We start from the raw sequence: 72,089 nt of genomic DNA, 5'->3' as shown, positions 1-72,089 counted from the left end.
AGAACCAACAATATAACAACAAAAATATTTATTTAAAATATATCGTTTATTTTATTAATGTGCTATAAAAAAAGTTATTTAACAAGAGAAAAATGGAGAGATGAGAAGAAAAAATCTCTTCATTAACTTAGAGGTTTATTTACTTCATTTATAATACAAAATTACATAATATTAAAAATATTAAAATATTAAATTGGGTGGTGTAACATTTTAAATAATAGTATTTAAATTATTAAATATTAAAATATTTAATATTTTAATAATATTTATTAAATTTTATTTTAATAAGACTTCATGGCGCTCAACGTTCTTAGAAAAAGATTTTAAGGTGCTTAATACTCTTAAAAAGTTCAGGTCAAAGTCACACATGTTACTGTGTGTGGATCCTACACACATGCCACGTTAGCAGAAAATAAAAAAATTAACAGTTGGTTAATAGAAGGGGTTATTTGTTCCCCAAAAAATAGTTCAATGATAAAATTATTCTATTTAAGAGTATAGAATATCTAACGTTACTTAAAAATAAATATAAAGATAAAATTAAACTTTAACTTGCAATTAAAATAAATGTAAAACCTAATCTTAATAAAATTTATATAATTCACAAATTATAAGATACTAAGCGTCTAAGCCCCTAATAATTTCGCTTTAGGTCTCCAATATTCTTCACACGTCACTTGAAGTCCATCTGGTCCGACATCGTCTTTCTCCGTCTACTTTGTCTTTTCCATCGCATTCTCTTTTTCGGTGGTCCTCTTTCTTTGGGTGCTTCTTAGTCATCAGGTGCAAGTGCGACGCCCTCTGCAAATGGTTATAATGTAACATAAATTTGTATTACAATATAATATAATATTAATGTAGATTATATTACAATATAATATAATCTAAATTTGTATTATTAATCAAAATATATATATTAACATCATCGTCCTTTATTAAAATTATAAAAGATCCTTCTATTATGACCAAAGCTGTCCGGTATTTAAAACAAATTTGTCAGTATTCTCCACTTTCGAGGATTATTGATAAATGATAAAGGATTTTACAAGATTCTACAAACTAATGGGAATGATGATTATTCTACATATGAATATTAATCGGATCACTATTATACATATTTTACTTGCTAAATTAAATTTAACAAATTTAATAATATTATATACAATTATGTTAATATTTATATCTTAAAAGACAATATTCTTTATGATAATTTGCACATATAAAATTAATTCTAATTAAATCATCTAAACATTTTTAATTTAGTTAAAATTAATTTCAGAAAAACAATATCTAAATATAATCACATTATATTATAATCAATTATAATCAAAATTAATTATATTAAATAATTTTTTATAATTAATTATATTCAACTAAAATTCAAACCAGCATGTGAGATAAACTAAAGATTTTTGTCGTTTGGGGACCAAATTACCTAATTTTTTCTCCATCTCTTTCTAGATCAGCGTGGACTTGCATGGATATATAACAGGGTGTCATAATTTGTCCTATTTACAGATCTGTTGAGTTGAAACGCTCAAGTGCCTGTTTGGATTGAGGAATTAATCAATTTTAAGGGCAAAAAAATCGATTAAGTCAAAATTTACCCAAACACCCACCTTTTTCTAAAATTAATTTTTTGGGAAAAAGTAAATTTTTACCCAAGACTCCAAATTTCAGCTTCTCGACTTCAGCGTGTTTTTGTTACAAAGTTATATGAGTAAATTACATAAAAGGTCTAAGAAAAAAATCACAAAAAAGGCACAAAATTTAATAAAACTAAAACAAAACTTTTTTCTCTTCTTTTTTTTCTTAATAAAATTTGGATCTTTAAAAAAATTACTAGCATAAATATCCAAATAGGTTGCGTTATAACATAATCAATTATAATTAAAATTTATCATTTAATTAATTATTTTCATAATATATTATACCCAACTGAAATTCAAACGAGCACTAAGTATACTGGTACCACAGGGTTATAAACATGCCATGGAGGGCTATGCTAGTGGACAAACAAAGGCGGGATCCTCATCTCCCATGTCCAGTCTTACCTGGAAGGCCCTTTGGAAGACCAAAACGATGCCACGAATTATCCACTTCATTTGGAGGTGCCTTTCAAATGCTTTGGCAGCTAATGAAGCAATAACCAAGAGGCATAGGGGGCGCTCAATGTTGTGTCCTGTATGTGAAAATGAGCCTGAGACAATTGAACATCTGTTTTTTTAACTTCTCTTGGGCAAGATGTGTATGGTTTGGCTGTGACTTATCTTTGAGAAGTAGCTGTTTGAATATAACTAATTTTCGAAATTGGTGGATGACTGTTTCTTCTTAGTGGTATTTCTGATGCAGAATTGTCTCATATTTGCTGGCTCCTTTGGCTGATATGGAAAGCAAGAAATGACATGGTTTTTAATCACCAGAAGCTTGATCCCATTTCAGTAATTAGCTTGGCAAAAAAGTCAGCTCTTGATTTTTTGGAAGCCTGTAATTCTGCCCAACAAGCCAATCGAGTGCACGTTCGGGATCGTCAGAATCAAGTCTGGTCTCCCCCACCTGTTGGTTGCCTAAAAATTAATAGTGATGCGGCCTTTCTTCCTAATGGAGGAGTTGCAACAATTGGCATGGTTTGTCGAGATGATGCAGGTCATTTTATTTGGGGTTTTGCTGATAACGTTAAATCTATCTCAGCTTTTATGACTAAGGCTTTGGCTTTAAAAAGAGCTCTTATTTTGGCTATTGATCTAAGTCATGATAAAGAAATCAGCAGACTTGTGGAGAATGGCTAAGCAAAAGCATATATAACTGATGATATCTCAACTCTCTTGACATCTAAGGCTGGGTTTTCTCTTTCCTTTGTTCCACGCAAAGGTAATTGTGTAGCAGATTTTATAGTTGCATCTGTCCTTAAAGAGGTGAGTCCGATTGGATGGGTGTCTACACCATCACGCCTTTTGTCTTGTCTTCTAACCAAGGATGTTCTGGGGGCTACTGAATCTCCAAGACATGCTAATGTGCAGCCAGATGGTGACGGAATTGGTTGATTTGTGATGCTCTTGTTTATTTTAGTTGCTGTTTTCGGTTTGCTTGCTTTCTTGTTTGGTGTCTCCGTTTTGTTGGTTTTTTTTTTTTTTTGCTGCAATTTGCTGTTTTAGCTGATTCCTTCTGTACTGTTGCCCTGTTGGCTTAATTAAAATGCATCTTTTGGCCAAAAAAGGTTAAAATAAAAAAAAAAAACAGAGAGAGAGAAAAAGAAACGCGCTTAAGTATACCAGACTCGGACTCCACTATGTTTTTCTAATTCTCTTTCTCTTTCTCATGGGATCAAGAAATAAAAAAAACTAATTATAATATCGTCTACAAGTGACTTTGAGATGTAATTCCTCCATCATAATTTATAAGATATTTTTTAAGAAAATTCATTGCATCCAAAATACAAGACACTTAAAAATAAAAAATAAAATTTTAATGATGTTTTTCAATATGATCATTCCTGTTATATTCTCTATGTTTTTAATATTCTTTCATAGATATTTTTGTTTTGAAAACAATAAGATCATAAATGTATTTGATAAAAATTATTATTTATTAGTATATGTGATAATTTTATTTAAAAATATCTTATAAATTTGGGAGGACTTGACTTATTAAGGTGATTAACTGCCCGTGTCAGCTAAAGATATGATTCTTCCCATTTTGAGACCAAGTCGCTTATCACCATGCCTTTCATCGTAATTTCACCATCGATTTTCCTCGTTTTAAATTTTTTTCCTGGCATTTTGCTAAAAAAAATAAAAATTCCTGGATACTTAGTTTTGTCCTTAATTAGATTTTTCTTGAAGTCTTACCTTTTTATTTTTTATTGTTTTTCCTTCCCATTGTTTTTCTCTTTCAAGAGAAATTTTTAATGTTTTTATTTGAATTTATCTAATATTATATAGGAAAAATGACAATAAAATTTCTTTAAATTATGTAAATAATATTTTGACCCCTCAAAATGTCATAATTCTTTTAAAATCTCTAAAGACTTTTCTGTTATTAACGAATTAATATAAATGATCAAATTGTCCTTAACTCTTACAAATTTTAAAAAGAAAAATTGTGAATCTTAAAAAAAAAACTTGTGAATGACAATTAATATTTATAACACTTAAGAAATATCAAGATTTCAATGTGAATTAGTGAATTACTGTTAAATTCTTACAATTTTAAGAAGAAAAATTGTGAATTTTAAAACAAAACTTATGAATGGCAACTGATATTTGAATTAAAGGCAATTTAGTTATTTATATTAATTTTTTAATGACAAAAAATTTTTTAAGGACTTCAAAAGAATTATGACATTTTGAGGAATCAAAATGTTTTCAAAATGTTGATTTCTCAAAATGTTATTTATATAATTCAAAGGAATTTTATTATCATTTTCTCATTATATATTGTTGGGATTTTGATTCAAATTTCTATAATTCTTTATAATTATTTTTATTTATTATCTTCACTTAAAATCTATCATACTTTTTTTAATAAAAAACATAGCAATGTCTAAAATATCTCATATTTCTATCATGTTTATAATTGAGACTTTAATAGATATAATTTATTAGTCAAGTTAATATTTTTTAGCTTTTGATATATATATATATATATAGTATTCTAGTCTTTCAATCCTCATAGAGACAAGAAAATTATTATAAATCTTATTTTTTATAGTAAAATTTCCTGCTTGTTGCTCATCATTTTTCGTCCTTTTATTGGATGTCATTTTTACTATATTTTTGTTACGTTTGCGTAATTTTCAATTATTTTATCTTTGTTAATTTGGCTTATCTCGTGAATATAATTAGACAAACTTTAAATTTATAATTCTTTTATAAGCCCCGGGGGGGGGGAAGAAAAATCAGGCACACATCATATGACACTACTCAATGAAATAGGATTTAAATTTGATGAGTGGTTTAAGCATACTCACTCAATAAATGTTTCATATGATACAATAATAATAATTTAATTTAATCGAATGGCTATCAAAATTTTTTTTGTCATATCATGCTTATAAAGTATCAAATCTCACATTTTTTGATCAGGGACAATGTTATGTTCATCATGATTGTTTCAAATCTTTAAAGAAAAATATATTTTGATAATTTTTAAGTATTAATAAGATCCAATGGTTGTAATTAAGAATAGACTTATTTTAGGCACTCACAAAATCTATATTTATATAGAAGCAGGGCAGAGTGTTTTATAATACTACGGACTACCGTATCCGTACCCCTTCATTATATAACACAAAACATATAATAATATCCGTTGACATAAACAAGCCAAGAGAAACATAAAAGAAAAAACACGACAGATATGAGTTAAGACACAGCCAAACAGCCAGACATAAATTTTGACGCGTGCGTGTGCACGTACGTACGTAGTGCTTTAACTGACCGAAGCACTATTTATTTATATTACGTATTATATTCATAACATGGTACGAGAAGGAGGTGGTTGATATAGATCAGCACAAGGAGGGCACGTGATAGGTTCCCTTAACACCGGAAGTAGCAGAAGCAAGCACGTCCAATTCCATGGCGATGACAGCGTCCGTCAGCAGCACCCTCTTTTAGGCATATATTCCTGCATGGTTGCTTCCTGATACAAATCCCAGGAAATGCTTCGCTCAGTTTTGGGCAGAGACTGTGCGCTTCTGCAGCATGATTCTCTGCATATAACACACACACACACACACACAAGTTACATGCATGCATGCACAATTGCACATCCATTAACGCGCACACACACAGAGACACAGCAGATGCATGCAGTGGCGGACATACAAGTGAGGGTGGGCACATGCCCCACTCACTTGGAAAATTTACATGCAATGGGTATGTAAGTAAACTAACCGTCGGGAGAGAAAAGGACGAGGGCAATGAAGACGAAGGCTGTGAACTTCGAGAGGGAGGCAGCCATGTTTGGAAAGACTACTTAGTATTTCAGACTCAATGAAGAAGCTTGGCTTGATTTGAAGTTCGATGGAGTTGAAGGGGGTGGAGAATTGTGCAAGTATATATAGAGAGAACCGGTGTTCGTGCATGCATGGTAACGCGTTTTTCATTTCTTGGGTTTGAAATTCGTTGAAAGCGACACACTATGCTCGTCTCTGTGGGTATCATCTGATGATTTTGATTCAAGTGTCCTTTTGACTTGGTAAAACGACAATGCGTTTCAGCGGCGCACGGCCGGAGTTTTGGACTTTTGGATGTAATATACATATCTGGGCTTGCAAAATATATGTAGTTTCATTTTGGACTTGCCAACAAAAGTTTGCCCATGACTCCCAAGAAATTGTCATCGTGCATGGGTACATATCCTGCTAGGACTTTGTTATCTTGTTGGATAATGTGTATATATTTCTGTAAGCAAATCCCTAGCCTAACTCAGCATCAATACAATTTTGGTGTGACTTAGATTTTTTTTGGTAAGGTGAATGACATTTAAGACCTTTTCAATACAATTCATTATAATATAAAAACTCATTAATTTTGCATTGGATATCGCTATGCAAAAACACGTATATGTTATTATTAAAACATAAATCTTGGCAACAACAATATAAAATAATATCCATTGCAAAATTGATAGGCCCCTACAGCAATAATTTTTTTTAGAGAATCTTAAATGTCATTCTCCCTTTTTGATATCTTGTGAGTTATTTGATTGAATTGACTATATCTATAATATATCATGACACCTCTATAGCTCACTAAGTGAGAGAATTACTATGGAACCAAAGTAGTTTTGTTTACTTTGGCATCTTTTAAATTTTTTTGATAACAAACTTTGTTGAAAATCTTATAACTAAAATAAATAAATAACTAAAGAGTAAAATACATTAAACTCTCATGTGTTTATGTTAATTACTGATATAACTTCCTTCCATTTTTAAAATTTATATGAACTTTCTCTAAAATTAATAGTTACAAAATATAAATATTTGTTCTACTTTTATGATTTTACTTTCAATCATCTAACCATTAATTGATCATAAAATCACATATGTTAGAGCAATATACCCCTCCCTAAATGTACATGGTATCTAAAAATCATTCAAGTTATCCAAAAAATTAAATGGATAAATCTTTTCACCTTTTTTATTCATATTTTAAATTCTTTATTTATGAAAACTTATTTATTTAGTATTTTATTTAAAAATTAAATACATTTGTTAGCTAAAATAATATTTTAAATAAGTATATAAAAAATTAATGTGATAGGAACATAATATAATAAGACATAAATTTGTCAATATAATTTACAATTGAGTAATTCATTATATATATATATACTCTAGTACGGTACGTTGCTTATTCAAAAAAAAAAAATCCAGACTATTAATACCAATGATCATTTTGAATGATTTGATGATGACAATATATACATATATATTCACGCCATTTTATATTATCTTTATGACGAATTCCAATCTCTAAATCAATCAGCTGTTTTGTTTGGTCACTAGAACTTCTTACTTTAATCTCAACATGGAAAGCTTTCTGTTGTATGACAATAGGGAGATTAGTAAATAGTAATGGAGTCATCGATGTGGGTTGAATCAATTAACTATAGGGCACGCGGTTTAATACTTGATAAGGTCATAAATTTATTGGACTTAATTAATTATTATCACATAAAGAATCTTATCTTGTGCGTCACGGCATCAATTTTTTCTTTGGGCTATAAATACGGAGCATAGGCACTTATTTTATTGTTAAAGATATTTATTAAGAATCTACTAAAGATAATATTCCCTATTTCCCTCCGTTTCATTGTATTGACTCTTTAGGATAAAATTTAAAGTAAAATACAGTAACCTCCCTTTTCTTTCATTAAAATTTCAAGGACTTCTCTTCTATTAACAGGGGCACTGCTATTTATAATTGATATTATAAGCTAAGAGGCTTTGCCAATATATTTAACACAGACGAAGTAGCAAGTAGAGGCATATCCGAAACCAACGTGGTGATGACAAAGTCCCTGAATAGCACCCTCTCTCACGCATGCAGCGTCACGCGCATCTCTGTCCATACAATCCCTTGTAAATGTTTTGCTTCGACGTTCACATAGTACTGCTTCCACATTCTCTGCATATACATAAAGGACACAAGTGAACCTACATTTAATTTGTATATATTCACCATAGTTAAAAATTGATAACCTTCTATAACAGTAAAAATATTCAAAGTAATAAAAAAGAAGAAATGGTTAAGACGGCGCGTTTAGATGATGGGTCAGTTAACCGTTGGCAGAGAAAACCACGAGGGCAATGCAAAGAAAGACCGTGAACTTGAAAAGTGAGGCAGCCATGTTTGGTAATAGGATTAATCAGAAAATATCGTATGTTAGACTCAATGAAGAGGGTTGTCTGTTGCGAGTTGAAGGGGATAGATGAACCAATACATACATACATGCATGCATATAGAGAGAGAGAGAGAGAGAGAGTGTGTGTGTGTGTGTTTTTTTTTTGGTGAATCTCGATCGCCATTTCATTTCTTGGGACGGTTTCTTTGGGGTTGGCACCTTGAAAGTGTCGCTTAAGCGTCCTGCATAATCTTGAAAATATCTTGTTTTCTTGTCGATGCCTTGTATATATAACACATACAGCTTTCAAAATCAAGAGTCTTTGAAAGGGTGGCTTCATTATATTGAAGGTGTCTTGACCAGCAGTTTAATTAAAAAATTTATTTATGACAGGTTTAATCACAATTCGATCAACTATAGTTTCGATCATTATTAATTTTTGAACCAATGCTTTGATCAGTTCAATAATCAGTCTAGTTTTTAACACTTTTCAAGTTATAAAGTATTTTATTCTGTTTTCTTTTTTTTTTCTTTCGTATAAATCATTATTTCGGGTTTAGATCATTGGTCCTATCGTTATTGTTTCAAGTAATCGTCCGTGTTCTTATTGTAGAAATAAAAGTGTAACTTCTCGCCGACCCTATATATTCTTTCCCTGGTTAGATGGTAAACCATGAATGTAATATGATTATATAACTTTAACAATATGGAAGAGAAGTTTTATATAGGAGCGTTTGTAATCTTTCAAAATAATACGGAAAACTCTATTATTTTAATAAAATTAAATGAGTATTCGTATACTACGTAAGGATTGTAGAAGGGGAGGAATGAAAGATAACAAATGAGTTGTAAGTTGTGAAATCAATACCGCGTACATCTTTACTTGTACATGTATATAAATTATTAAATCTAATTCTATCCATGATGAGGCTTTCTTTATTAATGTAATTCAAGCATGCTGATACTTAACATTTTAACATTTTATATTTTAGTTTAAAAAGTACTTGTAGTTCTATAACTTTTGATGAGATTTCTCCTTGATCCCTTAATTTTATAAAATATTTTTTTAACCCTATAACTCTAATGCCGTTAATTTTAAATGATTATTTTTATATTAATTATTGTTATTTTTTAAAAAATAAACATAACATGTTAATATTCGTGAAATATTTTGTCAATATTTGTAAATTTAATTTAATTTAATGATAAAACTAATGGTATTAGAATGAAATAATTAAAAATATATTTTATAAAATTAAAGAATGAATGTAACCTTTTATAAAATTAAAAAATTAAAAATATACTTGAGCCTATACTTTAAATTTAGTTAATGTGAGACTTCCCCTTATATATATTGGTTATTCAACCATAGAGAATTATTCGGCGGTCAACAAAAGCAATTTCCGGTGCATGTGATTTGTTTTTTTTTTTTATTTGTCAGGGGCAGTTTAAAAAAAAACACATAAATTACTATTAATATTTTGCCGAGTGACATGTAAAATGAGACATAAACTTTCTGAAACATGCCTGATAATAGATACTTCCTCTTAACCATAAATAGATACGACATTGGTGTATAACTATTTCACGATTTTCAAAAAAAAAAAAAGGCAAAACTTAATCTCTGAAAATTAACTTTACATCTTTTTAATCATACACTTATTAAATATAATATAAAACGCTTTAATGATAGTTAAAATTTTAATGCATCATTTTAAAAATAATAATAAACGAAATGATGGTATAATTGAAAAAAATAATTATAAAAATTACATAATATTTTATATGTTAGATCAAGTAAAGCATCTAAAAGAGCCCTATAATTATGCTTAAGAGAGTGTAACCGATAACTGTAATTTTTATATGATAAATAATAAATTAGCCCACATCTGGACCTAAAATGTGTTAATTTCTTATTTATTTAGGTCTCTTTTTTTTTTTGGGTAGGAATGTTCACGTCCTTTCATTACTATCTATTTTCACATATGTATTTTTTTTTTTAGTAGGAAAGAGGGCCTAGCCCAAATCACGTATTTTGATATTACTGCGTTTTTCAGGACCAAATGGGCCCAGGAGAGTGAATTTGGGCCAGGATTAAAAAATAGCGAAACATATATCCGACCCTTGGTTCTAAAATCACAAAAACAGTGAACTCACCGTGGGATGGGTGAGGAGATGGATAATTCACAATCTTCAAGACTCATTCATGGATGGATGAGCTCATCTATCCACCATTTGTACGTCGCAAAAGAGAATGATCTCATTCAACTAGCCACGGATGGAGATAAAATTACACACATGATAAAATACTAAGAGGAAAAACTCCCTTTATTTTCTATTTTCGAGAGTTTTTCTTCTTGGTATTCACTTTTTTCTATTTTCCTCTCACTTTAATTTTTCCGTCCAAATTAAGCCTAAGAAAATTCAACCCTATGTACAACTGGCCACACCTGACTCCTGAGTACGCCGTCCATTCGTTTTTAACACCTAAAAGGATTAAAATGGAGTGTCATCACTCCTCGAAGCAAAGACTCATTTTGGGAGCTTTAATTTTGGACTAATCTTTCGAAAAACAATCTAATGTGAAGGAGTAAGGATTTGAGTAACAAGTGAAGCAAGACTCGTTCTTTCCTAGCTAAGATCTCTTATCTTTCAATATATTTTTTTCGCGATTTTAGTTTTTAGAATTGTTTTTTATTGTTTAGTTTAATTGGGATTTTTTTTTACCTTCACTTAATTATTGGGATTGACTTTATAGAGTTCTCTATGAGTAGTATTATTTGTTCTATATGAACTTCATGGCTATTCGTTTATATTCCTATTTCTATTAAATTACATTTATCTCTCTAGCTAATAATTCAGGTGAATCTTGTGACTAGCCATCATAACATTTAATTATCATTAGACTCAATTGAGGGAGGATGAAGAGTTATCCCAGTTCCTAGATGTCTAGAGAGGTAGAGATAAATAATTGGACTAAAAATAATCTTAAGAATTTGTGATGATTTACATCATACCTTCATGATTTGATTAGAACTTTGGATTACATGAGAGAAAATTCAATCTAACTTATCAATAGAGACTAATTAACTATGAGATTCAAAACATTGCTAGAAGAGGCGTTCAAATTTTGTGCCAACCATGCTTCAAATAGAATTTTCGTCAATATCATTTTCTATCATTTTCTGATCAATTAACGGTCAAAATTAATTTTTGTTAATGTCACGGGTCATATTGCAATATTTTCAAAAATTGAAAGAATAATTTGGACAATAAATAAGTTAAGCATCTATAATGCTATTAGATCTAAAGTTCAAGGTTTATTTACTCATTTACCTTTTTCTTTAACTTAAGTCTTACCTATATTTATCTTTTCTCTTCTCTCCTTAATTCCCATTGTTTTTCTCTTTTTGAGGTAACTTTTTTATATTTTGATGTACAAATTTGAATCTACCCCATATATATATATATAAATCAATCCATTTTAAAGTATTTATTGTATCATTTCTTGAAAATGTTATTATGCGCACATATATAATATAAAACTATAATAAATATTTATCATGCTTTGTGGAAAAATTATATCTGCAAGCACGGCTGAAACATTGATAAAATTTTATTGTTATTCATCAAATGTTAAGCATGGCTTAGGTCTTATTTGGTTGCTAGAAATGAATGGACCATGGAGCTAATGTCAATCTCATATATACGTTTATTGCTTCCTTACCTAATGAGCTCAACTAGAGTTACATAGAACTATTATCAATTAGCAAGAATGACTGAAAACTTAAGAAAATGGATAAAAACAAGATTATTAAAATGTGGAGGGAGACAAGTGAATCATATTCATAAAAGAGAAGATTTTTGAAAGGTGTAATGATTTTTACATTTGAAGTATATAGTATTAAGTTTTATTATACTTAATTATCATGGAAGGAATGGTGATTTAATTTATTTTTATATTAATTTTTTTAATTCATTTAATTCCCATCATTTCTAACAACCAAACAGACCTTAATTTTTTCATTAGTCCTACAGTGTAAAGATACAAGCATTATATATAATTGGAATTGGAATAGGAATAGTCCTAAGTCAGTTCAAGCGTTGAATAAAGAAAGTCAGACAGTAATATGATCAAAAGAAAGCATTTTTGACATTCATAGCTTTCGTTTTCAAGTATTCAAGATGAGCTGGAGCTCTAACATCATGCACTTTTTGAACATTTTTCTTGTACCAATTTCGAGCTCTCCTCATTAGATTTTTATTTTTTTAAAAAATAGCATCTTGGAGAATTTTAAATTTCATTCTTTTTTTATTTTGAAACATAAAATCGGGACATACTTCGGAATTGAAAAGCTTAAAAAAATCATGACACAACCATTATATATATATATATATCTAAAAATGGTCCAACCATAAATTAGACCAATCGATATATTAGTAGAAAAGTAGACACAGATTAAAATAAATAAATATCATCATTGATGATTTGCCTTTCGTCGAACTATATATATTTAGATTTGATTATATCACATAAATACTATACTCTTGATCTTAATTCTTAGCAAAAAGGCCAAGCAAGCCCACGTAAATAAATATCAAATGATGGTTGAAAATATGTCAATAATTAAATAACATAATTATATTTAAGTTTAATTAGCGTACCTGCAAATCCATTGTTCTAGAGAATATCACTACCACAAAAATAGGTAATATCACCTTTTAAAGTCAGTTGTACAATACAAAAAACCATTGTAAAAAAAGGTGATGACATAAATGTAAATAAATATTAATGATTTCATGTCAGTTATCCACACAACTGACGTTAAAAATTATACCACGTCGGGTAACACTACAACCGACATTGTATTTTGTATTTTAAAAAATTATTTTATTTTTTTTAAGTTTTCACGTTGGTTGTTCATAAAACCGACATGGAACAAGTTTGCACGTCGGTTCTAAAAGGAACTGATGTGAAATATTTTTTACAAAAAATTAAAAAATTGATTATTTCCACATCGGTTCCCTGGGAACCAACATGGAAAATGTTTTAACGTCGATTTCTTAATGAATTGATGTTAAAATTGTCTTATTTATAACCCAACTTTTCTTTTCATTTTATAATCCCGCATCTTCCAAAATTTTGAACCCACAGCTACGCTGTTCTAGTCATTCTAGTCCATCACCACATCATTCGTCTTTTCTCGTCGTCATTTCAGTCCAATCACCTTGCCTTCACCATCCCAATCCAGTCACTGTGCCATCGCTGTCCCAGTCCAGTCACAGTGTCGTCCATCCTCTACTTCGTTGCTTTGCCGTCGCTGCTCTCTTTGTGGGTATGTTTGATTTTTCCACTTTTTTTTTTGTTCCTTCTTTGTCCTCTATTGATTCTTAATGGTTTTTTGTAACAATTTCTTCTCCTTTCAACAAAGCAATGCTGTGGCAGATTTCTTTCCTCTCCGTTGTTGGTGTTGCATTTCAGATTTTCCTTTTCCTTGTTCCAAGTAAGTTTTTTAATTTTTTTTAAATTTATAACAGATTAGAAGTTGTTTTACATTTCAATTTGTTATCTTGTTGTATAAATTTTTTTTTCATTTAAATGATTATGAGTAAAAATTTTATTATTATCAAATGTTGTAATTTTTACTGTCTAAAATTGATTAATTTTTTTTATTGTTGATATTTTGGAATGTCAAATTTTAGGAGAGATTATGTAAAAAAAATTAATTATTAAAAATAGAAAAATAAATATGATTTTTTGTTGAGTGAATTTTGTTTTGTGAATGTTGAAATTTTGGGATCATATAGAATTTGTTAATTTTTTTCTTCAAAAACAATGTAATTTAACTAAAAAAGTTTAATATACTTTATTTTTTTATTTCTTTGGAATTGTTATAAGTTTTTAAATTGCTTAGAATTACTTATAATACTTGAGTTAACAGTTAAATTTTATGTTAATTAATTAGATAGTTAAACAATGAACCGTAGTTGAATAAATGTCAAAAGAAGAAGTGATGAAGAATATGAGAACGAGGTGAAAATTTTCTTAAATTTGCTAAACGGAATGTTTCAAGTAAAAATGAAACTATATTTTTGTCCATACGTCAAATGTTTAAATGGGAGTCGACTGGGTATTAATGAGATAAGAGAACATTTGCTTTGTGACGAGATAAATTTGAGGTATAGAAAATGGATATGGCATGGTGAAACTGAAGGAATGAGTTCAATGTCCCAAGAGAAAGAAGTAGATGCAGATGCTTGGGATGATAAAATAGAGAATATGATTCGTGATATTGGAATGGAGTCCTTTGTGCAAGTACATACATATGAGAGTTTACAAAGTGATGCAGAGAAGCCATTATACCCAGGATGTAAAAAATATACACATTTGACAAGTGTATTAAGATTGGTTAACTTGAAGGCAAGATGTGGGTGGATTGATACAAGTTTTACTTTATTGCTTAAATTGTTGATATATTTTAGTTGGTTACTGAAAGATTACAAGAGGTATATTTTAGTTGTAACTTAAGTTTCATTTCTTATATTCAATTCCTCAAAGTAATTTGTGACAACGGTTTTATTATTCAAATTTTTGATAATACGGAGTCCTATAATGAAGAAGATATTGACAGTATTCGAGATATTTTGGCCAAAAACTTTTTCAAGAATACTTTTCACATTATTGAGTGTGAACAAAATTTTTTAGTCTTTTAGTAGTAGAAAAAATATGTACTATAATTGTAAAAAGTAAATTAAGTGTAGTTGTAATATGTATAGTCATTGTGATTTTTACTGGTTGGTTGTTTATATTTGTCACACAATCTATATAATTTACAGGTTTTAAGTTTTGGATGTCACGAAATTTAAAAAATATATTTAAAAAAAATTTCACAACGGTTATTTAAAAAATCATCGTGAAAATGTTTTTTTGCAACGATTCTCTAAAAAACTGTTGTAAAAAGTCTCTTTTCACAATGATTTTTTTGTTAACAACCGTTGTGAAAGTCTCTTTTTACAATGGTTTTTTCAAATAATCGTTGTGAAAAGTTTATTTTTTTGAAAAAAAATTTGTTGGTTAATGACATTTAATGTCGGCTATGTATTCCAACCGATGTGAAAAGTATCTTTTTACGGTGGTTGCATGACTGACATTAAAAGTAACTTTTTGCTTCCCTTTTTTTTTACTTTTAGATTATAACCAACGTAAAAAGTAAAAAATAACCGTTGTTAAAAGTCCTTCCTATAATAGTGTATAAACATAAGATCTTGATTATCTCCGGTGGACAGATTCACAACCCACAGCTCCTTTAATTTACAAAGAGAAATAGAGAGCATGAGAGTAGAAAAAGACAAAGAATGTCAAACCCATTGAAGATTAGGTTAGTTACCTCTTAAATATAATTAGTTAATTAATTAATTCTCCCATAAGCTTCTCTCACTCACTCAACTTTGTGATAAGGATAAAACTAACAACTAAAAGGTTATAGGTTGAATTGCTGCTCAATGAGTTCACTATATGGCCCATCCATTACAACAACATCATAAAAATCAATATATTCCAGGCTCAATAACTGCAAATCCAAAACTATTCCAACAATGTCACCACTCAAAATATATACCAGCAGACGCGTAGTGCTCTTTTTCAAAAGATAACTGTACCCTTCATTACATAACACGAAATCAACAGATGCAATATCCATAACAAAAGACATAAACGTAACAAACCAAGAGAAAGAACATTAAAAGGGAAAAACACACACAACACACACACACACACACACCAGACAAGTTAAGACACAGCCAAACAACGAGCCAAACATAATAACTTCGACAAGGGCGTGCGTGCGTAGTGCTTTAACTGTCTGAAGCACTATTTATTAATTTATATTATACGGAAATTAAAGGAGCTGCTTGATATCACGAGGAACGCACGAGATGGCTTCCCGCAACACCGGAAGTAGCAAAAGCAGCAGGTGCAATACCGTGAAAATGACAGCTTCCGTCAATGGCACCCTCTTGTAGGCATGCAGACTTGCATGGTTTCTTGTGGAGACAAATCCCAGAAAATGTTTCGCTAAGTTCCGCACAAAGTGTTGCTTCAGCAATATTATTCTCTTAATAACACACACAAAGAGACATATAAGAGACCATACATATATGCATGTGTGTTTTCTTTGCGAAACAAAATTTCCCGTAAAAAGTGATTTAATGAATAGTCGCATGAATGCGCGCTCATGCATACAGACGATGGAATTGTTGAGATTAATATAGTATCAATATATGGATGTTAACAATATTTATTTTGGCTAATAATAATGAACAATATACTGAAGGAATGGCAATGTTAATTAATAATTAACCTTTATTACTGTAAAGATATTGAAAAAAATCAAAAGATCGAGTTTGGTGATGGGTAATTAAGTAAACTAACCGTTGGGAGAAAAAAGGATGAGGGCAATACAGAGAAAGATAGTGAACTTGAAAAGGGAGGCAGCCATGTTTGTTAATAAGATTAATCAGTGTCTATATCAGACTCAGTGAAGAAGAAGCTTGTTTGCGAGTTTGAATTGAAGGGGATCGAATGAACTAATATATATACATATATAGAGAGAGAGCGCTGGTATTTTGGTGATTAATTATCTCGCCATTTCATTTATTTGGGATATATAGAAGACGTTGACTGTTTCTTGTATCCTGGCCGGTTTGTTTTTTGCTTTGCCATCTCGAAAGTGTCGATTGAGCGTCCTATAATATCTTCTAAATTGTCCCTGTTCTCTTGTCGATGCCTTGTATATAGACACATGCACAAAGGACTTTTAATATGATAACAAAATAAGTTGAAGGTGTTGTTCTTCTTTTAGCTGGTTTGGAGTATTATTATATTGTGCTTTCATCATTTTTTGTTAAATCATTATTTTGGGTTTAGATCATTGGACATACATATTGTTATGGTTTCAAGTTATTGTCATAGTGAGGCTTCTATTGTCTTTATAAAATTAAATGAAAATTCATTTATTATTTGAATAATATGCATCCTCTTGTCGGGTGTGAAGAAGAGGCTGAAGCTTGCGTGGGGGTTTTGTTTCAGTGTGTTCCGATGGAGAAGATTGAAGGAAGCGGAAGAAAATCAAGGGTTGTGAGGGAGGGAGGGATTTTTTTTTTTTGAAAAAATTGTTTCATGGGCATTTAATTTGGTTAAGAAACTTTTCTTTCTCGGCAAAAAACGACTAATTAAGGTCCAGCATAGTTGGTCCAAAAATAAAAATTCCAGCATTATAATTTCATAATTTTGAAACCCTAATCACAATTAACTTCCATATTCGTTCTCAGGGTTCCTTCCCTTCAATGTTATAATAATGCATTTTTTTAAAGTATATCACGTTATAAAAATAAAATAAAGCATTTCAGGTTTTTCAAGGTAAATTTTGGGTAGATAACTGAGGAGGGGGAGGCTTACTCAAATCTAGCTTAAAATACTTAAATGTATAAGAAAATCTATATTAACTAAGCCTAACCCTAAACATCTCAGACTTTTAGGCTAATTCAAATACTTGAATTATTAAATATTATTTATATTAACCATTTCAATATTTTGTCTTAAAAATCGGATTTTGAAATTTTATCTTATTTTAATTATAGTTTATCATAATAAAAAAAATTCAGGTATTCGAAGTAACTACAAGGCCATGTTTTGGTAGACTGAAATTGTAGAGATGGGGGTGTGGAATTGAAAAGAATCTGAATAAAGTGATATTTTAGACATGAATCATATTTCCAAGAATTCCAATTCCATGAAAATAGGTTGAATTGAATTCTGTTATTTAAAGCTATGAAATTAGGGGTAATTTCATAGAATTGTGACTTTTAAGACACTTTACCCTCATAAAAATTATAGAAAGACATTTTGCCGTAAAAACATATAACCCTAACCACACCCAATTATAATATATGTGTGTATGTGTAAAATATAATACGATATATGTATTTATAATATTTCTTCTATAAATATTTTACTTAGATATAATATTTATCATCTATCTAATATTTTATTTATATACTAAACATGTGAGGAAATTAAAATATTTTTGTAAAATATTTTACTTATAATATTTATCATCTAATAATATTTCATTAACATATAAAAAATAACTATGAAACACAATTAAGCTTTTATTATGTTTTATTTAATTTCTATATAGGGGTATTTTTGTCTTTTAAATATTCATTTTATAATTAGATTCCATCTAATTTTTCTTAAAAATTATTTTGTAATCAATTCTATCTTCTGATTCCAATTCTAATTCCGATTATCAATTCTATCAAAAACTATTCAATCATACCAAACGAGGCGTAAGTCCATTTAGAGTTCAGGTTTATTCAGGCTATATGTTGGGTTTGATCCAAATTACTGGCTCAATGCACATTATAAGACTTTTTGTACACCCTGTCTTTCTAACCACAGCATAAAATGAAAGGTCAGATCCTTTCACTTCCCATTCACGGCATGAAATTCATTGCGTGTAACCCAAATCCAAAACTGAGAGGTTGCTCTCCTAGTTAGTGGCGCAGCTTCGTGTGAGAAAGATTGAATTATACGATGAAGGATTTGGTGAAGATCACTCTGATCTGTTTCTTCTGAGTCAGTTGTGATCCCTCTGCGTATTCGTCTTCGATTTGTTTTCTTCTATGTGACTGGTCTTCTTATGTGAATAGTTCTATGTATATGCTTTAATAATTATCCATCGTGATCTGAGATATATAGTGAAGTTTTAAGATATTTTTGATTCATTAATGAATCCCTGAGTTGTATCGGTTCATATTAAAATAATAAATAAAAATTATAATAACTATTTTTAATAATACATTAAAACAAAAAATGAAAATGAAAATGAACTTAAATTTAATAGAAATATAATTGTTAACTTACTATCGATTCTTTTGTCTCTTCTTGAACCAAACAAAAATTCATTAAAATTTTTTCCTCTTTTACCATCTATCCAAATAATGAAACAAAAGATCATTAACCTTCCCCTCTCCTCTCTCCTTTTGAAACAAACACATGCTTAAGTTAATTATTAGTTTTTTTTTAGTGATATTTATTATGGATGACAAGCTTTATTTTTATCACTAGATGTATAAGTCAATTAATCTTTAATGCCTCAATATCATGATCAGGGTTTATAATAACTTGTCAACTTTATTTCAAAAAATTTCATGATCAACAATCGTCACAAATTAAATAAAATGACGCCATTTAAAGTAAAAATGATCGCTTCCATTGTTTATAGCTTTTAAATAATGGCACGATTTCTTTTGTTAATAAGAATCCTAGACCTTAAACTAATATTAGAATAGCAGCCTAGACTTTTAACTCCTAAAATGTGCAAAATTCTCATTAATTCTAAATTCTAAGTACTTGAAATCTTATTATTAAGTTGAAGAAATTACTATTACTTTTGTAGTTGTGAGGCCTAGTCACACATTGATGTGCCATTTATCTTAACCCTTAAAAATAATGGCCATTTTTACCAACTTAACAATGAGATTTTAAGTTCTTCATAATTTAGAAATTGAGGAAAGATTGTGCACATTTCAAGAATTCAAGATTTAAGATGCTATTCACATAATAATTTAAGGTCTAGAAGTGGTGGAGTCAAAAATTAATATTATAAAAACAAACATTTAATAATTGAAAATAATCACAAAATTTAGTATTTTATGATTCCATGTTTTAAAATTATATTGTTGAGCAAGAAATAAAAAGTAAATAATGAAAAAAAAACCATTGTGAAAAATTTGGATTTGATTTTGTAATTAAAAGGTAAATAATGATATTTTTTTTATAAAGGTTGTCTTGTGTATAGTAAGAGTTTAATATTTTGTGTTAAAATTTATTTTGCTTAAATTAAATAATTATGAATTTGAAAAATTTGTAATTGATATATTTAGATCTTGATTAGGACTTGAGCGATCATAAATAATTAATTAAGAATAAAAGTGTAAAAATACAAAGATATAAGATATGATTATATAATATTAAATCTCACACCATATATTTATAATTTTAGCCAAATTAAGGGGGTGCATTTTCCCCCTCAGTTAAACATGGCTCTGCCACTAGGATCTAGAATGTTGATTAACTCAATTATCTATATATATATATATATATGAATTTATGATTTGTTTTATAAAAGAGTTCGTGAGAATTATAATTTTGATTCAGTTTTGGAAAGCATACAAATGAGACAAACTTCAAAATTAATAAATTCACAATACAAAACCATACATACAATATTTAAATTTTAAAGTAGACACAGATTAAAATTACAGCATTGATGATATTTTTAAACAACCAAATATATCCTTCATACCGGAAGATCACCACTACCATATCCATACAGAAGACAATAAAGAAAACAAGAGAAAGAACATAAATAAAGATCGAGAAAAGCAGACACGCAACACAAAGACACACATGAACTTCGACGCGCACGTACGTGCATGGTGCATTAATTAACTGAAGCACCGTTTATTCACACACGCACATAGTTATAATTATAATAATTATAAAGCATGACAATTAGGAACTGATAGTGTAGCTTGATTATTATGAGCATGAGGAATCAAGGCACGTAGTGATATGATAGCTCATAGCTTCCCTTATGATCAACATTTGCGGTAGCAAAAGCAAGCCCGTCCAAAACCATGAATATGACAGCTTCCCGACACAGCACCTTCTCTCAAGCATTTAACATCGCACGGACAGTTTCGGATACAAGCCCCAGAAAATGTTCTGCTTAGTTTTCCACACAGTTTCGCTTCTGCAACACTATTCTCTGCACAATATATATATATATAGAAGTTAATTACGCCATGCACATCCATTATTATTAGTACAAATGGATTAAAATACGTACGGACACAATAATTAACTAACCGGTGGAAGAGAAAAGGACAAGGGCAATGCAGAGGAAGCCAATGAACTTGAAAAGAGAGGCTGCCATGTTTGGTAATAAGAATAGTATCACAACTGAATGAAGAGGCTTGTTTGTTTGCAAGTTTATTGTAGTTGTGAATGAAGACTGTGAAGGACTACATGTATATATAGCAGAACGGTGTTCATCCCCCCCCCCTTTGGGGTCAACAAAACGGTGTTCATGGTTCTTAACTTGGTTTGGGGTTTCAACACACGGCCTGCTTAATTTAATTTCTCGTCCTTATCTTTCTGGCTGAGTCCTTGCTCTCGTGCGGAGCACCACCACATGGTCTTCATTAATGAGCGTCCTCATTTCATGGAATGCATATAGGGAGGTGGAAGCTTTTTGGCCTTTGATTAAATCAACGTTGCAAAACACACTCGAAGATTGAATTAATCAATGCCCCTTCTTTAAAAAAAAAAAAAGATCTTTTGGCTTCCAATATTACTAGATCACATTCGACTGTACTGTTGGATCTAATTATAGGTAATTCTTTTAATATGATCTTTTATTTTTTCACAAGTTTCAAACCACCAACCTTACTTTAATGGGAATCAATATATCGCTTTCCCCCCCTTCTAAAATATTTTGAATTTTATCGTAATATTTTATTATTTAAATATAAAATAATTTTTATTTCTAAATAATTTAAGTTATATATGTCTATGCTTGTATATATTTTTATGATAAATAAATATTAAATTTAATATTTGATATTGGATATTAATTACCTGAATTTCTTCCAAAATTTTCTCAACCAATTAAGCCAACAACCCTCCTTTCCTTCTTTATTTCTTTTTTAAAACAAATATACCATTTGTCCTTTAAAAGCTTCTCATTTTCATTCCATCTTTTAAAAAAAATATAATAACTCCTAATTTAAGAATCTTTAACTATTTCCTCTCAATTAAAATAGCCTTCAAAATGCAAAATTCAATTAGAAAATATTTTGCAGAAAAAGAAGACCCAATCTATTCATGGCTTAGTCATCGGCATTCATAATCATTTTGTTACAAATGATTGTGTAGGAAGACGTTGAAACGAACTTTAATAAATATATTAGTTGCAGCCCAAGCAAGCTGATTGAATTTGTTGTATAGTATAGAGTATTTATCGAAATCAACGCCAAAGCTTCCACATACTCTCATTCCATGCGATGATTATCTTTTATAATGATAAGCATGAGACACTCATTAATGATAAGTATGGAATCCTAGTATAGTAGCATTATCGTTTACTTTGGCATAATAAAATTTCATTGAAAGACTGACGGTGATCCTTAGTTGCTCACATGTATTTTTTTATTGAAGACAATCATGTTCGAAGCATGGTCCGATACTAAATGTAAGCATTTTTCTTAAAGGAGATTCAAATCTTAGTTCATTACATTGTAAAGAACTGACTTCTTCCGATAAACCCAACCCTCATTGGTTAGTGGATAAGTCCTTTTTGAATGTGTTTTTATAATTTATTTTAAATACTCACTGTGTCGGCAAGTTAGATCTTGGAATATCATCAACATATATAATCATCAATCTACAAGTCAATCCATTTTGTTCAACAAATATTCAATTGAACATTTTATTTTCATTAATGTCAAACAATATATTGAAAGCTTTCTGCAGCGTAACAACTAACAATAGGGAGACCGGGACAAATCCCAGAATATATTTATTTTAATTCAAGTCAAATGTGGAAAGCTTCATGTAGTATAGTATTACAAGATCATAATAGGGAGATCACGATCAGTGCAAATCCCAGAAAATGTTCCGCTAAGCATTCTTCGAAATTATATATAAATATATATGACCAATCCATGCACATGCATTAACACATAAGGACAAAATCCATGTATAATTGTTTACCCATAGAAGACACGTATGATCAAAAGTCTTTAAAGAATCTCCATTTATATGTGCGTTCCTTGTAAGACAAAAATCTCGTAAATAGTGATTCAATGCGAAGTTATTAGAGGCTCGCGACTGACTATAATTTCGGCTAATAACAACCGAAGCACATACTGACGTAAAAGTTGTTAATTAAATGTATAGAAAAAAGTAAAAATATAGAAAGAGAAAATGATAAAGACAGGTGTTTCGAGAGTTATATTCTTAAAGAAATTTATCTATGATTGAATCTAATTCAATATAAAATAGTACTTGCAATGCGGAGGAATACGGTGCGAAGGAGGACAATCTTAAAATGGAGAAAGAAAGCTATGTTTATGGGACTTGCCTTTTTTCCCTAGCTTTGCTATAACTGTGCAAAGGATTAGTAACCAATTTTTCTGAAAGTGTTAACAATTTTATTAAATAAATATTTATATGTAGATATTACTTACCATTAGGAATGAGGATCGGCTGCTCGGAAACATGGATAGAGGGCAAATGGGCAAAGAGTAATGGAATGATACAACATTTTAATTCAACCTCAAGGCTTAAAATTATGAGTCATCCTTCTTTATTTTTATATTACTTATTAAATTGAACTTTATCCGATGTGAGGTTTTCTATATCAGCTCAAATCCACTCATACTTAGATAATCTAATAATCTCGCCCTCAAGTGTGAGTCCACAAGTTTGAATTTTATTTAAAAGACGCCCCAAACACGAAGTACTTGCTCCTGCAATCAAGAAAGCCTAGTTTTTGAGTTTCAAAAAGTGTACACAAGTCCCTCTTTCATATATTAGAAGATAAAAAAAATCTCACATCTAAATATTAAAAGATAAATTATAAATATATAAAATTTAAAAAATATTTAACCAAATAGCTTAAGCTATGTTAGTGGAGTATACTATTTTTAAACATGTTTAATATAAAAAATCTAGCATGGTATCAGAGTTATTTGATTGAGACAAAAAATAAGAAAAAAAATAAAAGAAAAAGAATGAAATATTGAAAGAAAGAAACAAGAGATTAAAAAAAAGAAGAAGAAGAAGTTGAATAGACCTAAGACTTCAAATTAAAAAACCACAAGCCCTGACAAGAAATAAAAAATAAAAAAAAGCAATAGATTAGAGGGAATATTAAAAAATAAAAGAAGTCTCACATCTAAATATTAAAAGATAGATCATAAATATATAAAGTTTGAGAAGTATATAATCAAATTGTTTAAACTATTTTAGTAAAATATATTATTCTTAAACATATTTAATTTGAGAAATTTGATGGTATGGAGAGTCAGTCCCATTTTAAACTTCGAATAGCAAGCTTTCAAGTCCTTTCTTTTTATTTTTATACTAACTTGTACTTATTTGATAGAGAAAACAAAGACGAAATCACAATTCTTATTCAGATAGAAAGCGGAGGCGTAGTGCTTTAACAGTAGCACTATTTATTGATATCATATATATATTGAGATATTGGAAGCATATCCGAAACCTTCGCGATGACAACTTCCCCTGAACAGCACCTTCTCTTAAGCATGTAGCATCACATTCAGGCTCAGCACCGTCGAGACAAATCCCAGGAAATATTTGCTACGGCGTTCACGCAGTGCTGCTTCAACATTCTCTGCACCCATATGTGCGTTTGTACATCTAACAAATACGAAGAAGTTTTGACAACAGGCGAGACACATACAATTAACAAGAAATAAAAAAAGTTTAGGTGAGTTGTACTCTGAAACTTATTAGAGCCATTCTTTCTAGCTCAAAAAGTGTTTATAAATATAGTCACAAATTGCTTGCCGATGAAAGTCCTCACATTGATAGCAAAATTTAATCATATGATCTTGTGAGTTATAGAACTAATTCTTATTAAATAGATTAATCTTTGTTAACTAACATATTTAACTTAGGAGACCATGCACGACCATTTACGCTTTATTGTGACGATAAAGTGAGAATTGTTAACCTTCAATATTTAAAATCTGGCTAGAGGAAATGGTAAGAACTAGTGGGACGATTTCTTTGTGTCAATTAAGAAACTTATTTGTCATCTTTATATATTGAACGATTTATTTCCAAATGACTCATTTACAAAGTTGAACATGTTAATTCCTTTGAGATATCTCACCTAGTCGAACGTAGTTTGAATTATGTTCATTAATCGTAAAGTTAAATCTTATAAAGTTAAATCTCTCTGATTTTTGTCCTTTTTTTGGATAAAGTTAAATATTTTTATTTGTCCTTTCTTTACTAATTTGTGACTATAATTGTTAATAAGAGCTGGGCCTTTTAAGCTATTTGTTTCGGCCCTACACTTTTTTTTTTAGGGCTGGCTTGAATTTGCATAAAATGACTTTTAAACTTGCTCATGATGAGTTAAAGGTTTGGGTTTGAGCTACCTCTTTTAAGTGTTGTATTTTTTTTTCTCTCTTTTTTCAGTTAGCATGTGATTAAAATTGTTAAAAATTATTTGATTAAATTTGTTAATATTACAAAATAACATGGACGTAGCCCTAAATCCTGTCAGTGACGGGCTGGATTAAAAAAAAAAAGGTAAATGCAGGCATATGAGTTCGGCAGAAGGAAACCAAAAACAAATAAAATCAGACACATGAAATCACAGTGCTCATGAAACCTAGCAGACACGAAGGTCCTGAACTGCAACAACTTATTGAAACATATTTCTTCCGGTCTTACATATGAGTAAGCATGAGGACGACACGTGATGAAAATGGTCAACAGTTGTAGAAGCAAAAGCAAATAAATCCAGGAGAACCCTCTTGGAAGTGACAACTTCCCTCAACAGCACCCTCTTTAAGACATTTATGATTACAAAAACTTGGATTTGTCCGGCTACATGTTCTACAGTGCTGCTTCATGCATATACAAGCACATGAGACCAACATTAACATCCTCCATTACTAATAATCAAAGCACACTACGTAAAGACATCATGTTAAATAACTGAAATATAATACTGTGAGATGATGAACCGTTGATAGAGGAAAGCAAGAGGGTCATGCAGAGGAAGACAGTGATTGAGGTCAACTTATAAAGGGGGGCAGCCATGTTTGGTACATGAAGAGGCTTGTTGATTTTCAAGTTTGAGAAGAAGGTGATAAGGACTACGCATATTTATACATGTACAACTTTGTTCTTGGTCAACTTCGAATTTTCATTTCTTGGGATGTATTATTCCTCTTCGGTTTCTACTTTAGTTGGATATCAAACACCAAATAGACGGCCAGATTCAATATAGGGTTTGTTACTTGTCCTTGCTTTCTTTCCCTTGGCATCTTCAAGTTCTGCAAATTAAATCTTCATTCCCTCTACTTTTGAAATATATATGTTTGTATATATATATGATTTTTTTGGCATACGATGTATACGAAGGGAACGGATAATCTGAAGATGAAAATTTGTAAATTTCATGATGTTTGTGTTTTCAAAAAAGAGAGGAGAATTTATGTTTTATAAGCAAACGATGAAATGGAAAAATACATTAAAAAAAACTTCATAAAAGTTCATGGATGTTAACTTTAAAGAAACAAAAAAGAATAAATATGTAAAAATTTAAAAATAATAAATATAAAAAAACATGCAAAAATTAAAAAGAATAAATAAAAGTTACACATAACCTAATGGAATTTATTATGAAAGATGAGAAGAAGAAGAAGAAGAAGAATAAAGAAATTTCACAGAGCACTATAGGAGTTGCATAATCGCACTTCACTGTTCATGAAATATAAATAAAGCCTGTACATCATTTACATAAAGCCGGCGATAAGATACATGGTATTCCTTTTTTTTTAAAAAAATATATTCATCATGTGAAATCTTGAGAAACCAGAAATATGGCCAAGAATAATTCAAATTCCCTTTGTGTGAGACCATTATTATCAACACGGTGACACTATATGCATACTATTCTTTACTTATTAATGGAATACATAGCCGCACGTAGCAGATACGACGTGAGTGGCGGAGAGAATTGCAGCAAGCAGTTTAGCCGAATGAACTTCAAATAATAGTTGCGATGGGGATATTTTTCAATTTTTGTATACATATACGCTTATAATTATCTTCTTCAAGTTAACTGATCGGTTTTCCATGCATTCAAGTGATAAACTATTTCTTTAATTTCTTTCGGCCAGTTCATACTGCGAATATTCACGGCAGGTTTCCGTAAAGCAAAAAATTCTACATACCCAATTAAATATTTAATAATTAAGCATAGTGTCCAAAGCGGACACCACTCTTAAAATCCCATATAAACCTACCTATGTATACATGAAACTTGAAGATCCCACACTAAAGAAAGGGGACAAAGAGCAAAAACAGAAGAGCAACATAGATGCCAGCAATGGGACGAAGGTTACCACGAACATATACCACGTCCGATCTAGATCCTCAGTACTTTCCCGCCTTACTCAATCTCCTTAATAATAATTTATTGGATTTTAATGGTGAAGGATTGCTGCGAATGATATTAAACATGTTGGGAAATCTATGTATAAGTGGAATTATATTGGATAAAACTGAATTTAATAACTAATATAAAATAAAGAAAAATGATCTATAAATTAACTTAAACTTTGAGATTTTAAGTTAAAATATGACGTCCTTCTATCAATTTCATTTTAATAAATGGTATTAGAGTTTGGTTTCAATTTGCCCATTTGTCCTCTCTCTTATTTTTAAGCGGTTTCTCCCCCTGGCAAAACCAATACATTATTCATTTTGTTAAAAATGAAGACTTTTAGTTTTATATACAGCTCATGCATGTGTGTGTTTTTATATCCATCATCCCAACACCAAACATCAAAACAAGCCTAAAGCATGGCTGCCTCTCTTGTCAAATGGTGCACCTTCACTGCTTTTATTTGCATTGCCCTTCTGCTTTCCTCCGCCAGAGGTTAGATATATTGCGGATTGAGCAAACTAGAATTTTACTATTTCTTCTATTTCTAGTTACACAGACATGTATTCATGAAGGAGATTATATTATAGTAAGCATATATCTCTGTATGGTTTATGTGTTGGTTATGTGATGTGCAGAGGTAGAAAGTATCGAAGTAGGAGTATGTGCGAGGGTAAGCAACACGTATGGGGTTTCTAGATGCGAGGACAACAATGCCTGTGATGATGCGTGTCTCGCTGAGGGAGGTACTATTGGAGGCACTTGCACTAGGGGTGACATAAATTGGGCCTGCCTTTGCTACTTTAAATGTTTACTTCTCACTCCTTTATACACACACATAGGATAAATGAATAAATTATTTATGAATTTTAGATATAATAACACCATAGACCCGGAACATATTTATTATGTAAATTGTTCTTTTAACTTTTGAAAACACTATAATTTGACTCTTACCGTTAAAAAAATTAATTTTAACCATTAGTTAATTAAAAAATGACATAAAAAGACCTCAACAATTACAGAAAAAGATAAAAAAAACAATAAAGGATACAAAAATTATAAACGAGGACCTAAAAAATTATAAAAAAAAGACAAAAAAATTTCTGGTCATTTTTTATGTCAATTAACAGTTAATTTTTTTGTTAACAATATATATATACTAAATTACACTGTTTTTAAAAGTTGAAAGAATAATTTACATAATAAACAAGTTTAGAGTTTATGGTGTTATTTGACCTAAAACTCAGAGGGTAATTTGCTTATTTATCCTAAATGATATTAAAATTATATATACTAATGCTGTATGACTTTGGTTGAATAAAAGCATTGTTATTTAGAAATGATATATATGTACTTGTTCTTCTTTTTTTTTCTCTGGAATATGTTTTATTGGGCCAATTCTCTTAGCATATATGTTTGGTGTGAATAATATAATGTTAGATATGAAAAACTAGGATATGAATAAAAAAATATTAATAATGAAACGAGCTAGATGTGGATCTCTACACAGCCTAAATATGCAATATATTACACACAATAAAATCTATAATACCGCAGGACTATTCATATTTATACACCTTTAAAAGATGATTGATATCATATCTCTAATCTACTATTTAATTTATTAATATATAAGGGATAAAATGAGAAAAATTTAATACACTTCATTAATAAGAGAGGGGAAAGAAATTTATTAATATATAAGGGATAAAATGAGAAAAATTTATACTCCTCTGGTTCTATTTTTAAATCACTTCCAGCATATTTCTCTAGTATCAAAAAAAAATCTTAAAACTCATTAACTTTGTCTTAAAATTAAATAAGCTTTTGATTTTGTCCTTATTAAACATGCATACTTCACTAACATATTTTCTCCCCCAACATTCAATAGGAGGTAAAAGAGAAAATTTGTGATAAAAATTAATGACATGACTTATAAATAAGGTCAAAAAATTATTTTCTTTCTGCCCTATAAATAAGACCAGAGGGAGTATAAATATTAAGTTGTTTTATATTTTAGATCAAAATTAGCGAAGAGAAAATATTTAGAATATATATTTTGGACCCAAAGGAGTATTTTGTAAATTGTCACGCGGGGGATCGGAGTACAAAGCTTGTTAGTTTATTGCACACAAGTTGTTATTAGAAGCCTCGTAAATGAGATACTCGTGAATTGTAGCCCCAAAAAGAAAGAAGAAAACAGAAGGAGATATTAAGATCGAGGAAGACTTTATTGTAGTTAGTAATAGTAGTTACTCTCATTGAACATGAACCCCAACTACCAACAAATGCTATCACAAGGAAATCAACAATCAAATGAAGAAAAAATTACAGCCATGAAAGTGATAGTAATTCCACATGCAAGTTTTTAAATCATCAGTGGTTGAGGACTAATAATGAATGACATTAATTAAATGACCCTCATTTTCTGCAAACTTACACCCACTTCCTTAATTTTCTTGCACTTTGTTGAAACAAATAACTTTAATTTCAAAAGAGAATCCAATTTCAGTGGGAAAACATTTTACTACTTGCGTTGCTATAAAAAAGTTTTATGAATCCAATGTATTGACCATCTTAATGTTGCTTTTTAAGGCCAGGCAAGAAATTAATTAACCAGTATAACATCACCTTAAATTAAATAACTTCAAACCGCGGCAGTTGTATATCTTTCAACTATCGTTTAACAAAATCAATACCAATTCCCTTAAAATCAAAATCAACCTATAGTATTTATAATGAACTTAATTGATGTATCCTAATCGACCGTCTATTTATTATTACTTGATTTAACGATTATTATCAAAATACTATGGCATCTGGACTAATATGATTAAATAGAAAAACCCTGACTATAAATTATAACTTTTGGCTGCTGCCTTTATAACCATATTCTGACAAGAGTGGCGTCAATTAATTTTTATTGGCGCACCTGATCTGCATCCAAAAACAAAATTCTTGTTTTTAATTAGTTCTTCATGTACATCTCCATCTTTGGATTTGATTCAAGTTTATTGCTCCAATATACAAATATAATTCTCCATGATTCTGAGAACTTGTTCATGCAATTTCTGGTTTCTTAGTCAGTATCAAAACCGTAGACTCTCATCTTCATATATATATATATATATATATCTAGCTTGTTATCAAGCATGGCTACTGAAAGAAGTTTCAGTAATGATCATAACAATATATATTCACATATATATCAGTAAAGATGTTAAAGGGCGAGAGCAACAAGAAATCTAGAATATATAGGAGGAATGTGAAACGATCATCTTGTATATAATAATTGTGGATACTATTAATAGCCAGATAGACAAATGATATTTATGTTCTATCTAAAAACATTCTCTCGATCGCATATACCTTAACAGGAACACCAGACCAAATGAAATTTAAGCAGATACACACACATCACATACACACAAAAACATAGACGTTTATTCGCATTCTAGGTCGCACGAACCATTAATATATATACTAGGTTTTTGTCTTCATTGCGTCCTTCCTTTCACATACTTGAGGGCTTTGAATCCTTAGGGTTCGTTGTGAGAAGGAGGGTGTACATCTGGTGGTGGATAATCGTAGTCCGAGGCAAGCTTTTGATTTCCTTCACTAAGTTTCTCGCAAGGTATACCTGAATTAACTGATGAAACAGCAGGTTCCTCATATTTTTTCATATTTTTGCTTTCTATTGGCTTCTCAATATCAGCAACATACTCAGCCTTCATCCCTTTATCTCCATCTTTTTTCAGTCCAAGCTTCATTGCAGAGGAATCATCAAGGACATGTTCTCCTTCATTCTGCACAAAGAAAATGCAAGTTGAACAGTAAATGAAAGCCAATTTCTAAATGAAAGCTTAAGTTAAAGAAAAATAATATTTGATCTATAGTTGATGAAAACCTTGGGGAGGAAGTGGTTTTTCTTCTCCGTTTTATGATTAAGACTGCTTAAAGGACGAGCTTTGCATGCATGCAAGGAAATGCACAGAAAGAGAAGAAGGAAGTATGTGACTGACATATCTGAACTTTTGAAGTAAACTATGTCATGGGTTAAGGATTTGAAGGGATGTAGCAGAATTTTATAGAAACAGAATTTAATGAGGCGTTGAATGCTACAATCTTGGCACAGAATGTGGAATATATAGGGCTTTGAAATATATATAGTGGGTTCTTTGGTATCTGTTCTTATTTCCAAGAAGTAGAAATATAAGACCCTATGTTTAATGGGAAGGTTGTTTTTGAAGAAACGCTTTGATATTTCCTTTTTATTTGTTTTGACCAACTTTAACATGTACTTTCAAACAATCTCTTAATTGGATAATTTATTGATGATATCACCATCATTTTCTTCCTTGTATATGATATGTATCTTCTTTTATAAAATGGAAAGCTGACATTTTTTATACAATTATCACAATTCGAAAATAGGTGTTTTGTGCTTGTCACTACCTTCTTATGACATTTAAATCACACAAGAAAATCTCAAAGTTTTTATTTATGAAAAATGCAGGAAAATTTGCAAGCGAAACATGGAATGAATGGAAATGCAATGATTAAGCATTTAAATATATTAACAGTGACAATTAAAACTAACAATATCAAAGGAAAAGATTTCGGTTGTGTTCTTTTAGTTCCTCTAAGCCTAAATATAAAAGAAAGATTTTCCCCTTTACTTTCTATTTTTAATCATATCTGGTCAATTTATTTCCATGTTTTAGCAAAAGAATTAATAGAATGACAGTGAAATAAATTAACTTTGTTAGCTATATCACGGTCTTTATGTGCATTGTTAAAATTACAAGAATTAATATTGTAGATGGATCAAACTAAAGGATAAAGAATAACGAAATAAAACTGCAAAGATTAAAGATAAATACAATCAAAATACAGTAAACTACTCTTACATTTTCTCAATATTAAAATTTTCTTACAAGGACTGTAGAAAAAGCTATAATACATGTTTTTTAGTGGGACGACTCAAACTTATCACCAAATTCCGTTGATCACCAATTGTGTTTATTGGAAGAGTCTCAATGCTTATAAAAGAAATTGAAGTTACAGTTATTTGAAATTTCTAATATAGTAAAAACAACTTAAATGTGTTACTTCCTCAAATACACTACACTATGTTGCAATTACATGTATGAGTGTTATCCAAATACATGTTCATGCCTACATACAGACAACATACTAATATACAAATCTCATTAGGTGAGTGGAGTCGGCTATATGGATTGAACGACGTCATTTTACTTTATCTATATTAACCGAGTTTTTAAAAATATTCTTAATTAAAATATCTTGTTCAATAACTTTCATAAGTGTTTTTTTTTTTTGGTCTTCCTTGATCCCTCTTAACAAAACTAAAGGTTATCTATTCTACTTTCTTCACCAGTGCCTCTCATAACATTTTTTGTATGTAGCCAAATCATTTCAAATGATTTTCAACCATCTTACCCTTAATTAGAAAGAGATACTCGCATGGTATATATTAATCAGTGATCAATTATAGATATATGCTTCCTCACGTTCAAGATGAACAGAGTAATTGTCAATGTGATGAGAATTATTGCAGAAGAAAAAAGGATGAAATTAGACAAATATTCTGATAACGTGTTGAGGAGTGAGTGAATCAGAGGAGCATAAATGAGTGGGTTGGAGGAAATTTAACAGAAGGAACCTGAAGGTGTTTATAAGATTATATAATCAAAGCCCTGTTGAGATCGAGGCTCAAGATGATGCGCAGATATGCTAGAACTGATAACAGACTTGATGTAGGTGACAATATATTTTGTTGGTTCTTGAAATCCCAATTGATAAGGCTTTCATCAGTTGGACAGTTTTTGAAGCAGAAGCAAGCAAATCCCAAACCATCTTGGTGACAAGTTCCCCACTACTTTCCGTACAAATGTTGTGCTACGGATTCTACTAAGTGCTGCTTCAACGTTCTCTCTACACGCACACACACATATGTAATTAGGGACGCAATCCACGTATATTTGTTTCCCATAACGGGACACAACACAACTGAAAGTGCATGTTTAAAGGAATTCCTATAGAAAGTTATTTAGTACCGAGATAAAGATAATATCCAAGAAAAAAAAAGGTGGGGGACCGTGTACAGCACGGAGCTAAGCCCATCTTGTTTTAGTTAACAATATGATGAATATTAAAACTGTAAAGAGAAAGAGGTAAACATAAGTGAAGGGTAATTAAAACTAACCGTTGGGAGGAAAGCAAGAGGTCAGTGAAGGAGGACAGTTTGAAAAAGGAGGCAGCCATGTCTGGTAAGCTTAGTAGAAGAGGCTAGTTTCCAAGTTTGAGTTGCAGGTGATTAAGGACTGTACATTTGCATGCATATACAAACACAGGCACACAATTGGTCTTCATGGTAACCTTCGCCTTTTAGAACATGGTCCATGCCTGTTCTTGCTTTCTCGCGTTGGCATCTTGTAGTTGTCGCCCCATTTGGAAGTGTGTTTTCTCTCTTGTGTCCTTGCTTAATTTCCACTAATTTACTTATTTGCCATCGATTACCCAAACACCTTGCGTTGTACATGTTAGACTTGGATTGGATAAGTATTCTACATCCATTTGCTCAATGAATATCTCAATTACAAACGTTTGATTTCATTAATATTTAAAAATCATCAAAATATATTTCTCTTCAAAAATTTAAAATAATCCTCACATTCAAAACACTCCTTATATATATTGTCTTCAAAAATTTGAAATTTAATACTTTTTAAATATTATATAATAAAATCTTTTAATATTTTGTTTGATTAAATCAAACAATTGTTATGATAACTAAGGTCATAGATCCTGTGAGGTATCAAACCAACATAGGAGGACTTGAACCCTAAGCCTCTAACTCCACTAACCTCACATCATTTTTCTTTTTCCAGCTTTGTTAGGCTTTTCTGCTGTATTAGGAGTGTCTATGGATTGGGAATGGTATATTTTGGCCTCATTTGGTCCTGCACCAAAACGCTCGTAAATGTATTTGATTTTTTTTAAAAAAATGAATTTTATCCAAATATATTACATTAAACATGTTATGATCAAAGTAATTTCAGGTTTGAAAATTAGGGAGTTTCTATTAATTTTAACAAAACTGAAGCAATATTATACAGTATATTTTACTCTAATCATTAAACAAGCTATATTGTAATTTGATAAAAGTACATAATGACAGTGGTTACAAACCTTACCTTATTCTACTTAGTTAAGTCGACTGTATAAAGTGTATAATGCTATTTCATTTTATCATCTAATTTTTTAAATGTATCATTCACCAATAATAATCCCATTCGATATATATGTTTTTCTAGTATCATCTTTCGTCTCCCTCTACACTTTTTACATAGGATTAAAGGCTTAACTATCTCCAAAGGCATCTGCGCTGCCTTGCTTTAATTTTTACATTAGAATCATTATATCTTAAATAATTTTAAATCATTTCCTCCTCAATAGATACATAATTTTTTCCTCTAAGCAACATTGTGAATGTTGTCTTTTCTAATATGATCATACATTCATCTTTAAATCATTTTCTTTGCTACTCCTATTAAAGCTTAATAACGTGACATGGCCTATCAGTCTCATTCCACGAATTCCGTGAGTCCACTCCCATAAATCATACTCGATAAGAAAATTACGTACTATCTCCCATCCATGCTAGAAATGGACAAGCCATTAATGGAATATATATGAGCTCCTGGCTCATTGGCTGCATTATTGACCATACTTCCAAAGTAAAATGCCGGTCTTCTTGGAGGTGGAAGCATTGCATTTTCATTTGACAACATCGAAACAATGTCTGACATTGTTGGCCGGTCAGCTGCATTTTCTTCTACACATAAAAGGCCAACGTGAATGCATCTCAAAACTTGCACTTCCGCAAATGAATCATTCATCGTCGGATCCATCACGTTTAATCCCAAACCTTCATTCCATAGCTCCCAAGCCTGAGACGTTTTTGTTTCCCAGATCATTATAAGGTGTTAGAAACAACATAAAAATAAGACTGCTGGAGAAACCTTAGTCAGTCTGTTTGACATACATGTCCCACTAAATTGTTTGGATCATCATGATAGTTGAAGCAGTTGATTCTTCTACTGCTTATAATTTCAAGAATTAAGAGTCCAAAACTATAAACATCAGATTTAACAGAGAAAACTCCACCCATAGCATATTCAAGAGGCATGTAACCATTGTTTATAACATCACAAGTAATAAGTTATTTATAACTTACAATATAACGAGTCAACAAGCATATATAGAAGAGGTGAGAGTAGATTTAAACTTCAACAAAAGAAGAGGTAGTGGCTAAGGAATAGTCTTCGTGTACCGACGACCCTAGAATTGTTTCCTTTTGATTCTTGAGTGAAAATTTTTGCTATACCAAAATCTGAAATCTTAGGGTTCATGTTTTCATCAAGCAATATATATTACCTACCTTCAAGTCTCTATGCACAACTCTCAATCTTAAATATTTGTGAAGATTATAGCAATCCCTGAGCTATTCCATCTATTATGTTGAAACGTGTGGGCCAATCTAATAGCCTTCTTCAAGTAGGATCTTGCAAAAATCAAACTTAGATGTCATTGATGAACCAGGATCAAGGAAAACAATTTAATGATGTGTTTAGATTAATAGGGATTTGAATTTAATTTAGATTTAGATTTGAATTTGTTTTGGATATACAAAAATTCATGAATTTGTATTCAATTCTAATTTAAATTTATTTTTTTTTACAATTTTTTCGTAATTTCAAATTCCTTCTACACTTTAATCATTTGAAATTTCAGTCTTTGTTCGTTTCTTATTTTTTATTATTGATACCTTTATGAATCCTATATCTTTTATTATCTCTCATCGATTAAAAAAATCGAGATAAACTCATTATTTTTAATCTCAACTCATCTATCTTTTTCATTTGAAATTTTTTAAACTACCAAACAAAATATTTAAATGCATGGATTATAAATATGAGATTTGAAATGCAAGATTTAAAATCTAACATTCAAATTTAAATCTATCACTCTAATCACAACCTAAATTTTTTGTAGCTAATAAGCATGTTATATATATATATATGGATAATCTTAATGGAAAAAGATATTCTATTTTACCAAATAAGAAGAAATCCAAGCTTTTGTTGGGCATGTATTCATAAATTAAAATTCTCTCATCTCCATCAATGCAACAGCCAAATAACTGAACAAGATTCATGTGTTGGAGATCAGATATGAGTTTTAGCTCATTTTTATATTCATTTACTCCTTGATGGGAAGTTCCTGACAATCTCTTTACTGCTATTTCTCTTCCCCTTCTTAACATTCCCTGAATTGATGATCACAAAAACATTATTTGTATCAAACGCGCACATTATAGTCATCTATCGTAGAATGTTGGAAACAGAATAAAAAGAATACCTCATAAACAGGCCCAGAGCCTCCTTCTCCCAACCTATTTTCTGACGAGAAGCCATTTGTGGCACCCATGACAGAGGCATAGCTGAATGCTCTCAAACCATGTTCTCTCGGTTGATTATTTTCAAGTTCATTAATATCTGGACATCCATTAGAATTTAGAAGTCAGTATTTTCATTATCCATTTTTTTTTTTATTTTCTACACTCTATTGATAATAACTTCTACTCTACTTACAATTAGAATCGCCTCTGATTACGTTCATAGAAAATAACAAAGAATAATCAAAATGATGTGCTACAATAATATATATATATATATATATATATCCTATCATGTTTCAAGAGATCTTTTTACCTTTGGGTTTTGTTCTCCTTTGTATTAACCACAGAATGCCAACACAACAAATGAATAGAGCAGTACCGATCACAACAATAATCCATATCCATTTTTCTGTATCTGCATTAATTGCAAACTGTAAAGCTAGAAGGGTTTTCATGTATATATTGGAGATAAAGAAAAATCTGGTATTTAAAATTAGAAGATAGATTAAAAATATATAAAATTTTAAAGCGTGTCTAATCAAATAATTTAAGTTATTTTGGTAGAATAGATTGTCCTAAGGCATAAGATCATGGGTTATTAAAAATGACAAATCATCTTCATTTTTGAATAAACTCTTCTTATCGGGCATGTGTGCGTATTTCCTTTTCTTTTTGGCTACGGACATATATATTTGCTTTAATAGCCATAATATTTCAATAGCAATTGGAATTACTGTCATATTTCTTTCTTTTTTCTTGAAGGTATGTTTAGGAACCCCTACAAATGGAAGGAAACAGAAGGAAAGGCAATGATATTTTCGACTCTCGTTAAAAAAAAAAAAACACTTTTAACGGTTCGTCCAGATACAACATAAAAAAGGAATGAAATAAATATTAGAATTATGATGGTGTAAAATGACTCTCATGTTTTAAAGAAATAAATCGAGGCTGATCAGACATTGTTGAGTAATAAGGGGGAAAAAACAAGATATACTTTTAAGAATTCACTTTTTGATTAAATGCTTCACACCCAACATGACGCGGTTTAGAATAGACTTTCTACGGTGTTCTCGAGACGTGGTTTCAAGCAAGAAAAAGCTATCGCCACTATTATTGGCGTCAAGAAATTTGACATATGACGGTCCATTATAAAAAACACATCCAGTGCCACCATCTAATAAACTTGCGAACCCAACACAGCTGCAATTCTCCCAGCAAATGGCCTTGCAATCACTTGTCGTGACATTCTCGTCAACAAAACTGAAATCAGACGCGTCTACATTTCTCAAGTTAACAGTCTCGCTCTCAAATATTTCACCCACATGCCTATAAGTTGGTTGGCTCCATAACTGTCACCCTCCATCAGTATTGTATCCATAACACATATCAGCCCTTGCAATATAGCTTCCTTTGCTATCCACTAACTGCCCATCATAATACAGAATCCATTCCGCATAATCTTCGTCACTGTGTAACTGAAGTACTCTTCGTCTTCGTTTGAAACAACGGTATATCGATTCATGGCTTGAGTTTCTTCTGGAATATATTCAAATCTTTGGTTTCTTAAAACCCCACTTGCCCAATAAATCTGTCCTCTTCTCTGGATTATCAGTTCACCTCTTTTGGGGTCCCATTCAAGTGTGGATGCTCCAGAAGATGGAATGTCACTAGTTAGATAAGAAACCAGTGAGCTTGTTTCCCCAGTTCTGTGATCCACGCCTAGTTCCATCCCTGGGAGAAGAAGATCAGTGGAATAATCAAAACTTTGCCACAACACACTCTTCACTGATCGATCTGGGTCAAGTTCTTGCAGAACAAAGTTGCCTGTGTCAAGCAAGATGGCCTTTGTATTGTTTATATCTTCAGACGGCGAGTACAGGATAAGTGGTTCACCACCTTGACGTATTATTTGCATAGTACCAGCATTGTCCAGCGATAAATAGCCACCATCATAGCCCAATATGGGATCGTTTCGGTTTGCGATCCATACGGCCATACCTGCGCCTTCTGAGTTCCGATATACTGTGAAGTAAACCGATTGGCTGTGGTCTGTCACTATCGTCGTGAACGTGCAAAACCTTTTGTTTGCTGAACATAACTTGGACGTGCTGTTCAGCTGATCACCTGGATTCAAACTATCGCTTACTTGGGCTTTTGCATGGATCATAGTATTGGTCCACAACCCCAAGATTAATCCTATATCAAAGAAGAAAATCACACGCTTGCTCATGGTGGTGTGTGTGTATCTGCATAAAAGGAATCAAAATATAGTGTTCACATATGGACGTGGTTGTGGCTTTCAACAATATCGAAGACACGATCTCGTGAATGACGAGCATGCTTCGTTGTATATATCTCAATACAAGATGCAACAATGCATTGTGTCATTATATGTAGGGAAACCATGAGAATAGATCTCTATCTTATTATATATGTGCATAAAATATAGAGGACATGTGCCGTATACAGCATGTACATGGAAAAGTGCATGACGAATGAGTTAATTACGTACTAAGCAGTGTATAAGACTACATTTGAAAGTTTCATCCAGAGTTTGTTTGTTTGAAAATTACATGATATACTAATTTTCTGATATTTATGACACTCAAAACAATCTTGCATATACGCATACATATCTTCCTGTCCGTGTGTATTAGCTTGCATTTTTGTCCTCTCTTAGTTCAGCTCTTGCGATGGCATGTTTTAGCTATATTTTTTTACCAGCACATATTGGGCTTTCTATTTTTATTAAAGGTCAAACGCCTCGATCTATTTTGAATATTCTAAGTGCCAAAATTGTTTCTAACATACGGATAATTCTAGAAATGAATTGTCGTTGTATATATCCACACACATCTATGCTGCTTTTTTCTTTTCTTTTTTTAGGGGGGTGGCGGCGGCGCTGAGTATGTCCTCTTCTACACTATAAAGGGGTCAAAAAAATATTGTATGTCAAACACCCAATCGCATTATTAAAGAAAAAAAAGGTAAAAAGAACGAAAAGAGAAAACCTACATACTGAAAAATCCATTTTTTTTAGAAATTAAAACTGTATATAATATAAGAACCTAAATTTTTTAAATTTTGGTTAAAAATAGAAGAAAGAATTATATGTAACGACTCGACCTAAATTATTCATTGTAAATGATTTTTAATCTTTTAATTATAACTTAATCCATATTTAATTAGTTGATGTCAAGAAAATTATTATGAATTATACCTTTCACGACTCAATAACAGTCACTTGCTCGTCGGCTGGATTACACACACGAGGACTTCGTCAAGAGTAAACAGGTGAATGATGCCGAGTGGAAATGTACCGTACGTTTAGGAGGATGCTTGAAAGTGGAGCAAAGAGATCATTTTTGGCAAAACCTTCTAAAAAGATATCTTACGAAATGGAACGAAAGAATCCTTTTCTGTTGCTACGTTTACAAGTGTCCATTGATATTACCTGGTCTAATTTCGAATAGAAGTCACAGTTTAACTACGGTATATTATTTTAGAAAGTTATTAAAGGTGGCAGTCTAACTTGTTAAATTTGTCCCAAATTACAATTAATTTGTTAGATGTGGCTTTAATTATTTAAATGGTTTACTTTTCAACATAAATTTAATTGTTCCTAATCTTTTCTTTAATCTCTCTCTCTCTCTCTCTCTCTCTCTCTCTCTCTCTCTCTCAATAAGGGATGTTTACAGGGTAAAAATCGTTTACTATTGATATAAATATGAACTAGTTTATCACCCATGCGTTACAAGAAACATTATTTTTACAAATTTTTGTAAGTTCTAGATAAAGAGACAATCAATAAATATTAGTAGTTATATGAATAAAATAATAAAAAAAATAACTACATGATCAACAAACTATACATAATAACCCATAATAAAGAAACTTTTTACTCTCCATTGCTTATATATCTATTCCAGTTTCTGCACGTGGGATTGAAGACAAGCTGAGGTGGAAACTATACTGTGAAGTTTTTTTTTTTTTTTTTGACCAAAACTATACTGTGAAGTTGAGTTACAAATTAATTTCTTCGAAGAGCAAATTACTGATCCAAGTCCATCGACCAATGCGCCAAAAGATCTTTGGAAGCCAATATATGGATACCTTTTATGATTTATGGAATGTACACAAATAGCATAACCCATTGCTTTCGTCGACGAGGCAGCCCCTCTGCAGAAATTAGGTGACTGACTAAGGCTATTACTGATTATGAGCATATATATATGAGAAGATACTGGTAGGATCTGACTGTAAACCTCCAGTAGATTGCTCGAATGGTCATGCTAAAAGCCCAGACTGGCTCACTTTGAACAGTTGTATAAGCAAGTGCATGCAAATCCGAAGACATGACAAGATCCCTGAACAGCACCCTCTTTTAGGCATGCTGCGTCACATTCACTGGTAGCATTGTCCACACAAATCCCACGAAATGTTTCGCTAAGTCTTCCAGAAAGTCCTGCCTCAACATTCTCTGCACCGACAGAGACACACACACAGAGGCACACACACATGTATGTATAAAGAGTAGGCCATGCATTGTACCCAAAAAAAAAAAAAATAATAGGATTGAGTTTCCCTGCTCATACTTAGGATGAGATCTGGACCATCCAAAATCTGGATGGTCCAGATTTAAAGTATTATTACATTATTATATATTATATTTATTAAAAAAAAATTTATAAAAATTATAAAATAATTTTAATAAATTTTTTATTTCTAATGTGGTCTAGATTTAATTTAAAGGGTCTAATTTAATATTAAAATTTTTATAATTGATGTATATTAATTATTCAGATTTATTCTGCATAGTTCAGGTTCATGCAAAGTACATCTAAATAATCAATATACATTAATTATAAAAATTTTAATATTAAATTAGACCCATTAGATTAAATCTAGACCAGACTAAAAATAAAAAACTTATTAAAATTACTTTATATTTTTTATTTTAATAAATATAATATATTATAATACATTAAAATCTGGACCAGATCTCATCTGAAGGATGAGAGCACAGAAACCGGTCCCAAAAAAAATATGAAAACAGGAAATGGTGAAGGGAGTAGACTGACCGTTGGGAGAAAAAACCAAGAGGGCAATGGAGAGGGCGACAAACAGCTTCAAAAAGGAGGCAGCCATGTTTGGTGAACTGATTTAAAGACTGAATGAAGAAGGCTTGTTTAAGTTTGCAAGTTTCAGATGAACCTGATCGATGAAACAATATATATATATATATATATATCTAGAACGATGTTCTTGGTGACTATCGCCATTAAGTGTTCAATCCATTATATTCAAAGAGCCGATTGTTTGTCGCTCCATTTCAACGATATCTTTTACTTTAATTGTCATCCTGCCTAAACATACGTTGGAAGAGTCGCTCCATTGAAAGTATCCATTGTTTGTCCTCTGTCTCTGGAGGAACCAGGCACTCTGACGATGTCTATACATGATTCAGACATGTCTTTTTGACGTCACTTGTTGCTGTTCATAAATCCACATTGCAAATAGCCCTGTCAATGAGTTTCTTTAGTTTCGGTTCTATCCCACGTCAATCTCTATCACCACTGAGAGATCAATTCAATTTTAGAAAATTTCTCCATAGCATACCAATTTGGCTGGGGTCCTAATCTTATCATTCTTCATTTAAATAACTTGACGAAATTACTGAAACTTTTCCAAATAGTTTTCACTTCTCTTATCCTATTCATAGGATAGAGAGAAAAAAATTATTTTTAATATAGAATACTTCACTGTTTTTATATTCATTTTTACCTTTATACTATTATTAAATGTTAACAATAATTTTTTTTATCTTTATTAGAGATAGAGATGGGATAAAGATGAAAACTTATTAAATTTTAAGATAAAGTTAATAAAATTTAAATTTTTTTAATTACAATAAATATAATGAAAATGACTTATAAATCATAGAAGGAATATATTGAATCCTATAATGCTATGTACTTTTACGGTTTTCCCTAACATTTGTGCTTCTCTTTTCAAGTGTCCATCTTTAACTGCCTTCCTCTGTGCATTAATTGCATACGTACCCTCCTGGTTCCTCCACCCTCAGAGTTAGATTATTACACATTAAACAATGAATTTTTACCGCTTCCTCTATTTTATGCTGTCAAATATTATATTCATGTGCTATTCACTAGGAAATCAACAATCAAATGAAGAAAAATTGCAGCCATGAAAGTGATGGTTATTCCACATGCAAGTTATTAAATCATCAGTCGTTGATTACATGACCCTCATTTTCCTCACTTCCTTACTCACTTCTGATCATAATATAGAGCATTTGTAAAAGTGCTATTTTGACAAAATATTAAATACTTTCTCCATTCCTATATATATAAGATGTTTTTAACGAATTTCACATACCAATAAAAATTTGTTATTTAATTGAATCACATAAAAATATAATAATTTTTTAGTTTTATCCATAATGATATCATAATTAATATCATGATAATGGTGGAGAAAACATACAATTAATGACCTATTTTATTTTTCAAGATAAGGGTAAAATATATCTAATTACTTAAAAATATCATTACCACCCCTTATATTTAGAGACAAAATAAGTTTCTAGAAAACACCTTATATACAAGGATGAAAGGAGTATTGAGTAACTTTTATAATTGTTTTTCCAACTATAACCCTACATTATTTACTCTTTTTGAAAAAAAAATGATGCATTAAAATTTTAATTATCATTTTCAAGGCACTTATATAAGATATTAAATGAGGGTATAATTGAAAATATAATTTTTTGTTTTAACTAACATTTTTTAAAATTGTGAATTAGTGACTAATGCTTTATATTTTGGTACGAAGAGAATAATTAGCTCGCTCTGTGTTGAAACAACAAAAACTTTTGAAAGGGAATCCAATGGGAAAACATTTTACTACTTGCATTCCCGAAAATTAAAAAAGTTTTGTGAATCCAATATCGACCATCTTAATTAATGTAGCTTTCTAAAGCCAAGTAATAAGCAATTAATTATATCGATACTATAACATCATCTTAAATTAACTTCAGCCATAATAGTTGTATATACACTCCTATGATCATATTTATAAGTTATTTTCAACATGTTTAACTTAGATTAAAAAAGCTTTAAAACTTATTAATCCTATGTAAAAATTTAAGAAGTTTTTAATTTTACTCCTATTAAATATACATATTTTAATAATATATTTTCTTTCACCAACATTCAGTGAAAGAAAAAATGGATAATTTGTAAGGTAATTTATGAATAAGACCTAAAAAACTTTTCTTTTTGTCCTATAAATAGGACCAGAGAAGTGTCTTTTAACTATCTTTTGACAAAATCAATATCAATTCCCTTAAAATCAAAATATCAACCTATAGATTTATAATGAACTTAATTAGTGCATCTTGATCGACTATTTGTTAGCAATTGATTTAACTATATATTAATATCAAAGAATGGCACTTGGATTCATATGATTAAATAGATACAGTTATAACTCTAACTTTAAATTATAACCGTATTCTGATATCAATTAATCTTTACTGGAACACCTCTATGTCCAAGATCAAAATTCTTATTTTTAACTGGTTCTTCATGCACATCTCCATTTTTTGGATTTGATTCTAGTTTATTGCTCCAATATACAAATATAACTCTCCACAACAATTCTATAAGAACTTGTTTCCTGCAGTTTCTGGTTTACTTAATTAGCATCAAAACCATAGATTGTCTTCTTTCTATAGTTATTTTTCAATATTGAATAAAGATACCATCGATCAAAAATGAATGTTCTCATCTCCAAATATAGATTTGACCAAAATGAAGCACTATAGTACTCCCTCCATGTATTCTAGTTTATAAGATAATTTTGAAAATGATTCGGTATGTCAAAGTATAAGATAATTTTGACAAAAATAAGGTTTAATTAAATTTTCATTTGTGCCAAGATCAAGGAAAGTATATTTAATATTTAACTCTCAGCTCTATTCAGTACTGCATTAAATATTTAGAATTCAATTTATGAGAATTTATTTAAATATTAAATTCTCAGTCCTATTCACTCCTCATTCAGCTATGGATGATCATGACAATAGCTAGATAGACATATGAGATATATGTTTTGTCTGCAAAACATTCTCTCGCATATACATTATTAAAAGGAATACCAGACTAGTTAAGTCACATATACTTGGTTTGAATAGAGAGAAAAGTAGGAAGAAAATATAAAAGAGAAAATTAGGAGCAGAAATTTTTAAAAATAGTTATTTTGAACTATTTTTAAGATTTTTTTTTCTTCTCTCTATCTTTCTCCCCATCCAAATGAAAGGATAGAGTTAAATTTAAGCAGAAACACAAAAACATGTACGGACATATACTCGCAAGGTCTCACGCATAACACACACACACACACACACACACTAGGTTTTGTCTTCATTGCTTTCTCCCTTTCACATACTTGAGATCTTTAATTAGGGTTCGTTGTGAGAAGGAGGGTGTATATCTTGTGGTGGATAGTCACAGTACGACGTAAGCTTTGGATTTCGCTCCCTGAGTTTCTCGCGAGGCATACTTGAATTCCTGAAACAATAGGTTTCTCGTTTTTTTTCCCATATTTCTGCTTTTTCTTGGCTTCTTAATATGAGCAACAAACTCTGCCTTCGTTGGAGAGGAATCGTTCTGCAAAAAGAAACAGCAAGTTTGACGCTTTACACACACACACACACACGCACTAGCCTATCTAAAAATGAAAGCTTAAGTTAAAGTGATGATATAATATTTGAAATAAATCACAACTTGTCTTGTAATGTTCTTGTGGTCGAACAAAACCTTGAGAAAGAAGTGGATTTCCTTCTTCATCTTGTGATCAGGAGGAGTACTGCCTAAATGATGACGAGCTTTGCATGCATGCGAGGAAATGCACAGAAAGAGAAGAAGGAGGCATGTGACTGAAATATCTGAACCTTTTGAGGTAAACTATGTTATGGGTTAAGGATTTGAAGGTATGTGGCGGAATATTAAAGAAACGGAGAATTTAATGCGGCACTGAATGCTACAATCTTGGCACAAAATGCGGAATAGGCTGTGAAAGGTATAGCGGGTTCTTCATCAGTACTATCTTTTCTTATTTCCAAGAATATTTAATGGAAGGTTGGTTAATCATCAGTAACTAATAAAATATTTAATCATTATTAAACTTGATTATGAGTTTCTAGAAACAAAAATTATGTGCCTCTGCTTAAATCAATGGTTCTATCAACTGACGACGTACGTAATTTCCTTCGCTGATATATTTATTGAATAATTAAATGTAAGTGTCCCCTAAATTCCTAGCAGTGCCAGATTTTCTTTGCCTAGGGACTACAACTATAATTAGCCAAAACAAACAAGGGACTGCATGTGAACGAAGCACGCACATACATACTACATACGTTAATAAGCTTAAAAGATGAGTGGCACAAAAAGGCGTAAGTGATAGAGGGTTTTTTGGCCAAAAAAGAAGATTGTGCGTTTAGTTCTACTTAATAGTAATTTTTTTAAATTAAAAAAGAAGGATTTAAATCATGTGAAAGTGGAATTGGTGAATTTAGATAAAAAAATTTCTTTTAGGATTTTTTTTATTTTATTATTTTTATAAAATATAAAATCTTCTTTCTTTTTCTTAAAAAAAGTTATAAAAATTTACCATAACAATTTTAAAAGATTTAAATCCAATATATATATATATATATAAAAATCGTATTCGTGGGATGTCATGGGTTTGATTCCACTATTGCCAACTATTACATCATCTAACACCAATAGGTTTCATTCACCAATACCTCAATCATTACAAAGGCCATTCAGACTTGGATACTATTGAATCACTAAAGAAGAATTTCGCAACAATGCAACATAGACTACGCGCTTTGCTTAACAACCGCTAGCTATCTACATCTTCTATGGAGATTTCTTTCAACTAGATGAAACATAAAATAATTAATTAATTACAATTTTCAGGATTGTTTATTGTCTCAGCTTTTATTTTCATTATCTTTAATATTAAATATTATATCAAAGAAAATACCTAGACTAGCTAAATAATCTTATTATCTTCTTTTAATTTTAATGGATTAGGGGATTAGGTATTGTTTTAATGTTTTTAGGCTCTATAAATAACCTAGCATTTTCAATTCTATTCAACTTGATTGTTGGATAAGAATTTTTATTTCCCGGCCTTCTCTCTTTCTTTCTCCTTTTTCCATCCCTTGTCTATCTTCCCTATTTTCCTTCTTGTTTCACATTATTATATATCCCTTTTTATTTAGTAAAAGTAGAGAACAGAATATCATAGATTTAAACCTATCGATATTATTAAATAGCATGGAAAATTGTGTGCTTCAAGAGCCTAAAAACCCTTTCACACACACACACACACATTTCTTATACTTTCTATCCATAAGATTTCCAGCCTCAGGCTAGTTGGATTTTGCTTCCAGGTATCTAAATTCTGTTTTGTCATTGCTATAGAGTTGCGTACTCGTCAAATGTGCTAGCACGGACGCTTTGATTTGGTATTTGAAAATTGGAGTTATCGTATGTTAAGTTTGAAAACATAATATAAATTAATAATGTAACGACATATAACATGTGAATTTAATTAAGCCTATGGATGCAGAGAGTAACACTAAAGAAGTATAAAGTCCCAACACTGATTCCTTCTATATAAGAAACGACAAGGCTTTATTTGGCGTGGAAGGAAATTAAAAAAAAAAAACGCAGGCACATGAAATCGCATTGCTTAACAAAGCATCCATGCACGTAGTGCTTAATTTAACAGTGGCACGATTAATTGATTTCATACAATAGAGTCGAAAGGAAAAGGAAGTGGCATCAAAGGTCGATGGATCAACTTGATGGTCAAAGGGAGTGATCAGATGCGTGAGACTTTCACTTCTTACAATTGTTGTCGCAGAAGCAAGCGAATCCGAGACCATCAGCGTGGCAACTTCCCGAAACAGCACCGTGACTGCGGCACACACTATCACCATGACCACTGTCGGTGCAAATTCCGGAAAAGTCTCTGTTACGGCTTCGACAAAGCCTTGCTTCAACATTATCTACGCACGATAACACCAACAAATAATGAATGCATGTAAACATATGAACGTACGTGCTTCAATCGTAAAACTAACCGTTGGGAGAGGAAAGCAAGAGGGCGAGGCAGAGGAAGGCAATGAAGGAGGACAACTTGTGAAGGGAGGCAGCCATGTCTGGTAATTAATAAGATTAGTGTTTGGAGGTCTGAGTCGAAGGAGATGAAGAACCATACATGCTTATATACAGCGGTCTTCATGGGAACCTTCGCCTTCACAAAACGTACGTTGTAATGTCCTATGCGTCCGTTTTGTCCTCCCTCAACAACGGATCGGGTGGTGTCTATGACGCCTGATTACTTTGTATTGCCTTAATGGCTCCTTTGAAAGTGTCCCTCTGCGCATATTTTAATTGATGATTCAGTGGTGGTTTAGGATATCCGCTAGGTAATATTCAGATCTTAATATTTTAATAATGTTTCCCTGTTACATTGTCAATGTAGAATTCAAACTATGCCTCCTACCCTATATCTTCTTTCCTTGGTTGAAGACAAACCCCTCGAAAACGAATGGGAGGAACGAAATTATGTCACTTGACCACTAAAATGCGAGAGAACTTTCTTATCCCTAACTTAGGAATTGACAAAACAGCATTTATCTTAGGCATTAGTTTTTCCTACGGAACTAATCCAATCATAGGATGGAATTCCCACAAGAGCAACTCTGACGTTTAACTTAATAGTATCGTGTGAATGACATCTGGAACAAGTAGTGTTCTTATATTAAGTGTAATATACATCACAACCTGCACCAAGAAAATCAGGCTGCTGCTGTCCACACAGCATCTATCACAAAGAATGAAAGATTATTCTGCTCAGGCAAGACTGCAGAGAGCTACTATACTCGGCTTTCTTTCGGCAACACAAGGCGGTCTTGGCCTTCGATGAGCTTCACAGAACGAATAATATCACCAGTTTTTATCTGAGGAAGAATCTCTCTCCCAACAGTTGTGTATCTGCACCAAAAAATAATCAACAGGAAATTGTCATTTATGAAATTGATAATCTAGCAATGATATACTGATTGTAACTAAAAGCATACCCAAAAACTGAAAATTGCCCTTCATCGAAGGATATGCCTCCCAAGCCGGACTATAAAACAGAAAAAAAAAGGGGGGTTTGGAATAAGAGGATGCATAAAATGCAACTAAGAAATAAATCAATTCAATTTGGGAAAATGTAATTATAACCAAGCATGACTAGGTTCATAGAACTTTTCTAGGGTATATATAGCAGGTGTCCACTAAATCCTCGGCATGAATACTAGCAAAAATCTTAGATGAAGTTTTTAGCTGTTCATTATAAAATTATCACATGAGAAAGAATTCGCTTGAGAGTCGATTAATGGAATGTTGAGAAAGAAAATTAGTCCACATGTTCTGTTCATATTAACAAACACTTATGCTCTAGTTGAGGAGTGTGAATGTGATGAGAAACCAAAGTTCAATTTAGTCATTCATCGTGAAGTAAACCTACATGAAACTTTCAAACATTTTCTTTCATTTCCTTCTCCATTCTCCATTCATTGTTCAGATTAGTTTTAGTGGAAAGTGGAAGGGATGATGGATTGAACTTACATTTCGTTTGTCATAAAGATAAAAGAAAAACTGATTTGGTGATGAGTACTCCTCAGAGTCTTCACTATGCGCCATGGCGATTGACCCATAAACAGATAGAGGAAGAACCGGCAGTTCTCCATCCTTCCATGAAAGGAAAACAGAAATAAGAAACAACTTAGAAAAGAGAACTGAGCTAAGCCCCAGCCAATTTGGTCACAAGTTTTATGATAAAAGAATACAAACTTGCACACTTAATGTCGTCTTGTAGAGAGGCTCAAATTGTCCAGAGGGCATTAGTTCAAGGGGAACACTATAACCAGTGTTCTTATCAAGTCCTTTATCTGAGAGAATAGCTTGGTTGGCACAGCTGAGCTTTGCACCATCATATGCTCCATCTATTACCTGGTGACAAATATAACAGTCAGGGCAGCTCCAGATGTTTAAAATGTCATGAGAAAAACTCGGGTGAGGAAGAATTATACAATTTCAAATGAGTGATTAAAATAATACAATTCCGAGGAAAAAATAGATCAGAAATATGCTAATAAAAAAGAGGTTTAGTAAATGAGAATTGCGCTGACATTTGTTATCCTCATCCATATAATGATGAAAGACATCTGTTCTCTTATAGATCTGAGGCTATTGGGTGGGTTTCTCATTGTTCATTGCTAAAGTCCCCCCACATTCTTGCTCTATTATGATATTCAACTTTCCATCTTCAAACCTAAGTATTCCTATGACCCATATATTCTCCATTAATGGTATTGCTGATCAGTCACTGCCTGTATTTACAGAGGGAACTATTTTGCTGCATGCATGTCTGAAAACACTTTATCTCCAATCTGTTAACTTAAAATTGAGCATCAGATAATCTCTGCTGTCAGTAGAACTTTCTCTTTGTACTAATTAAAAAAAAAATTTGAACATAAGATTCGAGATCTTGACAATCTCTCACAAAGTTGTTTCTCCAGCCAAAAACTATCCGACTAAATTATTTACCGTACAAGTACAAGAAGTTACAGAGAGAGAGAGAGAGATCAAGAAGGAAATGATGATTGAGACTTCCATAGAGCATTGTCCAAGTAATTGAATATTACTGATTTAGGTTATCCATCATATTTTAGAGATCCAACTAAGAGGATGAGAAAGTAGAAGGGGGGAATAGCAAAAAATATCATAACACAGATGCTAACAGAACCCAAGAGGCACGTGCAGAATTTATGCAGCATTTTCATCAAGACAAAGTGATGTTCAACTACCTTACCAGTTTTGCAAAATTCCCTGCAGTCAGTGGTGCTGAATATCCATCAATTACAACCTGAAAATGCATATTCATATCCATTGGTAAAACATGGTAAAACAAAGTAATTTATTATTTACTTCAAGCTCAAACGCACCCTGTGGCATGTAATATTCTTCTAAATAGACCTTTCTTATTGCTAAATGTATTCATTTTGGAGGACGCTTGGCAAGTCAACAATCCAAGGATGCTTGCAAGGGTCAAAAGTGGGAAGTAAAATATACCTGGATAGTAGCAGTTTTTCTCTCTTCACCAGCAAGGGAGAAAAAACTGAATCATCTCCTTTCTCAATTGTAAACTCAACAGTTCCTCTCCCAGTAAGCCTGCAAGAGATTAGGGAGATATTAATTTGTTTTCTTTAATCCTAACCCACGATGAGTAAACTACAACGCATTGCTGTCCAAAATCACATTTGTAGCTTTTCTTCAGTCTTACTTCTTTCACAGTTGCAATTAAAAGGGCCACAATGATCATTGAAAATAAATAATAAAAAAATGTCCAAAGTATTCATTCCTGAAATCTGTATGACATTCTAACTGAGATAACAATTAGATAGAAGTCAGTTACCGTGGATATTGCAAGTATTGCTCAGGCAAAAGAAATGACAATCCTGGAGCCTGTTAAGATTTCACAGACAGAAATAGTGTTTCTTTTTAATTCAGTGTCAGTTTCATAATTTATATAACATAAAAAAGTAAAGACAGTTGCATTAAAAAATTAAAGACAGTTGTGTTTATACCAGGAGACTGTCATATTAATTATGGCTTGCAGTTACCTGTAATAATTCTAGCTCTGCTACAGTATCCAGTGCTGATGCAAGGCCTACAGATACTTTATCAGCATCCTGTGCCTTTATAGATTGAAGGAGAGCTTGCAACCCACCCTACACAGCATAATAAACTTTGAACTCACTGTGAAAGCGTATACACTCTATAGTGAATCATGTAAACCAATTTTTAGATGATGTTACTCATATAACATTATAGAAGCTTTCATCGTATTAATTAGGGAGTGTAATAATAAGAGAATGAGAAAAGATAGTCAAATCCTGCATTAATAAAAGAACATGATGTTCCTTCTTGATTGCTTTTCCTTGGATTATGATATTTAAATACTGCCTCATTTAGTAACAAACAAAGAAACAATAGAAAAAAGTCTTGCTCTCCAATTCTAGGATTCTCATCTCATGTAAGCTTATAGTAAGTTCAACTCAAATCACGATAAATATACCTGATTCTAATGAAGTTGTATTTGAGATATGCAGGCAAATACTTTTTTTTTTTCTTCTAAAGAATGAGAATGATGGTATTTAAAATATCTATAAATTTATCAGCATATAGAAGACATCATGATTGAGAAATTATGAAGGTGTCACTTTGTAGAGCACCTTTCCATCAATCAGAGAGGCATGTACCAAAGAACCCTTTTCCCTCAGCTCAGCTGGTATACTTGCTAATATAGAGTCCTTTTCATCTACTGCCATCTGAAGTAAGGAAGAACAGAATCAAAATTAAGTGTCCTCATTCATCACACACAAAAGGACAGTATCATAGCATAGACATTAAATTATGAAAATCATCGCTGATCAGAGATATATAACATGTGAAAGATATTGGGATTGAGATGAAGTTAAGAGAAGCAAGTTATATTATAGTATCACTGGTTGTAAATTGTTAAAGGACTTAGGTTATACACCCATATGAACTGAGGTTTCTCAAACACCAGAGATGGCTAATATGAAGCAGAAATCACAAGAGAAGAATAGGGTCCGGAAATACCAGGGAGGGGGTTTATCATGTCTTCAATTTTAGCCATGAAATAGGAGCCATATTAACAAAACCCTAAAAACAAGCCAAGGGCCTCTACATGAAGGCTTAAACTTTTGAGTATCTAATCATTCATTCAAGCCCTTACATCTATAAGATGTAGCTGTAAATTTTTCAAAAGGCATCGACACCCAAAGATTTGGTTTTCTTTAAGTTATTTTTTTTCATAATAATAGCAACAAATGACTAGCGGCTTGAGTAATTTTGCTTTTCATAAGGACTTTTAGAGAACTACATAAAAAAAAAAAAAGCACATAACAAGAAAGCAACAAATACCTTCAAAGCTTTCTTCACATTCCCCTCCATTGTCCCATAAGGTTTTCTCTGTGGAATCCTTAACAAATATGATATATCTTCAAGAGAGTCCTAAAGGAAGAGGCAAGACAGTCTGCACATTTATCACTTAAACGTTAAGAGAGCTGTAAAACACATTTAATCAGTGACAGCAACCTGGATTGCCTTCATGTTTGTGTTTGCAGGGATAGCCCGTCTAAGAGCAAGTTCTCCTGTTCTGGGGATCTTAGTGTCTGGTGAATATAGAATTGCATTTGCGGGAGATATAGACCAAGAATCTTGGCCAACCATAGGAAGTGAAAATGTAATATGAACAGATACAATGATAGCAATGAGATTTTTGAACTGGCTCATTCTCTGACTAATATTTGACATGTGCAGCAGGAATGGAAAGCCATGCTGATCTGCAAACTCCTGCACAATCAAAACTCTACTTCAAAATGTAGAGAAACTCACGACAAATCATATAGAATGAGTTGTTCTTCTGAGTTTACTACATAAAGTAGGGAAGCTGTAATACAAGAACCATTTGGGACAGCACATGGAAGATCAAATGACAAAGCTGCCTCTCTCTCTCTCTCTCTCTTTTTGGGTTCATTACTGCTACAGCATTTGCTAATACTAAGCATTCTCTCAATAAGAATTAAATGTAATGGAAGCAAAAAAAAAAATCAACTAAAAAGCATACAGCTATCACTCACCAATGCCAGGATTAAAGCAGCACTACTATTATCTTCCACTTGTATCTCTTCGTCAAAAAGTGAATACAAAAATATGGTTGATCAAAACTTTACAACCATTGTAAATCTCCAAATTAAACAAGTTTTAATACCAGATTGATTCAGACAAATTATGAAAGTTTGTGGTCCCACGAGACTATCCACAATCAGCGCACCCCAACATTCAGTGTACGTCCGACACTCTCATCATCACCGCACCACATTGTATCACCAAAACTCATTCATTTTATGATGACATTGCGATATTTAACCAGAAATCCGTAAGAAAATTCTCATTATGTGTGAATCAACAGAATCCGAACTAATGGAATCTGATTCCGAACAGCTATCTTCACCAGAAAAAAAATAAAGGAAGTGCATTTGAGTTAAATAAAAGTTAACCTTTCCAAGATCTTTCTTTGACAAGCAAACAATTCTGGAGCGACCTGATCTTTCTCGGTCTTCACCCCTCAAGGGATTGGAGCTAGATAAGAAATGGGTGGTAAAGAAAGTTCGATGTGGAGCAAAAGAAGTGGTAGAGACATTGATGAAAAGCTTGTGGGAGATAACGGAGGAAGATAAAGGAAAAGCCATTAAAAGATATTAGTTGTAGTTGGGTTTTGGCGCGCCTCATCCAGTAAGGCCTATCTGGAAGACACCCGCTCCTCCTGTATGTCGTGGCTTGTTTTGTTGCCTTGTAGGTATTCCGTAATGACGACGATACCCGAGTTTGAAAGGCTAAGCCTAAGTGTTCTGGGGAAGCTCAAGATTTTGGGGCAAATTTGGAAAGAAAAATACCACTTGCAGAAACTTCTTCGGTACAGATTTTTCAAGTGATTAGTATTATAAGTTATAACTATAAATTCTGAGAATATTTTAAAAAAATAAAAAATATAAACTGTGGATGAGGCATTCCACTAGTTACTCAAAAATCGACTCATCTGAGCTTTCACTTAAAAAAAAAAAATAGTTACTATGCAATAAAAGAAAAGGTTCATTATAATTAAAAAAAAATCATTCTTAGAAAGCTAAACATAAATCCTCAAGCACCACCTAATTGCTAAATTGCTTTAACCCGTCGCGAATATTGCATTTATTTCCAACAATAATCTAATCTTGTTCATATAATCGATATTAATTTATACTCTTCTCGTTTAAAATTATAAAATACTTTTATAATAAATTTAACATTTCAAAATATAAAATGTTTTGAAAGATAAAATTTCATTAAATAAGTTTATTTTAATATTACTATTTCTTTCTTTATTTAATTCACCTCAATATATCTTTCTAATATATTAAATGAAGTATATTTTTATAAATTTTTATTTTTATTTTAAAAATATAAAATTAGGTGTATTTAATAAAATTTATTAAGATATGAAATTTTTTAAAAAATATTTTATAATTTAAAATAAAAAGAGTATTACATAATATAAAAATGGCATGAAGGTGACAATTTTATTTTTTTCCAGGTACAAAAGGAAGGCAAAAGGATGTAACTATCTCACTAATAAAATAATAGAAAAATATAATCATTGTTTTTTATAATTTTATTAAATTTTACTTTTAACTTTTATAGTTTTTTTATAGTATTTTTAATTCCTATAATTTTAATAATATTAAGTGATAATTGTTATTTAAATTCTTATAATTTTGATATTTTCAATTTCTATAAAAATTAAAAAAATTATAAAAATTATAAGTAAAATTTGATAAAATTATAGAAAGTTTTCCTAAAATAATTATACAGATCATGTCTCATTAAATTTTTGCATTTAGGTTTCGGTTATGACGTCATCTTCATCACAAACAAGGTTTAAACTAGTCAAAATTTTTAACTGTTACAATTTTTTTACTAATCAAACCAAGTCTTGAGACCCGTATTTTTTTTTTTTTTGACCTGATGTTGAGAACAGTATCATATGTATAGATATTGATTAGATTAAATAAATGTAATGATGATACATTCATCATTGATAATTTGGATGGTAAAGTTTTGTACTAATATATATTATTAAATTGTTATTGTTAACTGTTAAAAGAAAAACATAACTCTGGATCATACTTGAGTTTTATTATTAATCTTTATATTTTTTTTTATCTGTTTTAGACTATATATTTTTATTTTTAAATATTTTACATTTCTTCATAAATAAAATATAGAATCTTTTGAATGATGAGAAATTACGTCTTCTCATTGTTTAGCTATTAAAACAAAATGTATCAACGGTTCGATGTGGAGCATCACCATCGCACCCCCGTACGCTGTGAAGCACTGCCTCCGCGGGCTGTGAAACTCCCAACCTCCGAGCTCCATACTCCATCTTCGACTCTGAGCACGGAGGAAGAAAGCACACTTGTTCACACTGACTGAACTGCTCCTATCTGAGGACTCAATTCCATTTATATGGATCTTTGATTCGCACGTTGTTGCTCTGGATCTGCCATGGCGAACTTCCTAGCTCAGTTCCAGGCAATCAAGAATACCTCCGATCGCCTTGTCATTTCAGGTAAAACAAAAAAACAAATCCCATTGATTGATTATTTTCAATTCTTAGGAAAATGGGGTTCATTGCTTCATTTGTTAAGAATTGATAAGTAAATAAATATCTGATCTTCTCGCATCAACGTTCATTGCTGAGAATTAGATTGAAACGTTTAATTTTTAAAACGAATGATTGGATGGTTAATATGAAAGTTATTGTCGTGAAGCAATCTGAACCGACCGGCTGACCGTACCAACTTTTATTTTACCATAATAGTCTCCGGAAGCATGATCAAAAGCAACTTGACCTGTGCCGTTCGGGGTGGAAACAATATTTAGAGGGAGGCACTTTGTGCATTCCGCATCCTGGTGTAAGGATTTGAGTTGGATTCTACTGTAATGAACTATTATAGGTGTGTACCTCATATGCGTCATTTGTGTAAATGGTAATAACTTGAAGCTCGATTGGTTGACTTGAAAATTGATTTCTGAATTTCTGCACAACGTTTTATTACATCTGGTTGTATGGACTCCGGCATTCGATGTTAGTGGCAATCTATGACATATACATTGATTGATGAAATAATGATCATGGAATGGAGAAAAGCTTTCAGCCGTAGAGGGATCATAAGATTGGTTCTTAAGCAGTTGCTAGAGTTCATTATGTTTAGGGTAGAGTCTTCACTCTTCTGATTGATTGTCATCATCGTTAATAAGTAAAGCTGAAATTTATATATTTGGCCACAATGGAACCCATCAATTCAGCAAAGGAAAAAAGTGGTATCTATCGATGATGTAAATGTGTATGCTAATCTGAATAATACTCCATCACAATGGTTTTCAGTGGAAGATGTGAGTGACTTGTGGCCCACTATCAAGACTGCATTTGAGGGGCGATTGCCGTTCAAAAGGGCTTGTCTAAATAACAAGACACGCAATCCTGTTTTTGTTGAGACCTTGCCAGCTGAGTTCATATTAACAACAGACTCAAGACTACGTAGTCGGTTCCCCCAGGAGCAATTACTATTTTGGTTCCGAGAGCCATATGCAACTGTTGTACTTGTTTCATGTGAGGTAAATCGGAACCCATTGACTGTGTTTATATACTCTAGAATTAATTTATAATATTTCAATAATATCTCATGTTTGATAGGGGCATATGATTTGATTTTTATGATTCTTTTGGAGTTTCTGTTATAATGTGCTTCAAATACTTTGCATGGACTCATTTATACATAACTTAGTTATGGTGTTATTATGTTATATAATTGTAATATTAGTTGCTGTTATTGTTAGTTAGTTAGTTAGTTAGTTAGTTATTAGGAGCTAGTTCCTAGGGTAGTTATAAGAGAGATAGCCATATTCAAAAAGCATAGGATACAAATTTGTCTTATGGTATGGTTAGGCTTCTAATCCCCTAACTAGCCTAACGGCTATATCATTTGATCACTGACTAACAGTAACTAACTAATTAACAATAACAGCAACTAATATTTCAATATCACAATTATATAACATATTAGTACTTCTTTTACTGGCTATATTGATTTTACTTTTATGCTTATGAAAAGACAAAGAACTTGATTGAATCATAGGTTTCCAAGTAATGCAACAGCTAACAAGACTGCAATATGAAGTTGTCTTCTAAACTTATAAAATGTTTTTAATGCTGTGATAAAGTATCATAAACACTTCATAGTGGAATTGCAGATTCCATTGATAAAATGATGCCAAAACCACTTTTTAAGAATCCAAAGACTATAATAATTTGGCCATAATACCATGCTGAACTTTAGAGCATGTAAAAAAAAGCATATCTATATTATTAGCTTTAAAATATGAATTTATTAGTTGTTTATTTTAGAAATTTTTGCTTGTAGTCCTCACTTTTTAGTTTTTAATTTGGTTGACATTTCTACACCACGACTTTTTTATTTAATTCTCGTTTTCTCTCCCCAGGATCTTGATGAGTTCAAAACCATTCTCAAACCACGCTTGAAGCTGATTGTTCAAAATGATGATAGGGAGTGGTTTATCGTATTTGTGTCTAAAGCACATCCAAATAATGATCAAGCAAGCAAAATGGCAAAGAAAGTATATGCTAGACTTGAAGTTGATTTCAACTCCAAGAAGAGGGAAAGGTAAGTTGGCCAAATTGAAATTGCACCAATAGAATTCCCCCAATTGCTGTTTATTCTAAATTATATTTTAACTTAGGTTTGAATTGACTGTATTTGGTCAACATAAAAGAACTTTGACAACTGGTTGGCTCCATTCTGTGATTTCTGGCCTTTTCGTGATTTGGCAATGCAAAAGTGAAAACTGAGTGGAAACTTTCTCTTTGTTGTTGTCAGTTGTCACAGTGAACTAGTTTTCTAAATTAAGATTTGAGTTACCTGCATTAGGTCAACATAACAGAATTTTAATTACTGGACAACTTGATGCTGTAATTTTTGTCTTTTTATGTGTCGTAGCAATGTAAAAGTGAAAACTGTGAGTGGATGATCATTTTTAGTACCTTGCTATTGCTGCATCATTATACTCTTTTATGAGTTTATCTTCTTGACAGAAAGGCCAGTGAACATATCATGCAGAATGAACTGAATAGATTTGATATGTTAATAGTCCATTTCCTCCCATTTGATGTCAATTGCACTTATCCAGGTGCTGCAAATTTGATATGCATTGTCCTGAAGCAAATTTTTGGGAAGATCTGGAATCAAAGATAACAGAATGCATCAGAAATACACTAGATAGGCGTGTACAGTTTTATGAAGATGAGATACGGAAGCTCAGTGAACAGCGTCTTATGCCAGTGTGGAACTTCTGTAATTTTTTCATTTTGAAGGTTGATCATTTACTTATGAAGTTGGACTGAAGAGTATATAAATGTTTATTTTCCTTCATTTAAGCATGATCTTACCATTGGGCTCCCACTGTTACCGCCATTTGTTTTTTTGGTTGACCTCTTGTGTTCCAAGAGCATTTGAAAGAAGTATTAAAATTCTACTGAGTTTAGATCTCAATTGGCATATTTAATATACTTAGGGTTTTAAAAGCTCTGTTTTCCTTGTTACATATTTAACATGTTCTTTCTATTTCCAGGAAAGCTTGGCTTTTATGTTTGAAATGGCTCACCTTCATGAAGATGCCTTGCGGGAATATGATGAGCTAGAACTTTGCTATCTAGAGACAGGTTCCCAATGCCTAGTGTTTCTTTTCTTTTTGCTTCTGTCGTCTATGTTACAGATATTGTGCTAAACTGAGAGAAGATCTCCTTGTGAATAATGAAAATGGATCAAAGTTTTTTGGACATTGTTGCAGTCAACACTGGGAAGCAAAGGGACTTTGGAGGAGTAGACCGAGGTGATGATCAGGCAGCATTGATTAATCCAGGAAACAAAGCATTGACGCAGATTGTTCAAGATGATTCATTTAGGGAATTTGAATTTAGACAGTATCTGTTTGCCTGTCAGTCACAGGTTTGCCCTACCTGATAATCACTCATTTTATCCAGAACAAGTAGAATATAAGCTCAGTTTGTGGTTAATTGTTATAAAGTAGGCATGGCTATTGCAGGCATGTTAGACATCTAGGCTGCCGCAGCATTTTTCTGGCATGTACATAGACATATCAGAACAATTTTTGTATCAAGTATTCTGACTAAGATGTGTGCTGAACTTGGCTTGAACTGTGCTTGACATGGCTCAAAGACAGATGACCTCAAAAGCGAACATAAAAGGAGGAAAAAAAGGACGAAAAGTGAACTAAGACTAGAAACCACATTTTGCGGACAGGGTTAAAGTTTTATCCTTATATTTCTTGGTCATAAATAAGTAATTTGAATAATGTAGGTTAATGTCTTTTACTTTGGTCAATTATTTTAGAAAATAATAGTATAAGATACTATGAATATTGGATAATACCGTCTGTATTTTTCTTTAGAATTATATCACTTTGCCTAAAATATTAAGATTTGACCACCCAAAGGAGATGAAAATGTTTATGAAAGAAGATAAAAATGTGGTCAGCCTAATTTGGAAACACGAATTGATGTAATATGTTCTTAAAGATGTTTTCCTTTATGATAAAACTAGAAGCCTTCTACAAATTTGTGAAACATCAAATGTAACGCAAAGTGTGAGAGTATAATTCATGACACATTTTAATCATTGATCTATAAATCTGAACAAGATAGTAACAGGTCCCCTGCAAGTGTAAGTAATATGATTATTGCTGCTGAGCCATCTATAAATCTGTATCATTATGGAAAAGTGTAGTATTTTAACCATTGATCATTAACTGGTAGTTACTCTATCTCTTTTTTCTTATCCATTGCAGTCAGCCGTGTACATTTTATTAAGTTCTAGACCTCCTGCTAATGAAACGACATATTTCTTTTGTAAATGTGTGCATTTCTAACTATTTTAGAGGAATATATCAGAGGATGCACAATTCTCAATATTTAAGCATATTGTGGAGAATTGGGATGTTCAATATAAAGTATATATATTCATTTTCATTTATTTTAAGGGTTCTTTCATGATTAAAAAACTATAATTAGTTTGATTTCAGAAGTTTTTTTTACTAATTTATTGCTATGTTTTCCTTAATTGGTTGATTTTTGGTTGAGATTTTTCTTTCCTTTTGGTGACATTTTTGGGGTTTATGTTCCCATCGCCAAAGCCATGCTTTGTCTGAAACAAAAGAGCATCTTATAATTTAACTTTATGCATTTTACTGCCATTTGCAGCTCTTATTTAAGCTAAACCGCCCTGTTGAGGTTGCATCACGTGGGTATTTATTCATAATAAGTTTCTCAAAATCCTTGGCATTGCGTGAGGTATTTGTTCTTTAGTCATTCATACACTTGCTTATTACTTCTATATTTCTACTATATTTTTTTTCCTCGTTTTCTCATTCATTTATCCATTTTTAACTTCTATATAATGTTTCCTCTCAGAGTGTTCTACCCTTTTGTATGCGGGAAGTTTGGGTGATAACTGCTTGCTGGGCTTTAATTAATGCAACCACATCTCATTATAAGGATGGACTTGTGGCACCTGACATTGAAAAGGAGTTCTATCGTCTTCTTGGAGATCTGTATTCACTGGCCAGAGTTAAGGTAGAATCTTGTCTTATAAATATGATAGAGACTAAAGTCATATTCAGCTGGATGGGCTGTAAAATGAGGCTACAAGTCCACTGGCCAAGATCCACCAATAAGCTGATATTTAAGTGGAAGAGGGGCCTCTTTTTTGCCCTCATTTTATTTGATAGATAAATTGATTGATGTTATGATATATTATGTTGTTGGCAAAAAAAAAAAAAAAAAAAGTTATGATATAGTATTTGTTAACTAAAGATACTTTCTGAATTGTACATGTTGGCAGTTCATGAGGCTTGCGTATTTAGTTGGATATGGAAGTGATATAGAAAGAAGTCCTGTCAATAGGTATTATTTTGGACTTGATCTGGTCATTTACAATTTTATCATAGTGAAAATTAATGATTTTAGTTACATCACCTTGTTGATATTTGTTCCTTTACTCTATGTTGCTTCCTTTTGATAATATTTTTTATTTTATCCAATAGTATTTATTCCTTTCCTCTTGAGCAGTGCATCACTCAGCTTGCTACCTTGGCCTAAGCCAGCAGTTTGGCCTTTGCTTCCTCCTGATGCATCATCTGAGGTGTTTGAGAAAGAAAAGGTACCTTGTAATATTCTATTTGACGACATCACAAAAGATTGCATGAAGAAACACTCAAAACAAACTTTCTTGCATGATTTACTCATAAAAAAACGAGGTTGTCAAACTCATGCATCCTGAGATTACACAAACTTATTGAGGACTTGCTAACTTGACTAGTAATCCCTTGCAATTTTATTTGCTTTAGTAAAGAGCTCATTAAACTTATAGCCTGCTGCAATATAAGGATGATGAGATGGCATGTAGTAAAATAGTCAGTTTCCTTTTCCCCCTTTTTTGAATCCTTTATTAACACTATAATGCTTCATCTCTGCATTCTCTATGGTGTATATGTTTGTAGTTCCTTTTTTTTTGGGGGGGGGGGTGTAAAGTGATGGCTATCAAGTGAACTTCTTATTACAACATAACTGAAAACAGCAGAAAATGAGGAAGCTGCTTGTTGTGGGGAAGGGCAGCAAAGGTACAGAAATCAGACCTTACTGTCACACCCTTGAGTGATGGAAAGCTTTGTGTTATCCTCTATAAATTGTATACTTTATTAGAAAGGGGAAAATGTGACTTTATAAAATGTGATAGACACATGTTTTATGCGTTAAAATCTTAGAAGTTAGAAACTATTATTTGAATTTTTCACATGAATATTATCCATCATATATTTGATTTAAATAATATTGGCTTTTTCTCTGCAGTTGATTCTTCAAACAACTCCTAGAGCTAAGCATTTTGGGATCCAAAGGAAACCCTTGCCTCTTGAACCTACTGTGCTTCTGCGAGAGGCAAACAGGCGTAGGGCTTCTCTTTCAGCTGGAAATATGTTTGAAATGTTTGATGGCCGTCCGGGTACTATTGATGGGTAATGAAATGCTATATGTTTTTCTACATGCATGTTTCAACTATGCTGTTAAAAAAAAAAAAAAACTGCTGTTACAATATGGTTTTTATCAATCTGATTTATATACTGACAGATCAGGTTTAGAAGCATCCACAAGGATGTCATCACCACAAAAAGTACGGGCAGGTTCCATGCCACGCACTAATTCTTCACCAGGAAACTTTGACAGCTCTGTTGACCGGCCTATGAGACTTGCTGAGATTTATATTGCTTCTGAGCATGCTCTGAAGCAAACTATTTCCAACACTGAGTTATTGAAATCATTATCATCTCTGGAAGAGTTTGAGGTATTATCATGGGCTGAAAAGATGGTCTTAAGCATATCAAAAATCCTTTCAAGGGTCTTGTGTTTAGAGATTCAATAATTTATAACCACTCCCCACTCCTGATTGTTTATTTTTTCTTTCTCCCAAGAAAAAAAAAAAGTGATGCAGCGGTGAATATTTCTAATTTTTCTCTAGTACCACGAAGTTGTGTCTTAACTATCTTTTCTTGTCTTATACTGGCAGCAAAAATATTTGGAGCTAACCAAAGGTGCAGCTAATAATTATCATCGCTCCTGGTGGAATAGACATGGAGTTGTCCTTGATGGTGAGATAGCAGCTGTCTCCTTCAAGCATGGACATTTTGATCAAGCTGCAAAGTCATATGAAAAGGTGTGTGCTCTTTATGCTGGTGAAGGATGGCAGGATTTGTTGGCTGAGGTCCTTCCTAAATTAGCTGAGTGTCAAAAGATACTCGATGATCAAGCTGGCTACTTATTATCTTGTGTGAGGTTACTTTCTCTTGATGGAAGGTTATTTTCAACCAAGGAGCGCGAAGCCTTTCAGTCAGAAGTTGTCAGCCTTGGACATAGTGAAATGAAGGACCCTGTACACCTTGATGTGTCGTCATTAATTACATTTTCTGGAAACGCTGGGCCTCCATTAGAATTATGTGATGGGGATCCTGGTACCCTTTCTGTGACTGTATGGAGTGGTTTTCCAGATGATATAACTCTTGATTCAATTAGTCTCACATTAATGGCAACATTTAATGCTGATGAAGGCATAAAGGTATTTTTTGTTAGATTCCATTCTATTTACTTCTCGTGCAGCCTGGGCATTTTATTTATTTCCAGGTGTGGATTGTTGAATCACGAAGTTACTTAAATTATTTTAGGCATTAAAGAGTTCTTCAGCTATTGTTCTACACCCTGGTCGAAATACTATTACCCTGGATTTACCACCACAAAAACCTGGATCTTATGTCTTGGGAGTTCTTACTGGGCAGATTGGGCAGTTGAGGTTTAGATCTCATAGTTTTTCCAAAGTCGGTCCTGCAGACAGTGATGATTTTATGAGTTATGAAAAGCCAGCTAAACCTATTTTGAAGGTAGCTTTTCTTCTGCTGATGCCTTTACCTAATCTCTTCCTGTTTTTTCCATTCAAGCTTTCCTTTCATTATTATTATTCCTGAATTTAAATTGAATTTTTTATTATTGATATATACATTTTTAAAACTAGTGCTGGTTATATAACAATTCCCTGTATCTGTTAATAGGTTTCCAAACCAAGAGCTCTGGTTGATCTTGATGCCGCCTTTTCATCTGCTTTGTTGGTTAATGAAAATCAATGGGTTGGGATATCAGTACGACCAATAAATTACTCCCTCAAAGCTGCTGTCTTGCATATTGATACTGGTCCAGGTTTGGAGATTCAAGATTCGCATGTGATTGAGATGGAAAGTTGTGCTGGTCTATCACAGAATGAAGATAATGTTCAAGGTGATGGTGCTCGAAAAGGATCTTCAAATCCTGAGAAAAAATTTGAGCATTTGAATCTAGTAGATGGGAAAATAGAGTTTCCAGACTGGGCAAGTGATGTTCCTTCTATTCTCTGGGTTCCAATTCGTGCTATCAGTGACAAGCTCAGCCGAGGATCATCTTCAGGTTAAGATAATGTTATAAATTTTGCTTATATATAAAAAAGATAATGATCTAAATTTCTATGAATTCATAATTGTTGTGTTTTGGATTAATGATACTGACGTTGAAGACTGTTTGCTGATGAGACTGATTTTATTGCAGTGGCAACTAGGAGACAGAGCATTGTGGATGGAATGAGAACAATAGCTCTGAAACTTGAGTTTGGAATAGCCCACAATCAGATATTTGAAAGGTGATCACACTTGCCAAGATGTTATGTTTTATACCACACAATAGATCATTCTGCTGTTATATAATGCAAGCCATATATGTGGCTTTTGATTCTTTTTCCTTTTCTGCCGTTGCTTACTAAATTATGATTGCCTTAATCCAGGACTTTAGCAGTTCACTTTACAGATCCTTTCTATGTGACAGCGCGTGTTACAGATAAATGTCATGATGGTACCCTGCTTTTGCAGGTTTGGATCTCTCATTTTCATATATGTTTATTTGCATTTAGTTGGCAAATGCAAACAATGTACCCAACCATCTAAGTTGACCTGCAATTTCTACTTGTATTTTAAAAAGTATATATAATCTATTAAAAGAAATCTGCTGTGATTTTGATTTGTTGTGAAGTTCACATCGTTTGATATGACTTTTAGGTTACACTACACTCAGAAGTAAAGGCCACATTGACCATTTATGATGCTTGGCTTGATCTTCAAGATGGATTTGTTCATACTGAGGGCGGCACGCCTAGTTCAAGCTTCTTTCCCTTTGTTATATCTTCTTCTTCCAAAGCAGGAATTTTATTCAGTATATGCCTTGACAAGGCAAATGCAGAAGGTAATTTTCTTTTGCCAGTTATCAGTGGGATGATGTTGGGGTTAATTTTGAATATATTACTGTCACAATAGTTAATTTGACAGCTGTCCTTTGTACCACCAGGGAGGAAGATAAAATGGGGGCAGTGAGAAGAGATGTTGATTAGGTGTCCTTAATGCAGAATAAGTGCCACTTAAACATAACAAATTGCCACACATCACGCCAAACCATACTTAACCAAAGTCAGTTAATGGGATTATCCTGTAGAATTTATTTGGGTCTTTGTTTAAATTAGTGAATTTATTCGAAACAAAAGGAACTTTACCAGTATGAAACATTGAATAATACTTTTTTAGGACCAGAATAAATTCTGTTCTATTATAATTAGGTGCACAATCGGGAGTTGGCACATAGAACTAACTGGATAATTACATCACTAAGTGAGAAAGTAATTCTACAATTTTCATCAGATTTGATAAGTCTGATTGATTGACTTATTTATTTTGGTTCAGTTCAATAACTCGATGCATATAACAGCTGCTGATAACCCAGCTGATATATAAGCTCTTGTAGTTACCAATTGGATGTGTTAGAAAAGCTCAGTCTTTGTGTTTTAAACCTGCCAAATTATAATTGCCTGTTCTCTATAATTCATTAGATGTTTTGTTTATTCAAATATGACATAATCTCTATTTGCAGAAGCAGCTCAGGAGAAACCGGATAGCATCTTAAATATCAAATATGGAATTTCTGGCGATAGAACCATTGGTGCCCACCAACCTGTCTTGAATGAATCTTCTGGAGCCCACAGTTCTCAGGACTTGATCTTCAGGAGTGCAATTACCTTGCAGAGGCCTGTGCTTGACCCCTGCCTAGCTGTCGGTTTTCTTCCCCTCCCTTCAAATGGCCTAAGAGTCGGGCAACTAATTACAATGAAATGGAGGGTTGAAAGATTAAAAGATTTAGATGAAGTTGAAGCTTCCAAACATAATGTAAGTCCCAATAAAGTGAATATATACTGCTTCTTTACCTTTTGTTTGGTGTCTTTAGATCTTTGAGGAGCAAAATTTATCTTCTATTCTGGCTTTTGAACTTTAAACTTGATCTTATTTATGTGCACTTTTCTCACATGAAAGTGAAGACAGCTTGTTCTCTATCTCACCATTTTGGTCTTAACTGCAGAATCCTTCTCAACCGAGCTTATGTTTTGTTTGCCTTAACTTATCTGTAAGCGATTCAGGGATTCTGGTAACCAATTAAGGAATGGAAGAAAATCAATTTGGGAGGAGAGCGAGTGGAATTTTTGAATTTTCCGTTTCTTGGAACAAAGCGAATGGAAGAAATAAAACTAGGAACTGATGAGCATATTAAACTATGTGAAAAGAATTTTACGTTGATTATTATTGAAATGGCAGCTGAATTTGGGACCTGCTATATTAACCGCTTCAATGTTTAGTTACTTGTCTGTCGGGATTAACTAATTCTTCCCCTAACAGCGTTCAGTCCTCCAATCTAATAGAAAAATTGTTTAAATATATTTTCGGTCAAGACACGTTGTTCAGGGTTGTACTTATTTGTGATTCTCAACAGGGTGAGGTGCTGTATGAGGTGAATGCCAGTGCTGAGAGTTGGATGATAGCTGGGAGGAAAAGAGGGCATGTTTCTCTATCCTCAAAACAAGGTAATGAAACATATAAAGTTATTTTGCAGAAGCCAATAGTCTGCAGGAATTTGCTCTGTGCCATGCTTTGTTAATAATTCATTATTGCATAATTATAGGTTCAAGGATCATCATATCAGTATTATGCATGCCATTGGTGGCTGGCTATGTCCGTCCTCCTCAACTTGGGCTGCCGGATGTTGACCAAACAAATATAAGCTGCAAACCAGCTGGTCCACATCTGGTCTGTGTGTTGCCGCCGGTACTTAGCTCATCCTTCTGTATTCCAGTTAATTCTTCGCCTTAGGAATAGTCTTTTTCGAGGCTGGTTGAGTTTTTTTTTTTTTTTTTTTGGGTTCCATCGAACTGAGAGAATCTTGTACTTGGAGCTTTATTTACATAGGAATGTGTTTTCTGTGTCGTACCCTTTTATGCTGATAGAAGTGAACAAACCTCCATGGTTGGATTTGGTTTGCTTAGGGCTTGTAGGCAGTGTTGGGGTCGACCCTGGTCCATGTACAGTTTAATTTAGTGTTCTTGTATAATAGACATACACACAGTAACATTCTTTTGTCTGGTGTAAAATGATTGTAGTAATCAGGAACATTGAGGGGGGAAGCTTTTAGTTTGTCTGACTCTTTATAAGAGCTGCGAGTTGATTAGCAGTTAAATTCAATTCATTTTATTAGCAGGGGGCTTGTCCTGTTTACTGTGTTCGCCTCCTTCTTCAAGTTTTGTAAAATTTAAATGTGAAGCTTTCTTCGCATATTTCTGAAATGGCCGTCTTTTTCTAAGTGTAGAACTAGAAGTCGTAAGGGAAATGTGGAGGATACACGCTCGTCTATTTCAGGTGTCTCATAAACGTGTGAGAAAGAATGAGATAAGCAAGAACTGAGTGTATATGATGTTTTCTCTTTTTATTCCCTTTTTTCCCATTGCATGAATATGAATATATGACGAGGGACTTTTCATACTGTTTTTTTTAAATTGCAAATATAACTTTAATTTGTAATTTTTCTTAATCACAAGCATACATTGTAGCTTTTCTTTTGAGTTACTTTCAACTTATTTTATCAAAAATAAAAAAAAATCTTAAATTTTTTTAATGATGTCTAAAAATTTAATGATTTTTCAACTTTATTTTTGTTAAATATACTTACTTTTATAATGTATTCTCTTTGACTCTAACTAACTTTTAGTTGAGGATAAAAAAAAATTTGTGATAAAAAATTAATGACGTGATTCATAAATGAAATTAAAAAAACAAGTATCTTTTTCCTTTTTGTAAACAGGACTGAAGGAAGTCTATCACTAAGACATTAGTTACTTTCTTTTAATTTTACCTTTTTATAATTTTTTATGAGTAGAGAGTAAAAACCATAGTTAAAAGGTAGTTAAAGTAAAAACCAAATGTTCCTGTCATGGATCACGGCCCAAAAGGAGGGAGGATCTTTCTTAATTCATCCAAAACCCAAATGCCAGAGTCACAAAATTAGAAAAGAAGGTCCCAACCCAAATGCCACTGTTCATAATTTGATAAAAAGGTCCCACCGAGATTTGAACTCGGGTTACTGGATTCAGAGTCCAATGTCCTGACCACTAGACCATGGGACCTGGACGTTTACGTGATGACAATATGACATTGATATAACTAAAATACCGACACTATATCGGACGAAAATTAAACATAACAATAAGTCAAAATTAATATATTCCATTCATCCATTCTTGTTCGATTCGATCTGCAAAATTCAAATGATTTCTACCTCCGCAAACTCGATTATTTTCCGTTCATTCTTATTGTATTGGGATCTGATCACTAATACAGACCAACATTAATGGTCATGTTTGTGATAGTAGTTTTAGATATTGTTTTCAAATTCGGAATGAAGTTATGGGCTTCAGTACCCATATTCACGAGAATTTTGCATGTACCAGCGTAAATTATTAAAATATTCCACCCCTTGATACATAAAATATATGATCTTGTGCTAATATTATGAATTTTTTAAAATTAAATTTATGCTAGATTCAAGTTTTGTTGAATTAAACTAGATCAAATATAAATTTAAAAATAAAAACAAATAAAAAAATATTCACATCATCACAAGAGTTTGGTGAGCTACTTCAAGACTTCAACATCAAATTAGACATCAAAGCTTCATAGAATGCTAGCTTTGTGATATAGGAGTTACATCCTTATTAACTAAATCAACTTCCATTAACAAAATATTACAACGTCATTTATTATTAATTTAGATATTAAACTGGTAAAAACATATATCACACTCGAAGGAAATGTGATGACAATTTTGATATTTGAAGAATGACATTACTTCAGCAAATAATTAGAGAGCACTCAAACTCGATTATATAGGATGCTTTGATCAAAGATATTCCCATTCTTATATCGGATGATTTAATTACCAACCGTTCCTAATTCATCATTAAGAGTGATGAAACACAAAGCTTCTTGCCTTGCTTCTACTTTTATGAGACTACACATCTTGAGATGGAACAATTCAATGGTCATCATAATAACAAGAAAAGTACTCCCTCCATTTTAAATTATGAAACACTTTAAAAAAAATTTAGTGTCGCAAAATATAATATACTTTGATAAAAAATAAAATTTCATTAATGATATTTTTTTAATATTATCCTTCCTATATATTTTTTCTTTTCAATATTCTTTTATCAATAGAATATTAAATGAAGAACATTTTTAAAAATTTATATTTTTATCTTAAAAAAATAAGATTGTAATGTATATTTAATAAATTTTATTAGTATGTAAAATTTTGTGTAAAAGTATTTCATAATTTGAGACGGAGGAAGTACTATTCTACACTAGATTTTAGTCTAAAAGACAAAAATTATTGGACCTCAATTTCATTGATTTTTTATGATACGCGTTCTGAGTGTTTTTTTTTTTAATGAAAATTTGAATATCTGTTATGAAAACAAAAATAGGGAGAAAATAAGCTCACATCATCTCAAGGAGTAACAAAAGTTGGAGGATGATTAAAGATTTTACAAACAGAGCTATGATTATGACATTTCTGAACAAAAGGATCAGGAAAAGAACTAATATCCCAAGACTAAAATAATAAACACATTTCAATCTTTACGTATAGATTCAAAAGTAGAAATGATAATGTTCGTGAATGGCTTGTGAGTTTCAACTACTAGCACTACGCCACTCTAGTTTATATTTTAAATGGATTTCATATGAACGATAGCTACGATCAATTTTGAAAGTAATCTTATCTTATTTTATCTTATATATTATCAAAACTATCATTTGTTATTCTTCATCTAAGTTAGATGAACCGTAACAATTTTTTTTTAAATTTCTTGTATGTTCAAAGATAATGTGGGACCTGCAATGAAAAAATACAGTGAATATGAGATTCGTGTTAAAAACGATGAGACAATATTTATTACTTGTATTTTATGTATGTATAAGATAATAAATTATAAAGGTGTAAAAGTAATAAACTGTAGAATAAAATATAAATAGTATCTTCAAATAGTAAACTATTTTTTATTTGTAATATACACGCGTAAAAAATTATAAATTATCTATACATATTGTAAAGTTTAATGGAATTTACTGTTTATTAACATTTTTTTAATAGTAACCCCATTAAACTTTTTTGAAAAATACATCTTTTTAGTTTTTTTTAACTTTTATAGTTGGGAGAAGAATTGAGAAATTGTAAGAATGCAATACATATAATTGATAAAATAATACTAATATCAATCTTATATTTGAATCACTTTTTATAAATAATTAATGGTCTGTTTGATAAGTTTTTTCTGCATGAAAAATGGATTATTAATTATTTTTTTTAATTTTACCCTTTAAATTTTTTATAAATAGAGAAAAGATTTACATATCAAAGAGAAATTATTTTTTAAATATGATGTATTTAATAAAGGTAAATTATTATTTTTAGATAAAACTAATTATTTAACTACGTGTCTTTAATAACAGTGAAGTAGTTAAAAGTGACTTATCTATAAGACTAAAGGTAGTACTATAATACTGGCCATGGTATTTACTTAATTTAAAATCATTTTTACTATATACAAATTTTTATTTTTTAAGTTTTTGCTATAATTTTAATTTAAAAGTACTAACATAAATTATAATATAGAATTTATTATAGTACATATTTTATTTTTATTAAGATGATGTATAGGCGAACAATTTGCAAGAAAACAAGTTAATTATATTTTATTTACAGGAGGAGAAAATTCAAAAAATATATATATTTTATATTTTTTAATATGCATAAAGCCCTGATGTATATTAAAAAGTTTCCCTTGTGATAATTGTAACATATTCTAAAATAGAGATTGCTGCTTAGATTTTTTTTTATACGAGACAACTAGTAATGGATTCAAGAATATTTCTCAAGGGCAAATTTTTTTTCTTCAACTAATTATGAGGGGGAGAATTTAGTAGGGAGTATATTTTTTAATTTATATAAATGAACAAGATATGATATTTTGAGTGCAGAAAGACAATATGTTTTGGCTAAATTATACATATTTAGTCGTTTAATTTCATTAAGTATTTTTAATCTTTTAACCTTAACGTCATTGATGTAATCGATAAAAA

General features: G+C 31.6%; 3 protein-coding genes, 1 long non-coding RNA gene, 1 other non-coding gene and 1 pseudogene across 7 annotated transcripts; 1 reads left to right on the top strand and 5 right to left on the bottom strand.

Moving 5' to 3' along the window:
* Positions 1-20,610: 20,610 nt before the first annotated feature.
* LOC129312574 (uncharacterized) lies at positions 20,611-21,511 on the bottom strand. Its single transcript, XR_008593628.1, has 2 exons — positions 21,290-21,511; positions 20,611-21,188 (listed from the first exon to the last, which is right to left on the bottom strand). It is a non-coding gene; the product is annotated as an uncharacterized LOC129312574 (long non-coding RNA).
* Positions 21,512-35,311: 13,800 nt separating this feature from the next.
* On the bottom strand, positions 35,312-42,276 carry LOC129313302 (G-type lectin S-receptor-like serine/threonine-protein kinase At1g67520; annotated as a pseudogene).
* Positions 42,277-47,885: 5,609 nt separating this feature from the next.
* On the bottom strand, positions 47,886-48,773 carry LOC129314441 (defensin-like protein 1). The gene is made up of 2 exons (XM_054957881.1): positions 48,317-48,773; positions 47,886-48,241 (listed from the first exon to the last, which is right to left on the bottom strand). The coding sequence occupies exons 1-2, from the start codon at positions 48,390-48,392 to the stop codon at positions 48,072-48,074; spliced, it is 246 nt and encodes an 81-aa protein (XP_054813856.1). The 5' UTR covers positions 48,393-48,773; the 3' UTR covers positions 47,886-48,071.
* Positions 48,774-48,923: 150 nt separating this feature from the next.
* Positions 48,924-54,716, bottom strand: LOC129314439 (peptidyl-prolyl cis-trans isomerase CYP37, chloroplastic). Its single transcript, XM_054957880.1, is given in 13 exon segments — positions 48,924-49,232; positions 49,319-49,368; positions 49,854-49,976; positions 50,079-50,237; positions 51,100-51,153; positions 51,360-51,397; positions 51,400-51,458; positions 51,703-51,752; positions 51,911-52,018; positions 52,523-52,618; positions 53,238-53,327; positions 53,412-53,669; positions 54,377-54,716. Coding segments are annotated over 13 exon segments (1,395 nt in total). The 5' UTR covers positions 54,569-54,716; the 3' UTR covers positions 48,924-49,114.
* Positions 54,717-56,213: 1,497 nt separating this feature from the next.
* LOC129313463 (trafficking protein particle complex II-specific subunit 130 homolog) lies at positions 56,214-68,168 on the top strand. Of its 3 annotated transcripts, none has more exons than XM_054956603.1 (21): positions 56,214-56,487; positions 57,307-57,536; positions 58,422-58,603; positions 59,127-59,310; positions 59,568-59,658; positions 59,787-59,944; positions 61,216-61,305; positions 61,426-61,587; positions 61,856-61,917; positions 62,083-62,173; positions 62,863-63,026; positions 63,139-63,352; positions 63,575-64,120; positions 64,227-64,439; positions 64,608-64,995; positions 65,134-65,224; positions 65,366-65,450; positions 65,637-65,820; positions 66,505-66,791; positions 67,390-67,480; positions 67,579-68,168. In XM_054956603.1, the coding sequence occupies exons 1-21, from the start codon at positions 56,424-56,426 to the stop codon at positions 67,764-67,766; spliced, it is 3,765 nt and encodes a 1,254-aa protein (XP_054812578.1). In that variant the 5' UTR covers positions 56,214-56,423; the 3' UTR covers positions 67,767-68,168. The 3 variants fall into 3 exon arrangements, with proteins under 3 accessions (XP_054812578.1, XP_054812576.1, XP_054812579.1); XM_054956601.1 differs by having other exon boundaries at positions 56,215-56,487; positions 66,499-66,791; XM_054956604.1 differs by lacking the exon at positions 56,214-56,487 and adding an exon at positions 56,736-56,875 and having other exon boundaries at positions 66,499-66,791.
* An 833-nt stretch (positions 68,169-69,001) lies between these two features.
* On the bottom strand, positions 69,002-69,073 carry TRNAQ-CUG (transfer RNA glutamine (anticodon CUG)). The gene has a single exon. It is a non-coding gene; the product is annotated as a tRNA-Gln (tRNA).
* Between the last annotated feature and the right edge of the window lie 3,016 nt (positions 69,074-72,089).

The sequence above is a fragment of the Prosopis cineraria genome, unplaced genomic scaffold, assembly GCF_029017545.1.
Source record: "Prosopis cineraria cultivar Desert tree isolate PC_DT_omini unplaced genomic scaffold, ASM2901754v1 PC6, whole genome shotgun sequence".
NCBI lineage: Eukaryota > Viridiplantae > Streptophyta > Magnoliopsida > Fabales > Fabaceae > Prosopis > Prosopis cineraria.
The sequence above is the reverse complement of the archived record's forward strand: the minus strand, read 5'-3'. Positions and strand labels throughout refer to the sequence as shown.

Coding starts and splice junctions, on each gene's coding strand:
- LOC129314441 (XM_054957881.1), bottom strand. CDS start 48,392: ATGGCTGCCTCCCTTCACAAGTTGTCCTCCTTCATTGCCTTCCTCTGC. Junction 48,242..48,316: donor CTTGCTTTCCTCTCCCAACG/GTTAGTTTTACG, acceptor TATCGTGCGTAG/ATAATGTTGAAGCAAGGCTT.
- LOC129313463 (XM_054956601.1), top strand. CDS start 56,424: ATGGCGAACTTCCTAGCTCAGTTCCAGGCAATCAAGAATACCTCCGAT. Junction 58,604..59,126: donor AACTCCAAGAAGAGGGAAAG/GTAAGTTGGCCA, acceptor GCACTTATCCAG/GTGCTGCAAATTTGATATGC. Junction 59,311..59,567: donor GTAATTTTTTCATTTTGAAG/GTTGATCATTTA, acceptor TTCTATTTCCAG/GAAAGCTTGGCTTTTATGTT.